This window comes from Xenopus laevis, chromosome 1L (assembly GCF_017654675.1).
Source record: "Xenopus laevis strain J_2021 chromosome 1L, Xenopus_laevis_v10.1, whole genome shotgun sequence".
NCBI classification, from domain to species: Eukaryota; Metazoa; Chordata; class Amphibia; order Anura; family Pipidae; genus Xenopus; species Xenopus laevis.
In genome coordinates, this window is record NC_054371.1 from 44,864,248 (window position 1) to 44,936,336 (window position 72,089).

Sequence of the window (72,089 nt, forward strand, 5' to 3'; positions counted from 1 at the left end):
TTATTTTATTCTTTTCATCTCTATTTCTAGGAAAAGTGAGTGAAACAATCATTTTAAACTATTTTGGTTCCATCTATGCATGTTTGTAGACTGCTTAAAAACACAGAAAAAAAATATGTGGAAGTTGATGCACAGGAGGCCACAAGACCATCTATGGTGACTGGAGGTTCCACTGAGGGTAAAAGAAAATTGCAGGCAGGCAAAACACGACATCTGTATTAAGAAAGATTGGAGTAGGTCAGTGCTGGATATTTGTTTTTAGGGAGTTATGTACAAATCAGCACTACAAGAGTTTAAACACTGGTATGCATCAATTTTTAAAGGGCACTTTTCCCAGTAAAGGTCCTCAAAGATGGCAGCTTTGAGACAACTGCAGTAAAGAACTTTGAGTTTATACATGAGTATAAGAGGACATTAAGGCTTACGAAATGTTGAATAAACGTCTGATTAAAATTGCTGATATGCACACCTCATCTGGCTATTTGTGTTGATCACCAGGGAACCAGGTCTGTGTCTTGGCCACGAAAACGTACAATAAATCCAGATAATATTCGTACCATGGTGACTGGTTGTTTAGGCGATTGGACAAGTTATAACATTTCGGTTGGTTAATTATAATATCTTTGTACTGTATGTACTGCCTCTAGGACGATATCCACGGGTGACCGACACTACTATTTCTGGGACATAACTTTCAAACAATTGCTGTTTGTCAATTCGTGGCCAGAACAACCTACTTAGTCTTACAATTTAAATCTGAATGGTTAGTTTTGGATTGTTGCATTGACATAAATTAATGTTCGTCATACTAAGAATAAAATCTGACTGTTTATTGCCAGCTTAATGGCTTAAGTTCAGATCACATGGTGCTCAAAACAGGTAAGTTTCTATGATGACTGGCTGTTAATTGCTCTTTTATCAATAGGCTCTTGATTAGGTAATGTTGGCATTACTTGGTGCTATTGTTGGTTTTTACTGCTGAAAAAAGAACAACTGGTCAAATTACAAAATATTGTCCTGGGCCATAACCCATGACAACCGATTAAAGGTGTGGTTTAATTTTCTACCTGCAGCTGACTGGAAAAAAGCTAATCACTGATTGGTTGCAATGAGGATAATGCCCAGGTACAAATTTGCCCATTATTGACAAGTAATCTGTGCATAACTTCAGATTTCAGCGAGGGCAACTGAGTATTGTTTTCATTTCCTTCTTTTGCAACGTTACATTTCAGCAGGGTAATTAAATACTATCCCTCATTTTAATGCTCAACTTTCAGCTGTGGCAAATAAGTATATAAAATCCCTCTTTTTCTTACACATGGTACAGTAAAATAATTTCTTTTAACACTCTCCCAAATGGATAGCAGACATCTAAGCCAGCACATCTTTTTGTCACTGGAAGGACCAGCAGAGAGCAGTAAGAGCCTTTCCTAGATTCATTGCAGTCTAATGTGATGTAGCTTCATTTTTAAAACAGACTGCTTTAGTAGACGGGGCATATTTTAAAATATTCCTGCACTAGCATTATATAATGTATATTGTCAGGTCAATGAAACTCGTCTGAAATCTCTCTAGCTCCTTTGGATGACAGTGCAAAACTCAAAAAACGCATCTATTACTCATTTTTACAAAAATAAAGAACCTTGGAGGTGATATATTCTACAGCTTGAGTGGTTAACTTGATTTAGCTGATTTGGACTGAGGCTGCAGTACAACGAGATTCAAAGTCCAATTTCCTGCTCAAAATTATACTACGTAATTAAAAAGAAATGAGTCAGCTGCTCTAGCCGCATTCTAAATGCCTTCCGTGATGAAAAACTGACATTAAACATAATCAGGTAGATGGGATTTTTAAAAATGTCTTTTTATCCTGTCTCTTGTAATGGACGCTTGAACACATCTGAAGTAATCAATGCGATGCCCATACCTCTGGCAATACAATTTGCTAATAAAGAGAGGTCGACTTTAATTGCACATGAAAGACTGTGCTCGGCCGCAGTGTAGACTTAAGATATAAGAAAACGGAGCTCACACACAGTTAGGGATGGCAGTGATATTGTTCATTGTAGTTATGTTCATTATACATATGCTTTGAAGAATAATATTGACATCATTTTATTTTTGGGGACATAAACTTGTCATGTCTAGTTCAAATTCATGTCAACAAGTTTTACTTTTATAGAACGGATGTGGTTAATTACTGTAGTGTTGCAATGGGCGCAAGTGAAAAACATGGTTGTAACGTGCATCTTTATCATTTACATGTCACTAAGGCATAATCGGTTAATACAGGTATGTGATCAGTTACCCAGAAATCCATTATCCAGAAAGCTCAGAATTACGGAAAGGCCATCTCCCATAGACTCCATTTTATCGAAATAATCCAAATTTTTAAAAACGATTTCCTTTTTCTCTGTAATAATAAAACTGTACCTTGTACTTCATCCCAACTAAGATATAATTAATCCTTATTGAAAGCAAAACCAGCCTATTGGGTTTATATAATGTTTTAAAGATTTTTTAGTAGATGCAAATTACACAAAGATCTGTCATCCGGAAAAACCCAGGCCCCGAGCATTCTGGATAACAAGTCCCATACCTTTATAGTAAAAGATGGGGTTTGAACCTGGCCTTGATCTAGACATAGGCAAACATTGTGCTTTTTATTTATATTCCCTGAAATGAATATAATAAAACAGGAAAAACCTATTCAAGTCTAGTCCCCAGAGCTATCAGTCAGTATTTGGAATATATCAGTTTACCTTACTTTGAATGATGTCTGATTAGTTGCTCTGGGTTCCTAGATTTTCACCTCCTGTTCTTCCACTCCCTGTACATATTTACCAAACTGCGACTTTTATCTCTCAGGGCTCATTAATTAATATTTTTTATTATGTTTGGGCCAGAATACCTTTCTATGACATCACAATGTTCATAAAGAAAGACAGATATAGGATCTATTATCCAGAGTTTTCTGGATAAGGGATCTTTCCTTATTATGATCACCATACTTACCAGTCTGCTAAAAATCATTTAAATATTAAATAAACCCAATAGCACTGTTTTGCAACAAATATGGTTTCATGCAATTCAGTTGCCATCAATTACATGCTACTATTTTATTATTACAGTGAAAAAGGGAATACTTTTTCAAAATTAGAATTATTTTCTTAAAATGGACTTTATGGGAGATGGTCTTCCCATAATTTGGAGTTTTCTGGATAATAGATTTTCAGATAAAAGATCCCATGTCTGTGCTTTAATTTACTTCATTTGAATGAGATTAATATACTGGTTATAATGTTCACCCATATCTAGGGCATCTGCACATATTTATCTTTTTCATCTCTTTAATAGGCCATTTACTTTTTTTTCATGTAAAAATTAAACAATATATACTGAAAAAAAGCAGGAGAACTTGATAAACAAAACATATACATTACAAGGTTGATGCTTTTTGCATTATATTGTGTTTAAGCTAATTTAATTAATGGAAAATACTGTATACTCTGTATGCAGATTTGGCATAGGCTATTCTGTACAGTGAGCCTTATATATAGAGTTTTGTTTGATTGATATGAGTGCTGGCAAGTTTGCTCTATATAAACACTTTAAGAAACTTAAATAAAGGAATGACTGCTTTTGGCCATATTTCTATAGTAATGCTTGGTTTGCTTTACAAATGAATACATTTGAATGAAGGATCTCTCACACATTGGAGTTCCATTGTTTTAATCCGCACAAAATACCTAAAAAAAAAGCATTGGCTCTATGTTTTTGTAAGCACTTTTTTGTTTAAATTGCCAAGCTCGTCTATATAAAAATATTCTGAGCCCAAGCAGAATACCTACAGTGATTTTCATGCATTTTCTAAGCATAAAATCTGCTTAGAGTCAGGGAGAATTTCATGCCAACACCAAGCTGTATTTCACACTGGCTTTATGGATAAGCTTGCTTTGTGCTGAGTTCAATTATTCTGGCCAAAAAGTATATATTTAAAATACTCTGTAACATGGAAGCAGGTTTGACTCCAATGCTTTTGGGTTCACTTTTATGTAAATCAGTGTTTCTGAAATTCACAAAATTATGCAGAACAACTGTATTCAACTTGAGTGTTTGCAGGGGAATCTTGACAAACTGGGCAAACTGAACAGATGAGATTCAGGGTTTAATTTAACAATTCTCTGGTTGCAGGTGCTAAACTACGAAGGAGAAAGTGCAGTATTCATCCAGAAAGCTACAGTCCACAGGTTCAGACGGTGAAAAACATGGAGGTTTGTTCTCTTTGTATTTGCACTTTGTACCCTTCCCAGACAAAAGTAAAGTAATATACTTTGGTGTTCAAAATCTGCAGGGAAGTTATACCCTTTATGGGACTATTTTTCAACAGATGTTTTTATTTTAAATTTTGAAATCTGACATGGGACCAGACATGTTGTCAGTTTCCCAGGTGCCCTCAGTCATGTGACTTTAACATGAAAACAGCACTCTATAGTAAAAGCCAAGTTCGGATAACCCAAGTTAAAACTTCTCCAGTTACATTGAGTAGCAGAAACAATTGCTTATGTGACAGCAGTTCTATTGTGAGCAGGCACAATAACCTGAGATGGCTGCCTGCACACTAATAAAACAAGTAAATAAACTACACTTATTGATTTAAGTATAACATTTTGAATTACAAATTACATGCAATGTACAATGCAATTTAGTAATAAAGACTATACCATAAAAATTAAGACGGAATTCCTTTAAGGGAAATATGTTGACAACATGTACATTATTCAGCGGTAGATCCTTCTATAGGACATGGGATCATCTCTTGAGATTAACAGAGAGGTTCATCAAATTAAAGGAATTATTGCAAAAATAACTATTTAATATAAGCTTCAGCATACTGAAATAAGAAGTTAAATAAAATCAATAAAAAATGATTTACAATTTCTGAAATAATCTAGTTTATTTTTACTATCCACTCTCTTGGCATTGTGTCTCTTCATTCTGTTTTCATGCAGGATTTGGGTGTCAGATATTCATTAGATCCAATATATCGTATAGGGCATGGGTGGCCAAACTTTTTGCAACGGGGGCCAGATTTGTTATTGCTGCTATGGGATTCCTGATCGCACTGTGCTGGGGGGCCTCATTATTATTAATTTCATGATGGTGTAAATTTGAAAACGGGCCGCAATTGGACATGTCTGGTATAGGGGGACTTTTGCCTAGAAGAACTATTAAAATCACCAGACATCAAGTCTCTCTTCATGCAGAATTTGTGCAAAGGGCAGTTATTTTGTTAGATTTTGTCTTTACTGGAATCAGTTATTTGAGTGAGCTTTAATTCATCTGCTATGAAAGGAAGCCCCTCCCTATAAGATATTGGATCTACACCCAACTGCTGCATGAAGACAGAATGAAGAAAAACAGATGCTGAGAGAGGGATAGTGAAGAAAAACCTGATTATTTCAGAAATCATGCAGAATATTTAATTGATTGTATTTACACATTTACATGTATTTATTTCAGTATGATGAAGCTTATATTACATTTTCATTTTCACGATAGTTCCCCTTTAAGGTTGATTTAAAAGCACAGCACAGTGAGATCTGTGAATTCTTTTCTTGAATAGGATGCACTTGCAGATACATTAGATACATTCGTTTTGAGAAAGGGTTGGATGACTTTTATCAATTAAGCTTTGTAATTGTACTATATATATCAGCCCAGCTTGACTAGAGTCCATTCTGCCTTTTTAGGATTATAGTTTTGCTTTGGATTGTTTTGCATTCAGGGAATGACGCCCATAGACTTGTATGGCGTTGTGCATCAAAAAAAAGACACGTTTCAAAAACATTTCGCCACGCATCAAAAAATTCTTGACGCCCATAAACTTTAAAGGGCGTCGGCGACATTTGCCGGCGGTGAATTTTTGTCGAAACGAAACGGGTCAAATTCGCCCATCCCTAATCAACATCCTTTATAATCACAAGAACCGGGAAAGGTGTTTAAAATAAGTCCTATTCTCCCTAATATGCTCTGTTGCCATCCTAACCTTGGTTTTAAATTAACTTCATCTTGTTCTGGAGAAATTAAAACATCACACGTTACCTTTTCACTATGCTGCTTTCCTTTATTTGGAAACATTCAGCTATACAGAAGTTTGTAATGCTCTTGGCGCATTTAAAAGTGTTGCATCTGTTCCCATGTGGTGCCTGTCGCACAGACTTCCACTGTCAGAGTACAACACTTATAGACCCACGTCACAGACAGGTGATATGAAAATGTAGAAAAAATATGTGCTATTGAGGTGTGCGAAATAATATTATTAAGCATGTTAAAGTGTTGATAAAAACTACAAACTATAAAATCACTGAATCTTTACTGGGTCTAAAGATTTGGCACATTGCTTCTTTATTCTTTGTGCTGACTATGGTGTCTCTGCCCGCCATCCCTTATTAAATCCAAAGCCGACAAATGTACGCAGCTCTTTGTTCACTGGGGTAACACAAATCTCTCTGCTTCATTTTGGAGGGCAGAAACCAGCAACAATTATTTAAAGTACAGGGCAGGGAGAAAAGTGGTAAAACATGCTGGATTGCACCTGTTTAGTTTGTAGTTTGCACCCTGCCCAGTACTTGATAAATGACCACCATAGTATAAGGCTGTTTACTGAAGTATAAAGCACATGAAACCTATGCTAAACATTAATACATGAAAATAATAAAACAGAATAGCCCAATGATGCTTTACTGCCCTATGTGTTTCCCAGGACTAGAAACTCCTGCTTCTTCAGGTTTAAATAACATTGCATCTGATGTAACTAGTATACAACTAAATCCATATTCTCTACCTGTTTTCATGTACCTTCTTTTTTTCATTTTATATGTTTGACTGACTACCTCCCTCCGAACTTCTGTATTCAATGTGAAAGCCTTTGTGGATCCACACATTTTCAGGGTTGTTTTGCTCAAGGCAATAAAGCATTTTGTTGCCATTACTCATTCGGTCTGTCTTTATATTCTACTGAAACAACAATATCCCATTCACACAATAATCTTCTGTTTGTGTCACATGATATAATGATATCACTGAAAGCATAGCAAATCATACGAGGGTACCTCTTCAAACTGGATTAATTAAAACCAAATGTTTGTACCTTGAAACTATTTTTCTTTGAAATTGCTTCCCTTCACCTCCTATTCTAGTGTGAGGCTTTAATAAAAGACAGTTGGAAATATGAGTTAGTGGATAGCCTTTGCGCTGATGAGAAGAAGGGGTAGTTTGAGAAAGAATATTAAACATATAAATGGAAGCATTAACTCAACAGCTATAATGCATCAGATGATGTAGAAAATATAATATGCTAATCAGTTCTAGATACTAATGACATGTTTCCAGCTATGTGCTTATATTTAAATAGAAAAGGAGTCTGTGAGTCTCCGGTATAATGGAAGGTCCTGCAAATGTACTCATAATTGGAATATTTGGCACGACCAGTGTGTAGCATTCCAATGTAATTTTTCAGGAGCATGATCAAACTTTAGTCTATTTTAGTCACATTCACCGCTTGATACATTTGTCTGATTCTGTATCTCTACAGATTCAGTATTCATTCGGTTTGAGGTACAGTGGTTACTTCACATACCAAATGCTCATTTCACAAAAAGTCAGTCTTCACTCAGTCAGTATTTTTTCTTACAATATATCTTTATCCATTGTGGAAACAGAGTCAAAGCCTACTTAATATTTCCTCCAGAATTTTCCTTCCCATCACAAAATTGAACTTGAAACTTTCGGACATTGAAAAGAGCTACCAGCAGTAGCTACATAAAGTCTGTAGCAACATTGAACGTTCCTCTGGGAAAAACAAAGCACCTTATGTTCATATTTTGTGTCCAACACTTGGTGGGGATCTGATTGATACTTCGGTAATGTATTGAGTTGTAGCAAGTTATTTAAAAGATGTTCAGCAGTTTAAAAGTAGGTATTGAGCTTATTAAAATTACCTGAGTTCCTGTTGTAAAGAGAGATTCCAATGTACAATATCAACACTACAATTTGGAGGACCAATGTTCTGAGAAATGTGCTGAAGAGAGCTGGAGTTTTACAGCAAACAAAACTTGCAAGCCAACATGTATGCAAACACTCCACTCTCTCAGACACAATAAATATGTTTTTTTCATCTTTTTCCAAGGCATGGGCAGGAAAATCCATTCTAGCTTTAAAAACATAGGCATTCAGTGAGTATCTAAATACCTGACATTTGTCTCCATATCCATGATCTCTCTGAACTAGCCTTAGTCATCATCTAAAGGGTGCTGAAAAATGAATACACCACCATCAATAATGAGTGAATATGTCCGAAAATCAGCGAAACGCATTGAAGTCAATGGACATCAAATATTTTTTTACACGCAACAATCTGCTTTTTTACAATTTTTCGTGCTCAAGTCAATGGCCATTTTTGTGGGTGTCTTGTGCCATCTTTTTTTGTCTCGTTGAGTTTTTTGTCCTAATGCTTTAAATATCAATGGGCATTTTATTTATGGCGACTTTTTTGTCCAAATGGATTAAAGTCAATGAGCCTTTTTTCTTATGGAGACTTTTTTTGTCTCAGCAACATTTTTGTCTTGGAGTCTTTTTTGATGCAGCAAATATTTGCCGCAGTTTCTCAAAAATAATGCAGATAGCGAAATGCAAAATGTAAAATTCACTCATCGCTATCGTTCGTATGTTACACAGATCCAGATGTTAAAGAACCATGCATTTACATGGTTACAGACAGGCCTTTATCAGTAGCCTTTAAAGAAGGCAATTCTCAGGTCCTTTTTTAAAAAAGCCATCACTTCAGACTATATGTCAAACCACAAGGAAATTTCTAACCCTCCATTTCTTGGAAAAATCATTGAGAAAGCAGTCGCAAGCCAACTGGAACATTTGTCTACTGACATTAATGATTCCTTCCAGTCTTGCTTCATAAAAATGACATAGCACAGAAACAGCCTTCACCTGTGTGGTAAATGACATGCTCATGGCACAAGACAGATTGCACATTATAACTATTGCTGGACCTGTCAGCAGTTTTTAATGCATTATAAAATTTTAACACCTGTGGTGTGACTGTCAGTTGAATTCATTCCTTTCTCGTTGGCAGGAGACAAGAAGTGCCTCTGACATATTGGGTGCCATAGTGATTGCTATTGCCCCCTATGTTGCCCCTGGGTAACTTCATTAGAAAAACTTGGCCTTCATGTTCTCCACTCACTAAATGGGCTCATTACATATCTGTATGCCTCTATAGTCAAAATCATGTTTGGTCAAAAAGAAGACCTGTTCCTAATATCTGTCTTGACCAGGCAGTATGTGCAGGGCTTCCTTTGCATGATGAATCTATAGGCACACGATGTGCCAGCCAAATTGCATACAAGGTAAAAGCATGTACATCTCTACCCATATTATGCCCTTGTGTGGTCCCTTATGCACAATTTCAGAACATAGGGCTGATTTACAAATACAGGTGCTTAATTGCTGAAGTGCAGTTATTGTTACCAACCCATCAACATGTATCTTTGAATAATCTGCTGCTGTTCATTTTCATTCGAAAAGGTAACGTAAACATCTGGGTATCTGGATGTGGGTATCTCAACTGATACAAATTAACACCTGTCTTTGTGAGCAGAAGTCTAAATATTGAGGTGGCAGTGGATGTGATCTACTTAAAGTTTGCTAAAGCAAGCAAGTATTTTGCTAGCTCTGTATATGCACTCGTCATTTGGAGGGGTTGAACTTGATACACTTTTGTCTTTTTTCAACTTAAATTAACTATGTAACTATGTAAAGCAACCCCCATATGTCCCTAATGCAATTTTTTTTCTCCTTGGGTATTTTGATACATGTGTTGTGGACAGAAATACAGTTTTCTGTAATAGAATGTTACAATATAGGTAAAAACACATTAGACTTTTTTTTACACTTTGTTCATTATACTCCTATGGTTTTAAAAAGAGGATATAAAATAGAAAGCAATTAAAATAATTATTTGTGGAAGTACTGTAAGTTTATAGTAAGTATTTGTTGTAATACAGTTAGCGCAACACTTCTAATGACAGTGTTGATGTCTTTGTGTTAAGTCATTGTAAAATTCTGAGGTTCATCCAGACAGGGAGTGTAAATTTTGCAGTGCCTGTTCTTGTGCTCGGGGGTAACGTAATAAAATTAGTAATGTTTGAGTCAGATCTTGTAAACCATAGCAACCAATAAGCAGGTAGCTTTCCCCTTTTTATAAGCAAACATCTCATTGGCTTATAGAGGTTAACTAAACTAGGGCAAATATTGATTTCTATAAGATTCCAACATATATCTAGGAAAAGTGTCAGAACTCCTAGCCATAAGGAATGGCAAAGGCAAGAGTGATTTTTTTTATCTGGTCGGTGTAAAAAGAAGAGAAATGATGCAGCAATCTAGCCTTAGATAAAAAATATAATTATTAGTGACATAAGACATCTTTGACTCCTGTAAAGGGATGGGAGACATAGATTAATTATCTCTCTGATAAATAAATAAATGTAGTTTCCTAAGCAAAACATGTTCAAGGTGAAAGTCAAGTGCAGAGACTAGTCCCAACTATTATTCAGCAAGATTTTGTACATTGTATTGTATTTTGTGTGTTGTATTTTGTACATTACATGAACAGGTGACATACGTCTCAGCAAACATATTGGCTAAACTGGTAGGAAGAGAGTTGTGCCAAAAGATGGTCATGGTGTACTGTATATCTGTAAAATGACAAAACACCATTTTCCCCAAACTGTCTACAACATTTTCCAAAGCCCATTTTATTTGTAATCCTCAATGGACCTGTAGGGGAGCTTTGCAATCTGAGTCCCCCTGCTCTGTTTGTGAACCAAAGAACAAAACCAAACTTTAAATCAGAGACACAAAATTCAATGCAAAATCAAATTGTCAGACAACCTAAAGCTCTGTTGGACTTACTGTAGTTAACACAGATGACTAAGGTCCTAAAATCAGGAAAAAAAGGCAGGGGGCATATGAACATTGTGCTACTAGCTGTTGTAAATAAACCAACGTGTTAGTAGAGGATTGCTTTGTATTTAATTAAATGTGTAATTTTTATGGCCTTAATTAGAGAAAACCAAATTTTATTTGGCAAACAAAATCACAAGCGTTTCTCCTTGGATAGCTGAAGTCACACTGTAACTTGTAGAAATAGTATTAGACCTTATAAATTCACTGCTGTCATGGAAATTATTTACTGAAGTTTTCCTAATAAAAGTATTAGCATTTTATGGCTTGCGGCTGGCTAAAGATATATGAAAGATTCGACACATTAAATCAGGATGCTGACTTCACACCAATGTTATTTACTACCTTCTTTTTTCAGTTTGGCTCCTCCATTTTTACAGTCTTGTTCTAAGTGAGGTGAGATTTATTAAGCTGCAAATTTAAAATGTGCATTACAAAAAGTGTGAACAATTACAGTGTATATTTCCCAGGTAGCACACAGCATTAAAGGGCATGTCGGTATTTTTAGTGTTTAAAACTTGTGGGATATAATGGAAATTAAACCGAGATCTGACTCTCGCACACACATATTTGGACTATAGTGGCAGGACAAAAACTTCCCTAAATATAGCACTGTGTGATTGTGGCATTAAATAGAAATGACACAGGTTTTTCTAGAAGTTTTTTACTGATACTGAAGGAAGGTTGGGAATTAAAAGTAGACAGTGAAAAAAAGTAATTATTTTCCACAATGGTATACAATTCCAACTGATAAATGGAAGCACAGTGGGGAAAAAATTGCACTTTCTTTAGAAAAAGAATCAATGCGTCGATTTATCATTATAAGGAAAATGTGTAGTCACATACTGGTGGAAAGTTTTAGTAATGAATTTAGTAATTTTAGAGGGTGTTTCCATGCAACTAACTCCATAACCTAAAAACAAAAAGAATATTAATTCAAATTTCTCAAAATCGCTACCTTTCACAAGGGCTCTTATTTAATATTGCCCCCAACATGTACCCTTTAATGTACATGAATATACCACCAATGCTAAACTTACAGCAAGGGCACAGGCTGCTCTCTGCTCTTTAAAAAATTGTGGCTTATGGGGTAGACTTTGGTGCTATTGGGTGCATGGGTGCATGTGACCCCGACTCCAGAAACAAAAAAATCTGTTGAAAATACAGCTCTCTTTCAGAAAACAAACTGCTGTTCATTGAACATTCAGCCCTGGAAAAGGAACCGCTGCAATGTTTTTCAGTGCTTGTATCGGGGTTACTTTAACACTTGCCATAACAGGCAGAATGTTGAGGGCTCTCCTGTGCCTTGTCCCACATGTGCCTGTCTGAATACCACCCAAGCTAGTGTATGTTGCAAGGGATACACATGTGCCCCCACACACTTTATGACTGACATTTTTGTTTAGGAAAAGTGACAAGTTTTAATTTTGGTGTTGCTATGACCAGAGAAGGCAAGGGAAAGAGACCCCCAGCATCATGTTGATTCATCAGGGTTAATGACTATGCCCTCTGTATAGAGCCATCTGCATCTATATGCATGGCATACAATAGTATTAGGCAGTTTGCAGCCAGGTATACACTATAAGCACGGGACTGCATACATACCACTATTAAAATTGCACCAAATTCATCGGAATATATTGAAAAAAAAACTGAAATAATTTTCCCTTTCTTCATCCTGTGGACTATAAAGAATATATGAGTATATATAGTGAACAAAGTACCCCCTCTTGTAAAATATAAGGATATTATAAGTAACCGAGGAGTTTCATGACCATATAAAAACACGAGGCCGAAGGCCGAGTGTTTTTATACAGGTCATGGAACTCCGAGGTAACTTCTAATATCCTCATATTTTGCAACTGGGGGTACTTTATTTATTATAATACACAAATTTCAACGAGTCATGTGACTGAAATGACATCAGAACTCACCGTTTATAACTGATGACATCAGAACTCACTGTTTATAAGGATATAATTTACAGGATATTCATGGCTTTTGTGTATTATATATATATATATATATATATATATATATATATATATATATATATATATATATATAGTATAAGTTGCGAAAGAAGATGGAGTACAAGGCTTATAATTGATAGGACATTGATAAGTAACTTTGGAAATTACAACACATCATTTTGTGTACAGCAATACCAAAAACAATATTGCCTGTACAACCATAGTACTTGCATGTTAGTAATAGAGAAGGCATACAATGGTCCCAAACATTTGTATTAAGTCAATAAGAAGGAAACTCCTGAGCCAGGTAAAAGTCCTCAGGTTTGGATAACTTTTATTGAGGTAGTTTCATTTAGTTTGCTTTAAAGGAGAACGAAACCCCCCATTGTGATAAGTCTACATGGTGGAGGGCCGATAATGGAAGCCAGTGTTAGCCACTCCCTGTTTTTAGCCCACACCCACTTTAAACCACACCCATGTTACCGCAAGACCATGTCCACATTAATAGCACACCAAAAAAACAGATGGTTGGTGCTCACTGCAGGGATCAGGGGTAGGCAGAGTAGGCGGCTGTCTAGGACACCATCATTGAGGGGCGCACTTTTATGTATAGCTGTCTATATTTAGATGACATAGATCATAGGTGCAGAAGGGTATAGGAAGATAGAAACTAGTGTGGCATTAGTTGTGCTGTACTTTAGAATTTTGAGAAGCGTTTAATACAGTACTGCATAATTAATCAGACAATGAACTTAAGTGATCACATCCAAGTCGTCGCGGCGCACTCCAAAGTCAAAGGATCGCTCATAGGTTGTTGGTTAAAAATTCATCCTTTATTGGTTACATCAGTTTAAAAAAGAAATGCTAACACATGGTCTGACGCGTTTCGTAACTATGTACTTCATCAGAGACGCGTTTCGTAACTATGTACTTCATCAGGTCTCTGATGAAGTACATAGTTACGAAACGCGTCAGACCATGTGTTAGCATTTCTTTTTTAAACTGATGTAACCAATAAAGGATGAATTTTTAACCAACAACCTATGAGCGATCCTTTGACTTTGGAGTGCGCCGCGACGACTTGGATGTGAATAGTTGAAAACGTCTCCCTTAGCGACAGACTCGGGGCGGCAGCACCCGGGTCACCCCAAGGAGAGGGTAAGCTGATCCTTATACATTTTTATCTATGAATACAAACAACTGTTGGAAGGAACGTGGGATAGACTGTGTATTAAACGCAGGGCTCGGGGCAGGTGCACCCGGGCCAATTACTACCAACGGTGAGCGGATCTTAAACCGCTGAAATTTTTGATGATATAGGGGATCAAGCGGATAGAAATTATTTATACCAATTGTAATTTCAAAATTGGTGTTGGATATATATTTTGGACTGCTAAATGAACTTAAGTGAGCCTGAAAACGCTGCTTGTTCGGATATAGAAAATCAAACCACAGGGTTCTGTATCTGAGTCTCTTTAGAAAGTGACATTGATAGCAAGGCCTCTGAGCTTTCTGATGACATAAAGTGCTATAGAAAATACACAAGAAGTATCATCCTTGCTGATAAATTGTTAAGCAGTAGATGAGAGGTGAGATGAGAGATACATTGGTAAGAAACAGATAAGAGGTCATGTGGATAAGTTCAAGGTTATGTTATTGATGCTATTGTGGCTAAAATAGGATTAGGTAAAATCAATCTAGGCATACTTGTAGACACAAAATGAAACTGTAATAAGCAAGGTCAATGTGTAGCAACAAAGGCCAGAAAAAAAAACATATCCTTCCTCAAAACTGGTGTGGTGAAAGGTATTGTTCTCCCTCTACATAATATAATAGCAGCACTCCTCTTGTGAGTAAATTATCTACAAGTCTATTCACTATTAAATCTTGCCAGAGTTCATATATTTGAATGGCAACTTGTTTGAATATGTATTTTTATGCAATGTAAGGACAGAGCTAGCAATCCACAAACGTTTATAATTGAGCTTTTACTCCTTTTCAGGCAGCGAAGTCTCCCCATGTTTTAAACTGCCAGCCAGCCCCAGATCCAATTGGCAGTTGTTACCTGAAGAAGTGGCTGCACAGGTATATACTGGCACAATGTTCATGTCTGTCCAAGGCATAGTCTATGTGGGGATTCTCCTTACTGCATTCTTTATACATACAGTACAAGAAAACAATAAGTACAAATACATGTACCCAATCATATGGAGCATTTGGAAAATAGCCGTCCTATTTGCACATTGCAAAAACACAGTGTAAAAGAACATTCAATTACTGAAATAACTGGTGTGAACATGGCCAATTATTCCAGGATTGGAATGTTCTTTTAGATTGTGCTGTGCGTCATGCAATCTTAAGGAACAATCCTTTCCTGGAACCGAACCTTGCTGTAAACAACGAGGAAGAAAAGTCTCCTCTCACACAAAAACCCAATGTATTAAATAAAATCTACTCATGCTATAATTGTCTAAGAAGATATTTATATTGATATGGATTATGTTAAAATATATGCAGTGTGTTAATATATGAGTTTTGGCCTTAATCCTAATATTTGTACTTTGAAAAATGTCTGAAATCTAAAGTGTGATTGGACCAATGCTATTAATGGAGTACCTTTGGGGTCTGTCCTTTGCATTTTAACTTATTTACAACTGCCCAATACAACTCATTTAGACACACTCGTTGCAGTGTAAAATTGCATCCATCCAAATGCTATTCACAAAGGTACAGGTATAGGAACCATTATCTGGAAACTAATTTTCAAAAAAGATTTCCTTTTTGTTCGTAATAATAAAATAGTACATCATACTTAATTACGTTACTAGAGTCAAAACAAGCCTATTGGGTTTAATTAATTAATATTTTTTTGTGGTAGTAGTATGAGGATCCAAATTACAGAAATATCCCTTACTTGTGATGGGCGACTTTATTACTTTAATTCCCGTGATTCGCCGCCAGCAAATAAATTCACAAACCTGCTGCGAAAATTCACCAGCGTTTCGCCATTTCGCTGGAAATTTGCGAATTTTGCTGGAAATTCGCAAATTTTTTGGCGAACCAAAACACCCCAAATTCGCCCATTACTATCCCCATGTCTTGAGCATTCTGCATAACAGGTCCTATAACTATACTTGGCTTCTTTTATTTGTTGTGCCTCTACAGACAACTAACTTACATGCAATGAACTGCAACATTTAGGGGCAGATTTATCAAGGGTCGCATTTCGAAGTGAAAAAAACTTCGAAATTCGACCATCGAATAGGCTAGTTTCGACATTCGAAGTTGAAATCTAAGGATTTTTAAGATCGTACGGTTGTACTTGGATTGTACTTCGAATTGAACGATTTAATCTTACGATCGTACGGTTTTACAAAAAAATCCTTTGACTTCTCAAAACTTAGCCAAATACTGGCTATAATTTCTAGGAGGTTCCCATAGGCTAACATAGCAATTCGGCAGGTTTAAGGTGGTGAAGTGTCGAAGTCTAAGTTTTTCACTTCAAATCGAAGTTGAAGTCGAATTTGGTCTAGTCGAAGTACCCAAAAATTACTTCGAAATTCGAATTTTTTGAATTTAAAAATTCACTTCAAATTCACTTTGACCCTTAGTAAATGTGCCCCTTAAAGCATGGATATTGCTAATCTTGAAATTATAAAAAATGGTTGCCCCTATTGAAGCAAACAAAAGGCATTCACAATAGCAGGCATTCAAACAATTAGGCTGAGATTCTGGGAAATAATGCAGCATTTGAGGTTAAAATGTACTGAATTGAACTTATTTTTGAATTTTGCACATTCCCTTTGTGAATGTTTTTTTATGTAAAGGTTGAGGAGGCTGCAGTTTGCTTTACCTATTGATTTTGTGAGGCCACATACTCTTACTGCATTTAAAAGGAGCTTGGATTTCCTCTTTGAAGCCTGCAGTGGGAGTTCAAGGCCCGTGAAATACTTTTGGTACCAGAGGGTTCTGCCATAGATACGACTTGTCAGAGAGTCCACCTGAGTACTGAATGCTAAAACTGAGAATGGGTTTTCAGGAAGGGCTTTCAATAAACATAAAGAATATATCTGTATATTGTTGTAAAAACTGAGAACTGTGCATCTTTTTTCTTCAGGAATTAAAGACTGTGCTCAAATTTGATGTTTGATAACTATTAAAAAAAAGTTCTCTTAGTGGCGCCCTTAGTTATTTGCAGAACCTTTGGCATCCTGAATGGACATTTCCTTTATGTGCTTACAATGGCACCACCATTTTAGGAAATAGGGTTGACCCATCATCCGTGGAACTTGCTGGTACTAATGGCAGAGTAAGTGATATATGCGGTTGGGGGTGGGTATATAGTTATAATAATGTTATAAGGTAAAATCTCAGCAGTAGATTATGTTCTTAAAATGGTATGAGATGGAGTCTTTATGCATTGAAATCCAAACTAAGACTAAGGGGCCGTTTTACTAACATTCAAATTTCTATTTTTTCATGAATCATATTTTTTCTCTAAAAATGTGTGTTTTTTTATTTCTCTAAAACTGAAAAAATCTTGATTTATATAGTAGTATAAGTATAAAAAAAAACACAAAAAACTCATACACAACTTCGCCAAGTAAAAAAAGTCGAAGTCAAAATGTGAGCTGTGCTGATCCTATTGGACCTTTTTTTTTAACCATTCATACTTTTAAAGGTTTTCATTTTTTCCTGGTAGTTGTCTGAAAAACTCAAATTTTTAGATGTTTTCAGATATCTTAGCACATCGTTCAGTGTTTTTTTTTTTTCGTTCTAACTTTTTATATTCGGATCTTTTAATTAATAACATGCAATTCGTGGTTTTAGACATAATTCGTTTATTTGTGGTTTCTAAAACGAATTAAATAAAAATGTGGGTAAATGGGCATCCAACAGAGATGCTATAGGCCTCAAAGTATTTAGGAACAAACTGCTGGTAGGGGGATTTTAACTCTCAAGATGTTGAATAACAAGCTAGAAATAAGGCAGTGGTGATATGGCTTACAGCACATGTACTGATATAAAGCTTCACTTAAAGGGATTCATTTTATGATTTATTACACTGTTTACACTGCAAATAATTCACTCTACAATATGAAATTTAATTCCTGAACCAGCAAGTGTATTTTTTTCAAGTTGTAATATTAGTGTGTAGGTGCCATCTCTGGTCATTTTGCCTGGTCATGTGCTTTCAGAAAGGGCCAGCACTTTAGGATGGAACTACTTTCTGGCATTACTCAATGTAACTGAATGTGTCTCAGTGGGACCTGAATTTTACTATTGAGTGCTATTCTTAGATCTACCAGGCAGCTGTTATCTTGTATTAGGGAGCTGCTATATGGTTACCTTTTTACCTGTTTTTAAAGAAGGTGGAACCACAAAACACGTTAAGCGGGCAGCCAGGACCTGTATTATGCTGCTGTAATTGGAGTTTTTATGCTTACCAGATAAATTTCTACTTTTACTTTTCACACTGTCCTCCTTGGTGCTCCTCTATTTGTTTTTTATATCTGGTTACCTTCTCATTGTTCTGTTGTTAGGCTGCTGGGGGGGGGGGGAAGGGAGGGGGATGATATCACTCCAACTTGCAGTACAGCAGTAAAGAGTGACTAAAGTTTATCAGAGCACAAGTCACATGACTTGGGGCAGCTGGGAAACTGACAATATATCTAGCCCCATGTCTGATTTCAAAACTAAATATACAAAAATCTGTTTGCTCTATTAACTGATTTTTCCCTTGACAGTATCCCTTTAATGTGAGAGTAGGCACAAAAAACTAAAAAATACTGGAGGAACACAGCAGGTAATAGATTTCAGATACATTGTAGCTTAAGCTGCAGTGAAAATGTAAAAAACTGCCATTGTTGTGGTCCCGTGGAAAGGGTTCTCTGCCGTAAAAATGGTGCATTTTACATCTATAAACACATTATAAAACCACATTTGGCTGTTTGTGGATTTCAGCTTCATGTTTCATAGCGTAAACTTGTCAGTATATGTTACACAGTGTTTGAAGTCAAGATCACATGATGTGTGTTTTTATATATATATATATATATATATATATATATATATATATATATATATATATATATATATATATATATATACATTTTCGAATTGTTTGTTATGTAGGGCTGCTTTTGAGCATATTTAAAAAGACGGAGACATTTCAATGAAAGAATGATTGACCTGAGAGTGTAAAAGGAATAGGAAACATTATCTAGTGCATCTGCAAGGTTCCCTAGAAAACTGTCCAAAGCAGGAGAAACCTGTTGCTTTTTATCAGGTTCTCAAGGTTCCAATGGGAAATGCAATAAATGGTTTTCATTTGTCATAATCTTTTCACATAGAACCACACATGAGGTGACTTCACAGGTTAAGAGATACTGTAATTAAGGGAATTGGTTTCTGGGCAGAGGACAGAGAGCAACAGATTGATGTCAATGGAATGTATTCCAGCTGGCTGAAGGTTTAAAGAGAAGCACCCCAAGGCTCCGTGTTGGACCTAAATCTCTTTGATTTGTTTTTAATTTTGCAGATTATACTAAACTATGAAAGATAAATCAGAGCAGGACACCTGCTGTTTGCAAAGAAACTTGGACAAAGGTGAATGGACTAATACATGGTAGAGGAGAACCAGCAGGAATACGTGAAAAGTATTGCATCTGGGTAAGAGAAATAAAATATATTAAGTGAATAACATTTTGTTTGGTGGTTCATCAATGGAAAATGGGGGTACTTGGTTTTCAGTCTCTGTCTGAATTTTTACACATACGCATATAAAATAATGAAAACTATTACAGAATGTGGAAAAGTAGTTGATGTAACTCCGTTTTAGCATTAAGTATGAAACTAACTTCAACTTCTTATATGTATATATATCCTATGAGAGCAACTGAGATTTAAAGAAAGAAGGCAGTGGCCTAACTAGCGATTGGGGGGCCCCCTGCAGACAAACATGGGGGCCCCTCCCCCTTGGAGAATTAATGAAGCATGTGTATACCTTGCAACACTTACAAAAGAAATCCCAGACTCGCCAGTAAGACCCCTGCAAATATGTCTCAATGATCACACCATTAACTCCAGACTTGCCGGTAAAATGACTGCAGAAATTACCTCTGGGCACTGCATTGATAGATTGAAAGCATTAACTCACCAAGCTGAATACCACACTTTTTATTCTAACTGTGCTTGTCTCTCTCTTCCACCTCACTGAAACTTGAATGAAAAAAAATCAAAGATGGCCGTGCATTTCCACAGGTGGAACGCATGGCCATCTTTGATTTATTCCGATCAGACTGCGGTGCAGTCCTGAGGGGGCATTATTTACGCCAATGAAAGAAGGTTCCATTTTAACAGACAAAAGGACAATACAAGGGCATTGAAAATTCTGGTTTTGGCCAACATGTCCTTTGTATGGCATGTCTGCTTTGGATTTCAGTCATCCATTTTTAGTGAAACCTTATTTTGTGAGTTGAACCTGCAATAAATGCAAGCTACAGTATAAACGATTTAGATCATTTTTAATTCATGTATATATTATTACAGGACAAAGAAAGTTAAACATTCTGGGTCGCACCCACATGGCTTCTTTTAAAATTAACCAGACTATGGTACTTTCCAGGGGAACAAAGTAATTTTTCACTTGGGGATCCCTTATGGCAGCTTGGAGTGCACCCATACATGATACTTTGAAATGACAATATGATGCACATGCACTAAAGTCACTATAAGGGAGCACTTATAGTGCAAAGCACCCTGACCTGTTTAGATAAGGACCCAGATCCTGATCTTAGAAGATGAGTGAATTCAGCCCTTCACTTCAAAAGATATTGGTGAAAATTTGGTTTGACAAATGTATTCACCAGTGTTATGGCAATAATGCAAATGTATCTTACAGGAATGCACCAATTCCTTATTATTTAGTGTTTGGCCAAATGTTTTTGGGAGGATTTAGTATTTGGCTGAATCCAATAAATAAATGAATTCAATCACTGGAGACTATATACAACAGTTGGAATGTTTTCATACAGATCATAGAATTATGCACATGAAATGACACATAGGGGCAGATTTAGTTTTTAGAAGAGTCAAAGTGAAAATTCGAAGTAAAAAACGTCGAATTTCAAGCTATTTTTGTGTACTTTGACTATAGAATAGGTCAAAATTCAATTTGAATTAGAAAAAAATTAGACTATTTGAATATCAAAATTTATCATGAACTTTCTCTTTAAAACTTCGACCATGTTCCATCTAAAACCTGACGAATTGCTGTTTCAGCCTATGGGGGGACCTCCTAGAACCTATTTGGAGTCAATTGGTGGACTTTAAAAAGTTTTTTGGGGCAAATACTTTGTTTCGTATTCAATCAAATGTGCTAAAACTTCGATTCGAATGATTGGAATACAGCCTATTCAACCGAAGTTAAAAACTTCGATTTTCTAAATAAATTTCGATTGGTCTTTTTTTATTAGCATTTCGAAGTTATGGGAGTTAAAAGAAAACTCCTATTACTTTGAAATTCGAACCTCGATAAATCTGCCCATAATGAGCCTAAGTGACATTTCTAAAATTATATTTAAATATATATTTGAAACTCTTATATATTACAAAGGTCTATCAAACCTTTGCAAGAATAAGTCAAAGAAGTTCTGACATAGTAGAAAACACATGTTACAACATGCCAGGATATTTATTATAGGTGCACCAAGATTTTGGTTTCTTTACAGCTGTTTCACAATTAGACTTTTTTTTCTTTTTTGAAACTAGAACGCTGAGATCAACTTTAATAGTACACTTTCCACTCTTCTTTTTATATTAAAGATTAACATTATGAACTTTGTTTTAAAAATCTATTAATGTTATTATATTTATGGTGCCCTCCAGTCACACTACACTAAAAAAAAAACCTTTAGTCCTTTAGCTGCTCACAGTTTTATTACAGTACTTATATTCTACATTTTATGTTTAGAATAAGGTCAGTATATTACACCATATAAATTATTGTAAGTAATTGCTTGGTAATTTTATTGCTCGGTTGCATGATTTGGTAACATTATTAAATATAGATTTTTTTTTTAAGCTTAGACAGAGCAGTTGCTATAAATCAAGTGGCGGGTTCCATCTGAAAAGTGAGGTTTCAGTTTTATGTGTGTATGCGATAGAGATTTAATAAACAGTCTTGCCCAGACACTTGCTCTCTCTCAATTACCTTTCCACATGGGCATTCGTTCTCGCTGTTTATTAAAAAATCCTTCTCTACTTGTTTTAATAGAGTGTTTCAGATTAATGGCCCCCATGGAGTTTAACTGCATTTCACTTCATTAAAGTTTGACTGGACAAAAGGTTACTTCAATTAAATTCAAAACTTAACCTCAAATCCGTATAGATTTTTTTTTAGGAAAATGTGATAAAATTGCCAGCCGTTATCTTTACAAATCGATCGACAACATCCTTTATACTTACAACCATGCCAAATATGTGTCTGTTTGAAAGAAAACATTAATGCTGTCGTGATAAGTGCTTTATGGAAAGAAATTCAGCCACGTGCATTATATTTGTATTACAAGAAAGACCCCCATCGCTATGGGCGATGACCTTCACCATAACTATCATTAATCAAGTACAATTTTCATTGCCATTTGGTTGAGAGTGTTTGCACTGGAGAATCCTATTCCAAAAATGTATGGTTTCCTCAAACTTACATTCTTTAAATTACATTTAAACCTTGCTAGCATAGACCAGATGGAATTTACAAATTTACAATTTACAGGCATTGTAAAGAAGAATTCTTTGCCTAAGGTTTGAGGACTTGGTGACCATTTACAATAAAGTGTATACAGTATATATATATATATAACAAATTAGGCGGGGGTGCAATGAGGCTGTGACCACAAAATACATATAGACAAATACAAGAGTCCTCTGCACTCAACCCATTATCAATATATTTAAGACCGAGACATTTTGTGCATACTGCTACTAAAAAATGCCTTACCCTTTAAACAAAACAGGGATTGTTTGTCCATATATTGCAATATATTTAAGCTGGCCAACTACGTCAAAGTCATTCCATATCTGGCCAGTCCTATGCTTAATTTTATCTGATTCATTAAGAATTCAATTGCTTCATTATACATTTTACAAAGGGACTTGGTTTTACCTGCAACTTAACTTGCTGCTTTCAAAGTAAAACTCCCAAACTTGGCTGCCCTTTTATTAGACACCAGTGGGATCACCTGACTATAGCTGGGAAGGGTGGGAGCTACAACATGGAGCTGGTCACTGCTCCTGTATAACTATAACAAACAAGGGAAAGTTGCTTTTGTCTATATGTATTTTGTGGTCACAACCTCATTGCACCCCCACCTAATGGTTTTAAAAATTAGTGGTGAGCACAACTTTCCCTTGTTTGTTATAGTTATACAGGAGCAGTGAGCAACTCCATGTTGTAGCTCCCACCCTTCCCAGCTATAGTCAGGTGATCCCACTGGTGTCTAATAAAAGGGCAGCCAAGTTTGGGAGTTTTACTTTGAAAGCAGCTAGTAAGTTGCAGGTAAAACTTAGTAAGAAGAAAACTGGCGCTCAAAGCTCAATGCATGCGGGCAACGTTACGTTTCGGGGGCGTGCCCCTTCGTCACTTAGTCCCTTTATAAAAAGTATAATGAAGCAATAGAATTCTTAATAAATCAGATGAAAATTGAGTGTAGGACTGGCCATATATGGGATGACTTTGACGTAGTTGGCCAGCTTAAATATATTGCAATATATGGACAAACAATCCCTGTGTTGTTTAAAGGGTAAGGCATTTTTCAGTAGCAGTATGCACAAAATGTCTCTGTCTTAAATATATTGATAATGGGTTGAGTGCAGAGGACTCTTGTATTTGTCTTTATGTATTTTGTGGTCACAGTCTCATTGCACCCCCACCTAATGGTTTTAAAAATTAGTGGTGAGCATAACTGTTCCTTGTTTTAAATAAATAAATAAATAAATAAATATATATATATATATATATATATATTTATATTTATATATATATATATATATATATAGATATATATATATATATATATATATATATATATATTTATATATATATATATATATATTTCAGAGAGACAGCTTGAGGACACACTAATAAAAACATTCATAAACGTTGGCCTCTACCTTTACCTGGTTACCCTTTTGCTTGGTTTGCCCTGGCCAGGACTCAATCCTGTTTTTATTAAAGGACAACTAACCCCCTAAAAAATATATTGTTAAAAATGCCATATTTCATATACTTATTTGTACTTATACTTATACTGAACCAGCCTAAAGGTTCAGCATCTCTATAGAAGTAACGATCCGGACCTTCAAAGTTTTCACAGGAGTTTCCCATCTTGGACTTTGTTAGGAGTATAAGCCGCACGCACATTCTCAGTGGGCTCTGAGCAATTGTTGACAAGCTAAGCTTAGGGGTCATCACAAATCATCAAGCAGAAAATTAGATTTTCTTAAATTCTAATGCTAAAATTTATGTTATATGTATTCAGTATATTGTGTGCTGGTCCCTAAGCTCAGTTACTGGCAGCAGCATGCGCAGTGAATTAGCGAAAAAGAAAATGGGGGCTCAAGGAAAATCATTGGAGGCACAGATCTTTACTGCTAAAGGGTTGTGCTTTCCTTCAGCTGGTGTAGAATCCCAAAAGCTGTACAACATTTCTAGCCTATTACTTTAGTTAAGCTTTAGATCTCCTTTAATATAGAGCTATGTTCCAACCCTGCCATTTTGTACTCTCATCAAGTTCTCCTTCTGCTTCCATTCAGGCTGATGGGAACCCAAAATCTGAAATTCAAGACAACTCAGTTCTTGCAGATCTAGAGAAGAATGCAGCACTATGTTCACTGTAAAGGTTTAATATGTGAGAAATATCTGGGGTTAACATGAAACATGGGAATTCTCATTGCTTTATCAGGCAAAGGTGGGAAATGAAATTGTCTTACGTATGCTACTTCTAATAACCAATAGCAACCAATCGACAGGTAGCATTTACTGGGCAACTATTTGAAAATAAGCATCTTGGTTGCTAGGGTTTACTAGACCTGGGCAAACTTAAAACCTTCTATTACATTAGTTTCCTCCCAAGCTTGGGGGCCACAAGAGTTGTAGAGCAAATTAACCTCTACAACTGTGTCCTTGGAATTCCTTCTATCTTACACACACTATTTATTAAGAAATGCTACATAACAGTGTAATTGACATTCCATTGACAATTGAATTGTCCTTTACCATACACATTTTATTTTAGAGAGAGATATTCAGCTTTATAAATGGGGAACAAGAATGAAAGCTGAAAAAAGTGTATAGCATAATTAAAAGGATTCTTATGGTTTACTTTTTATTTCTAAATTACACTGTTCACACTGCAAATATTTCACTCTACCATTTAAAAATGTATTCTTGAACCAACAAATGTGTTTTTTAGCTGTAATATTGGTGAGGAGGCAGCCATCTGAGCTTTGAGAATGAGTGCAATGCAAACTAATCCTTCAGCAGAGGTGTCAGGTAGCTGCTATCTAGTTAGCTGCCCATTGTTCTGTTGGTAGGCTGCTGATAGGCTGCTGGGGGAAGATGGGGGTGATATCACTCTAAAAGCCCCCATTAACGGGCCGATAAAAGCTACCGACTGACCGAGTCAGCAGCTTATTGGCCCCTGCGTGGGGCCATCTGACAGGCATCCCCGATCGAAAATCTGGCAGGGTAAAAAAATACTGTTGGATCGCGGATGCATCTTTTCTTTGATGCAGTCCCGCGATCCGACCGCCTATATAATCTGCATTATGATCCAATCATTGGGATCACCTCAATGTGGGTATATCGGGGAGAGATCCGCTCGTTTGGCGACATCGCCAAACGAGCAGATCTCCCTGTGTATGGCCACCTTATCTTGCAGTAAAGAGTGACTGAAGTTTATCAGAGCACAAGTCACATGACTGGGGACACTTGGAAAATGGACATCATGTCTAGCCCCATGCCAAAGTTCAAAATTAAAAAAAAAAAATCTTTTTGCTCTTTTAAAAAATGAATTCAGTGCAGAATTCTGCTGGAGCAGCACTATTATGTGATGCATGTACTATCGCTTTAAGCAGTTACAGGTATAGAACCTGTTATCCAGAACGTCAGGAGTATTTCTGTCATTTGGATTGCCATACCTTAAGTTTGTAAAAAATATTCTAAACATTAAGGGGCAGATTTATCAAGGGTCGAAGTGAATTCGAGGGAATTTTGGAAGTAAAAAAATTTGAAATTCAAAGTAATTTTTTGGATACTTCGACCATCGAATAGGATACTACGACTTCGACTTCTAATTCGATTCGAAGTAAAATCGTGTGAATATTCGACCATTGTATAATCGAAGTACTGTCTCTTTAAAAAAAACTTCGATTTCAATACTTCACCAAATTAAACCTGCCAAAGTGCTATGTTAGCCTATGGGGACCTTCTAGAGCATTTTTCGAAGTTTTTGGAAGTCGAAGTAAAATCATTCAATTGATAGCTGAAATCCCTCGAATCGTTTGATTCGAAGGATTTAATCGTTTGATTGAATGATTTTACTTCGACCGCAGGATACCCAAATTCGCTGAAAAAAACTTCGACTTCAATATTCAAAGTCAAAGTATTTCAATTCGATGGTCGAATTTCGAAGTATTTTTAACTTCGAAATTTGACCCTTGATAAATCTGCCCCTAAATAAACCCAATAAATTTATTTTGCCTCTAACAGGGATTAATTATATCTTAATTGGGATCAAGTTCAAGGTGTACTGTTTTATTATTACAGAGAAAAAGGAAATCATTTTTTTAATTTGAATTATTTGATCAAAATGGAGTCTATAGGAGATGGCCTTTCTGAATAACGGGTTTCTGGATAAATGATCCTATCCCTGTATTGGGCATCTTGAATTCCCAATTTTTTGCATTATCTGATTATACCGAGTAATGTGACTCCTGTTATATCATATTTCATAGTGAATGCACCTATGGATCCAAAATGATTAACCCTTAAGTATTAAGCATTAATCTCTTAGGACACCATTGTCAGATGTACGCTATCTAATCTATATACACAGCACAGATAATGCTTTGCAGAATTCTAATCATTACTCTACCTTAAAAATCAAATGTATTTAGGGAGGGCAGACTGTTTTCTTCTTTAATTAACATCACAAACCTTAACCCGCATCCGTATTCAACTGTTTTCAGCTGTGTTCTTGGAAAATAACTTTGAACTTCGCTACATTAATACCTTATGGCTATTGATCTGTTTTATACAAATGGTTACTTAATGTGAAAATGCACTTCTACCTTTTCCTACAAGTATTTGGCAACTGACATGCCCTTCAGAAACATTATATATGGATGCCAAAATCACAAATTTGATTTTACAGAAAATTACATCAAGGGCAATTTATGCCCCCCTCTCTGTAAAAGAGCAATTTTTTTGTACACTTAGGGGCACATTTACCTAGGGTCGAAAATTGAGGGTTAATTAACCCTCGATATTCGACCGTCAAAGTAAAATCATTCGACTTCGAATATCGAAGTCGAAGGATTTACCGATATTCCTTCGATCAGAAAGTTGTTAGGAAGCCTATGGGGGTTTTAGGTGGCGAACTAGGGGGTCGAAGAATTTTTTAAAGAGACAGTACTTCGACTATCGAATGGTCGAATAGTCAAACGATTTTTAGTTCGAATCGTTCGATTCGAAGTCGGAGGTCGTAGTCGAAGATCGAAGTAGCCCATTCGATGGTCGAAGTAGCCAAAAAAACCATTCGAAATTCTTTTTCCTCTATTCCTTCACTCGAGCTAAGTAAATGGCCCCATGATGCTGTTTTTTTCACATAGTGCCAGCATAATTGTGACTGAACAAGAACTGTACCCACTGCTATTATGGCCAATGTTTTTATTCTCTTATCCTCTCCTTCACCCCCCCCAAAAAAAACAAAAAAACATGACTACATGGTGGTTTGCAGTGAGCCATACTTATTGCCACCCCAGTGTTTTATCTTTTATTCTCTGTTAAATCAGCTATAACCAGCTGTACAATACTTTATATAACACATGAAATAAATACAACATAAACTAAAAACCAATTAGCTAAAGGGAATGTAAGTAATTCCATACATTTATAATCTAGTTTTCAATTTTATTCTCTATATAAAATGTCTGGTTATCATTTAGGTGCACATTTACTAAGCTTGAGTGAAGGATTAGAATAAAAAATACTTTGAATTTCGAAGTAATTTTTTGGCTACTTCGACCATTGAATTGGCTACTTCAACCTTCGACTTTGACTATTCGACCATTCGATAGTCGAAGTACTGTCTCTTTTAAAAAAATTTCGACCACCTACTTCGCCACCTAAAACCTACCGAGCATCAATGTTAGCCTATGGGGATGTTCCCTATAAGCTTTCCTAGCAATTTCTGATTGAAGAAAAATCGCTCGATCGATGGATTAAAATCCTTCGATTCAATTTTTCCTTCGATCGTTCGATCGAACGAATTTCGGTAAATCCTTCGACTTTGATATTCAAAGTCAAAGGATTTAACTTCGATGGTCGAATATCGAGGGTTAATTGACCTTCGATATTTGACCCATAGTAAATGTGCCCCTTACTATCCCCCTGGGCAGAGCACTTTTGAGCCCCTGCCTTAGTTGGCATAGAACTGTGGAGTAGACACTCATGGAATCCCTCGTAAACAAGAGTTGTAAAAGCAAGCATCGTTTTTTCACTTAGAAAGTAAGGTACACCCTGCCTTATGCCTTATGCATTTTGTGATTTTAATTATAGTCAATGGTTACATTCACTAAAGCATGACACCTTACTGCTCACTGCTTATTGTACTATCTACCAGTGTTACCCACCGTATGAACTTACTCCTGACAACTTTCATTCATTTTAAATGTATTTTATCCTGGCAACTTACATTAATTTTAAATCATTTTATTTTACGAGCTTGCTGTGTTACGCAGAAGTAGAAACTAATTAAAAATATTTTTTGTTATACCTATAAAAAGATCTCACCGAAACACATATAAATGCCCTGTCTTAAAAAAAAATTTGCAAAAGCAAATATATACTCTAGCTTGGTGATTAAACTGAAATGATTATACAGTAGTACAATAAATCTGTGTCTCTCTCTCCCTCTGCTTTGTTATTATAATCTAAATCTCTCTGATTTGCATAGCACTACCAAGGCTGAATTTCACTGCTTCAGCATCCGCCTAGTTGCTGCTGGATTGCTTGTGTCTATTCTAAGTTATCGTCTATTGTATGGTAAATATTCTCCAAAGCATCAAGTCGGTTGGAAAAGATTTGCTTGTGTGTCACATGGCTTAAGGAATGCATTTTTCTTCTTCAGCGCTGAACTGCAAGCAAGCAACAACATTCAGCCCTATATTTGGGTCTGGATGAATTCCAATTAAATGTGGAAGTGAATATTTATGTATATTTTTTTAGTTGTAATATTGGCGTGAAGGCAGCCATCTCAGGTCATTTTGTCTGGTCATGTGCTTTCAGAAAGAGCCAGCACTTCACATTGGAACAGCTTTCAAATAAGCTACTGTTTCATTCTCCTTCTCAATGTAACTTTGCAACTTGGGTTAGCTGGACTTGGATATTTACTATTAAGTCCTGTTCTTATATCTACCACTAGGTGGGGCATGGGAGCATTTTTAGCTATGCAGGTGTCAGGGAGCTGTTATCTGGTTACCGTCCCATTGTTCTATTGATGGACTGAAGTTTATCACATGTCACATGATTGGGGCACCTGGGCAACTGACAACATGTCTAGCCTCATGTCAGATTTCAGAATGAAATAAAACAAAATCTGTTAGAGGAGCACTATTAACTGGTGCATTTTGTAAAAAATATGTTTTTCCATGACAAATTTCCTTTAAGAATGCTAATTCTCTCTCTCTCTCTCTCTCTCTCTGACTCTCTGTCTCTCTGAGTCTCTGTGTCTCTGTGTCTCTCTCGTCTGTTTTCTTGGAACTATGAGCCGTGTTGGATTGTGGGTGACCTTGAATGTCAGGAAGGCTGCAGACTAGTGATGGGCGAATTTATTCGCCAGGCGCGAATTCGTGGCGAATTTGCGCGATTCGCCGCCGGCGAATAAATTCGCGAAACGCCCGCGAAAATTCGCGGAAAAAATTCGCCGGCGTCAAAATTTTTTTTCCGAAAAAACGGACGCCGGCGTCAAAAACGGGCGCCGGCGCAAAAAACGGGCGCCGGCGTCGAAAAAACGGGCGCCGACGTCAAAAACGGGCGCCTGCGTCAAAAACGAGACGCCGGCGCCGTTTCGCGAATTTTTCGCGCAAATTCGCCCATCACTACTGCAGACAACTCAAAATTGATCCCTAGACCTCTCCCATTGACTTAAACAGCAGTTTGGCAGATTTTAGGTGGCGAATAGTCAAATTCGAGTTCTTAAAGGGTCAGAGTATCATAAATCTCAACAATCAAATTTGAATATAGAGTATTAAAAAAAACTTGAATAGAATTTGAATAACTCCCTAGTCGAATTTGACAGTTTTGACCATAAAAAAAATCGAAAGTTCAAATTTTGAATTTAAGTTTTCAATTCAACCCTTGATAAATCTACCCTTCAGAGTTAGTGGCACTGCACATGCTCAATGCACCTCTGGACTGCTGCTGAGTTTAAGGCTCATGAGAAATGATCAAAACATTATCAGAAAGTGAAGTAAAATCAATGTTGCATAAGGCTGATAATTCTAATGCAGAATTCAGTGGCTTATACTGTATGCTGCCATGTTTAACGTAAATCTGAATTCATTTAAACAAGCCTATAAGAAGATGGGGGACTACTCAGTGGCACATATAGTCAATGCTAAAAGGCTGTAGAAGCTTTGGGCTATTATAGAAGGCCAAACCATAACAACGTGCATTGCTAGTTTAATTCTTTGTTTAGTTCTCCATTAATCATTAGATTGCAGCTGCATCTGGTTGGTGTTTCTGGCAATCATAGTTCAGATCTTGTAGCTAGCAAATCACCGATAAAAAATGCCGGCTGCAGAATTTATTTCACATTTAAGAATCTCTGTCTAGCGTCATCTGACAGCATCAAGCATCCCATTTCCAATTGTGTCTAAAATTAACATCACCTGCTGTTTAAAGCGTTATTTTTAGCTTCACCATTTCGGCAAACGACGGCTGTAATGATGGCTATCACTCAGGTATGCATCGTCTTCATCAAAGTTATGTCGCCGGGTGTTGACTCGCTCTGATTTTTAATATTGCGAGACGTTTCAAAGGAATAATTTAGCCATAATGAAGTTGCTCAGAAACAATAAAAATCAGAACGATTTCCCTTTTTTTATCACCTATGCTTCCACTAAATCTTTTCTGACTTTTATCATACCCTTAAAACAAGTTCTTCACGAGGAGGAAATGTGTGTTCAGGTTTCAGTCGTGTCCTTGAAGTATTTTTTTTTCCCCTCCGTTTCATTTTTTAATGTGACCTCTTCTTTATTATAGATTAGGTGTTGTTCCTTATACAGTACATGCAATACTGATATTCTGTCAGAACCAGTCAGCCCTGGTTTGTTGTAGAAATAATGCCTGTTATGGTGGTGAGATTAATACTATGGCAATCTATTTTCCAAGGTCATTTGAATTATTTTATCTGGAGTAGTAAGCCCGGCTAGATCTATTTAGAAGTCCTTAAGGACCAATTTTTTTCTTGTCTTTTTTTCAAAGTGTTCTCAGAATCGATAAATATATTTCCTTTAACATTATAGTGACTTTGATCCATTTATACTCACATGGCTGACTACATTGGTTATACAGTAGATGCCTGTTTTTCTTGAGTCATTTTTCCTTTACATTTAAGCAAGATATATTTTTACATCAGTGATTATGAGCCTTAATGTTATCAATGTCTCATTACTAATGTATCCAATATCCTGTAGCAGTTGTTTATGTATAATTCCTTATCCACGGTATAATGTTACAAGATATGAATGCAATGTATCATGACACGTCTTCCAGTATTTGGCATATTTCCAACCTCTTAGCAAAGGTAATCAAGATCAGATTCCCTGAGACTATACTAAATTCATCTAGCTAAAATGAATACATATGATTAAACACACTGAACTGAGTAAATTATACCCTTGCAATAATATACATCCCATGTAACGGATTGTAAATGTGATGATTTTTGACAACGCCTAATATATCGCTAGGAAATGTGATTCAGTGTCCTGCACAGACTCATTAAAGGTACATTAGAATGACCAATGACTTATATTGAACAAATGTTTTATATGAGGTTTCTTCCCAGGCAAAACAAGGGTACACTTATGGCTGAGTGATGATTTGTTGAAATGTTCATGTTTGTTGTAGTCAAGAAAAAGACTCTGTTTTTGGCCCTATAATTTGGACATGGGGGCACTATCCCAGTAAAATACAGCAGAACATTGTTTTTATGGACCAGTCAGTGTTGTAAGTTGTGGCCAAGTATAAATTTAAGTGAAAGCAAAAATAATTGTTTTAAATGTAGCCAAGCTATAAAATCTGTGAATATCTGTTTTACATTTTATTTATTGCTACTTAGCAGAGCATGCAATGTGGCCACTACCAATAATGTAAGGGGCAGATTCACTAAAGGGTCGAAGTGCCAATTTGCTAGCGAATGGGACTATCGCTAGTATTCATTTGCACTCTATCGCCAGGCGAATTTTCGCTCTGCAAAGTGTGGATTTTACTGAACGTTTCCTCTTTCGCCAGAGCTGATTTCACCAGCTCAGACCAGGCTACATGCTAAAATGAAACTAGATCTTGCTCAATCTTCTGTCACTTACATCATATCCTGTGAGCTGAAAAGGCATCAAAATTCAAAAAACGCTGGCGATTTTTCCTTTTTTGAAGTGGGATTGCCTGCAAAAGTCCTAACAGACTTTTTTTTGGGTAACCAATTTTCTCCAGACATTTTATAACATATGGAACATTAATTTTACAGTGGGCTCATGTGTAGGGCAATATATCAACTCTCTTGTCTTTATTAAGGTTCCCTGGACATTTGTGATAAAAAGTAACTTCAAGCATTTGCACCAACATTTATAATAAAGACGTCCATACAACCTTAAATTACCCGCCGTATGCAAATTGACCTAAGCACAAGATCACTGACGCATTTTTGCTAGGCACAAATGAACGCTAGCGCATCTTCACTATGAAATGCTCGCACTGCAGAAGTAACGCTAGCGAAAAGTCACCAGTGTTCAGCGCCCAAGGCGCAACTTCACATATTAGTGAATTAGCATAGTGGTAGCGAATTTGCGCCTGTCGAAGTCGGTCGCTGGAGACAATTTGCACTTTAGTGAATCTGCCCCTTTTTTTTACTGAACCTTTATAGAAAACCAGTTAAAAGTATTGCTTAAAAATAATACACAAGAAACAATAAGCTTGTGTTATTTCCTATGTTTTCTATGGTACGGGCACTTCAGCCTCGATTACAGACAATTTTCCTTATGGTAGCATATTTTCCCTTTAAAACATTATACTGCAGTTTGTTAAGTTGTATATTCTTGTGGAATGTTTCCTATATTTTGTATTTAGCTACCAGAAAACCATTGATAACAATCACATTACCTTTCGGTTGTAGTTGGGGAATGATGTATTATTCTGTCTTTTGTATACTTAACATGAGCGCCAGTGGAACTGACCTGAGTGCCATGTGCCGTATAGTCTACATTTTCAAATTCTATTGTTGGCTATGGGGAAAATGTTGTGCATCAATGTATGGTTCAAGCAACGACTTGGGTCATGTATGTCTATGTTACATAGAGCTACACTATGTAGAGCTATTTACTATGCTGTGTAAAAGTAGCGGGATAATACACCACATCGTCAGGCTTCGCCATGTAAAAATTTGTGAAATTTCAACACAATTTTTCTTAGAGTGACTTCCGCCGGAAGCAATGCAAAATAATGACGGCAAATCTGACATTTGCATGGCTTAAAATTACACAGATCTTGATAAATTCACTATTTATTTTACACAGCTTTTATTGCTAAATGTTGTTTTACATAGAATAATAAATATGCCCCTAAAGGCTGTGTGCCACAAGAAAGAGCCCTTATTATAAAAATCCCATTTTCAGAGCAGAAGTTGCATTATTGATGGTAAATGCTCTGCAAAAGAAGGAGAGCTCATGCTGAGGCAAAGAATGGCTTTCAAAATATGAAAACCTTATGAAACCCTTTCACACATGATACATTTACAGCAGCTAAAAGCACATAACCATGAGGACTTTGAAAAATGGAGCATACCTGAAGTGTCCTTCAGAATGCTAGTTGAGGCGATGACCCCTCTAATCCAAAGGCAAGACACGGAAATACAAAAATCTTTCTGCCCTGAGCAAAGATTAATGGCAACTTTTACATTTAGGGCTACAGAACGTTCCTTTGAGGATCTTAAATTCTCTACAGGGATATCAGCACATGCACTTGGGCAAATAATCCAAGAACAATGTAGTGTCACAGTGGAAGCTCTGAAAGAAGATGGTCCTATTTTAGTATTTTCATTCTATTTTTTAGAATATTGTTAAATATTGAGTATTGGAAAAATTGTTGTATTCCAGTATTGATTAAGTTTGAATATGTTTCATTTGTGCACTCATTCACACATCCTTCACACATCGTTTCCCATACTCCATTTGTTCCTTAAATCTGGAATGGGATTAGGTTACAGGAAACATATGGAATGTCTTATGGGTAGGCTGGGGGAGGTGTATCTCTCAGGTTTTGAATATATCCCTGGACAAAGAGAAGTTTGCTCTCTCACACACTGGACACACACACACACACTGACTCTCACACAATATAGACATACACAACATTTAGACAACATATTGATACATACATACATCTTTGTATTATTTTGGTAGGCTGTCAATAGAGCATTTAACTGGCTAAATATCTGATAATTTGTATGTATCTTCTGTAACACATTAAATATATACTTAAATATCACCTTGATGAGAGGTGTTTGTTGACCATAGAACTTATACAAAGTATATAAAAAGACTGAATTTTCTATATATTTTACTAAATACTAAAAACATTCGTTGACAAACCAAAGAATAGTGCAATACAAATCACCAGTGCAATACTTTAAATGGGTTTAGCTCTAATTGAAAGTGGATTCAGATGTAATAATAAAGTATTATGAAGCATAACAAGAACTAATTAGTATAGATGTTATGGTTTGTGACGAGCATTCATTTATCAATACATTTTCCCAAAAATTTTCTATGCGGGAAAAAATCGTGATAAAAACGAATCATTCAATTTTTTCAGATTTTCCACCCGAAAACTCAGATTTTTTTCTGATTTCTTCCCGAAAACCACAATCATCGGATTATTGTACGAAACCTAGTTCAGATCAAGATATTATTGGGACTTCTCCCATTGCAACCTCTGCAGTTCTGAGATGCTGGATTTTCGGATTTGGTCTTTTTACATCCTCGGGGTATAATAAATCCTGAAAAAAAAAATCCCACTAAAAATTCGGATTTTATAGTAAAAAACACGAGTTTTTTAGGTTTTTGGTATTTAGAGTTTAATAAATAACCCCCTATGTCTTCAGATTCTGCATGTTTGGCAGAAGGTTAGCCCTATAAAATATTTTATTAAATGTATTCATATTATATCATGAAGGGAACTGTTCTAGGTTTTCATCAACTCTTTGGCCTGATCTGTTGTACAGGTATGGGATCAGTTTTCCGGAAACCTGTAATCAAGAAAGGTCCGAATTACTGAATGGCATCTCTCATAGACTCCATTTTACCCAAATAATTTTAATTTTTAAAAATGATTTCCTTTTTCTATGTCCAGTGACCAATTTGGATATGTTTGTAGCCTTCATGACATTCAAGTTTTTTCAGAGAAAAAGCTTGAATTGAGTTTGGTCGAATTCGAATCGTATTTGATTAGAGTTTTCGAGTCTGTAAAATTTGTCTGAGTTTGACATATTCGAATTTCTAAATAAATTACCCCAATCGAAGTCATGTGAGTTGAAAAAAACCCATACATGTATTTGAAATTCGAATCTTGGGATCAAGTACAAGCTACTGTTTTATTATTACAGAGAAAAAGGAAATCATTTCATCATTGACATATTCGATTCTTTAAATAAATTAACCCCAATCGATTTTCGTGTAAAATCGAATTCATGTGAGTTAAAAAAAAACACACGTATTTGAAATTCTAATTTTGATGAATATGCCTCTAAATAAACCCAATAGGCTGGTTTTGCTTCCAATAAGGATTAATTATATCTTAGTTGGGATCAAGTACAAGCTACTGTTTTATTATTACAGAGAAAAAGGAAATCATTTTTAAAAATTTGGATTATTTGGATAAAATGGAGTCTATGGAAGACGGCCTTTTTGTTTAAAGGGTTTCTGGATAACGGATCCCATACCTGTACCTTAATTCAGTGGGGGGACAAGTGATTGTGGTTGCAAATGACCTCATTGTGTCTTACTCCCCTTTCTTCCCTAACTTCTACATCAGTTGGTATTTGTATGGCACTTACTGTACAGTATTAATCACCAAAGAAAAACAGTAAAAATGAGCTTTTGTGTCTCCGCCAAGCTTTCTATATTATCAAGTAATGCTGTTCACCTCAGCAATGGGTTATATAATGATGTCAAATGTGCTCATAATGGCAGTAACTTCCTGATGCGCAGAAAGAATAAACCATGTCCCATACAAAAGCCAGAATGAATCATATTCAGTAGGTAACCTTTTAGATTATTATAATTTAACTGGAAATTACAATTTAATGGATGCTTTGATTTATTTATATCATGTTCCAAATGTTACCATTGCCAGCTTAAGCAAGGTGAAGAAATAGATCGCCCCATATAACCTTTTTATAACCCTTTTTCATAACATTAAAGTTTACTGTTAAGCACATAAAGCAACTAAAATATAGCCCAAAGGTTATTATTTTTCACCACATATTAGAAAAAATGAACAACTGTTTACTATTATACTTTCGTTTGAAATGACCACGGGACATAATTATTAAATAAGGCTTATATTTTAAAATGCAATGCGTAGCTTGATTTTAAGCAGCTCAAACTAAGAAATTCTGCCTAAATGAATTCTTGAAAATTCTGTATTCCCTTTTATCCCTTAAGAGGGAATAATATATTTTCTACGCTGTTAAAAAATGTATCAGCCTAAGCTATCCCTTCTTAATATCCATTAGGAACAATCAATATGTGTAAAAAAACACAACCCTCACTTTCCTATCCATTAACAGCCGAAGCTGTATAAATGGCAGAAATTGTCTCTTACCTCAAAATATTTTTATTTTATATGGTTCATTTGACAGTGTCATGGACTTGTTTGCTATTCCGAGAATATACTGAAGGGGCGAATTTGTCCCGTTTTGCCCAAAAATTTGCGAAACTCTAATTTTGACGCCAACAATTTTGACACCCGAGTCAATTCTGCCGCTCGTGTTAAATTTGACGCTGGCATTAAAGTCAATGGGCGTCCGAATAATGGTGACTTTTCCGAGGAGCGTCCAAAATTTTTTGTCGCTGATGACTTTTCGCTGGTGAATTTTCGCGCCAGTTTTGCGAATTTATTTGCCAGCCGAGAACAGAGGAAATTCGCCACAAATTTGTGCCTGGCGAATTTATTCGCCCATCACTACTAGAATATTGTATTCTCAGTATAACTTTATTTCATGTAGGTGATTCAGTGCTATGTGTTACAGGATATAAAGGGTTAAATTATACTGTGATTTGGGTAGTAATCTTGTTATAGGCCTTACAGGCTCTGGTGCCATTTTGTCTGCTGAATTTACCATCTTTCAATATGGGAACCTTATCCCCTACTGTGAATTAACTGTCAAACCCTGTCTGTTTGTTGCTTCTCCCCATAGAGCCCAGAATGGGAATTAGAATAAAGAGATGAAATAACACCCTCTGAGGGGAGGGGTGACAGAAGTCAACAGATAAGGTAGTATATTCCAAGGGAGTTGTGAGGGTCTGGGTAGTTTTTTTGGGAGTCAGTAGATGAAGAAACTGAAAATCACTATTCACTAAAATTAAGTGTACTAGTTACCAAAATATGGATACACTTCACCTATGAGCACTTTAGTCCAGTACACTGACAGTGGTGGTTTATCTTAAAGTTAACTTTTAGAATGTTAATGGATGGCTAATTCTAAGCAACTTTTCCATTGCTCTTCATTTTTTTCTTTTTTACAGTTATTTTTAATTATTTTCCTTCTTTTTCCAACTTTCAAATAGGGGTCAGTGACCCCATATAAAAAAATAAATGCTCTGTGAGGCTACAAATGTATTGCTATTGTTTTGTTTAATTACCCATCTTTCTATTCAGCCAGGCCTCTCCTCAAATCATTTAAATCAATGCATGGTTGCTAGGGTAATTTGTACCTTAGCATCCAGACTGCTGAACTAGCAAAACATATTAAATAACTCAAAAACCACTTATAATAAAGAATGAAAACCAGTTGTCATTTGTCCCAGAATATCACACTCTATACCATACTAAAAGTTAATTTAAATGTGAATAACCTAATGTGGTGTTCTTAAATAACAAATCAAATAAGCCTATGTCAGAGATATGAAGTAGTAATATATATACAGTATCTATATATATAGAAAGGCATAAGGAGCGCACAACCACGTGTCCATGTTTGCCCTGGGTGCCAGTCAAAAGTATATATAGTAAAAATGCAGCAAGCGACAGCACTCCTAGGAATTTCAACAAAACAACAGTGATATGAAGCAAGAGTGGAGGTTTAATAAATCCTACGTTTCGGTTCCTAACCGGAACCTTCGTCAGGGAAACAAAAAATATATATATAATATAACAAACAAGGGAAAGTTGTATTTGTCTGTGTGTGTGTATGTATATATATATATATATATATATATATATATATATATATATATATATATATTTATATATATAGACAAATACAAGAGGTCCTCTGCACTCAACCCATTATCAATATATTTAAGACAGAGACATTTTGTGCATACTGCTACTGAAAAATGCCTTACCCTTTAAACAAAACAGGGATTGTTTGTCCATATATTGCAATATATTTAAGCTGGACAACTACGTCAAAGTCATCCCATATCTGGCCAGTCCTACGCTTAATATTCATCTGATTCATTAAGAATTCTCAAAAGGTGCCGCACTCAACACGAATACTTGTGAAAAAAATCAGACGAAAGCTTGGGACCTGGGTTTTTACCGGATAACGTGTCTTTCCGTAACTTCATACCTTAACACTACTACTGTGGTATCTATCTTTATGGTGAGATTGATGCTGTGCCTGCTGTTCACATATGGCCGCCTACTCCATCTATTATAGTATTGCTTCCAGGACAGTACCAATTAACTGAAATTTTTTTTAATATTTGTTCTATGTGCTAAATGTCACCAGGATCTTCAAACTTACTGCTGAGTGTTAATTAGTTTCAGTGATTAGGGGAATGCCCCCATATGCCTATGTCCCAGTTGCAAGCAGGTCCCCAGTGACTGATAACCTGCTTCCTTAAATAGGTTTGCATTGACAATTGATGCTAGAACATTAACTTTTATATCATTACCACTTTCTCATGGTTAATGCAGCCAATTCCCCATTGCCCCCATGGAGATATTTTGAAACAATGTCTTTTTCATCAAGCAGTCTAGTCCTATTGATGTCAAGGATGTCTATATACTCACAGTTGTCTATATACTCACAGTTGTCTATATACTCACAGTAGTCTATATACTCACAGTTGTCTATATACTCACAGTTGTCTATATACTCACAGTTGTCTATATACTCACAGTTGTCTATATACTCACAGTTGTCTATATACTCACAGTAGTCTATATACTCACAGTTGTCTATATACTCACAGTAGTCTATATACTCACAGTAGTCTATATACTCACAGTTGTCTATATACTCACAGTTGTTTATATACTCACAGTAGTCTATATACTCACAGTAGTCTATATACTCACAGTAGTCTATATACTCACAGTTGTCTATATACTCACAGTTGTTTATATACTCACAGTAGTCTATATACTCACAGTTGTCTATATACTCACAGTTGGTTGGGATGCATTCAGAGGTGCAGGACATTTCTATACAGTCCACAGGAGAACACTGAATATAAAAGTAGGGCCACTATGGCAGGTACAAATACAAACTACCGAAGTGTATTGTTTTATGGCATTCCCTTTGGGTACAAGTCAAGTCAAGCAGTTGCTTATTGCCATTTGTACTAAAAATACAGGAATTTCTTACAGCCCAATAAATCAAGAGGGCACTGCATATAGGTATGTTGTGCCCTCTTGTATACTGCATTGTCATGCTCCACAGAGCACCTTATGTTATATGAATTTAAAACTTCCTAAACTCTGACATTAGTTGGCTAAAGTTCTTACTGTGGACCCCAAATTCCATTAAATTTACTCTCTATCTTCATATATAATTATTGCAAAGATAAACACAGTAAAGAGGGTGCATGCAAGCGATCCAGAGACTTGGAGCACATCATTTTAAATTTGTACCACATCCAATTGCAGTGGCAGAACAATCACTTTGGGTTTATTTAATGTTTAAATGCTTTTTAGTAGACTAAAAAACTGAATCCAAAAAACTCCTAGAGGGTTATTTATCAAGGTCCAAATTTTAGAAAATTTGAGCAATTCTTAGTTTTTTTTTCCCTCCAAAAACCACAGATTATTTGAGGTTCAGATGTTCGGACCTTGATAAATAACCCCCATGGTGTTTAAATTTAAATATATATATTTAATTTCGCTATAATTAAGGGAAACGTGTTCGGCTATAGCTATAACTTGAGTCCCGGTGGCATCAAGGATAAATAAGACAAGGGGTATTAAACAGAATGCCAGTCCTGTATTCATTGGGTTCCCGTGAGCTTAGCTAGTTGCTTGTGACAATGTTCATGAGAAAACAATTTTAGAGTTTATTTAGCTTCTGTACCTCCAATAAACCGGAATATATTTGTTGGGTGCTAATCTAAGACAGCTTTCTGATTATAATAAGTTCTTCAAGGCTCTTTTTTGAGCTGACAAATCCTAATTAACACCCTGGCTTCCTTTAAATTTAAGTCATTCATAAATCAGTAAAATGTGTTCCTCTCCTCCAGGCAGACATGGCAAAGGCAGCACTTCTGAGGCTCACCGTCTAGGTGTAACTGGAAATTTTAAGTATGTTAATTGGTATGAGAAAGAAAGTCAGTTGGGGCAATATGCTAATACCTTTTAGCGATATTTACAATTAAAAATGAGATTTTATTGCTGTGTTTGTTAGCTACATTTTTGAAAAAAGTAAATTCTGCTTATCCCTGTATTTATTCTGTTGCAGTAGGATGCTAGGCAAAGACTTTATACTTAGCATTTCAATCCTTTATATAAAATAAACCTATTGTGAATTATTCTTATTGTTCACATTGGTCTCTGTCCCATTAAAGCTTAAAAGCTAATTTCAATTCCACAGGCAGACTAATACATTCTAGAGTTCGTTTGGCTCCCTTAATGGTAATATGGACTGTGAAGCAATAAATTACTTTGGTATCAGCTGCTTTGATTTACAAAAACATATGGGCATCTTAATAGGAATGCTTTCAGCTTGGACTTGAAATAGTCACAAATATAACCATGGGTGCATGAGGCTTGAATGCCAGTTCTAAAGACTAATCAGAAAATTCTTAGCTGTGAGAATCAATTTAGGAGTGGTAGGGGGTTATTTACTAAACTCCAATGCCAAAAACCCAAAAAACTTGTGTTTTTTTAGTATAAAATCCTAATTTTTAGGGATTTATTATACCCAGAGGATGGAAAAAGTAAGAATCTGAATATCCGGCATCTCAGACCTGTCGAGGTTGCGTATAAGTCAATGGTAGAGGTCCCAAAGATATTTTGATCTGCGCCAGATTTCGTCCAAATATCCGAGACGGGTGGAAATTCCGAGAAATTTGCACGATTAGTATTTTTTGCGATTTTTCGGGTTTTTTCTCACAAACAAAATTTACAGAAAAGTGTATTAATAAATAAGGAGGAAAAACAACCTGTGCGGATTTGGTTGGAGTTATTTTCAGAAAATATTGAGATAAATTCGGACTTTAATAAATAACCCCCGTAGTGTTATAAGGAAAGGGGGAGAACAAGAACATAGGAAGAGGTTAAGTACAGCTTTGTAAGTGAGAAGAATCACTTAAAGGAGAACAAAGAAGTAGGTCAGAAATGTTGTAAATTATTTTTTGGACTTGCCCAAGGCAACCACAGCACTTTAACAGATCTGTGCCTCTAAAGATGCCCCAGTAGCTCCCCATCTTGTTTTCTTGTGATTTACTGAACATGCTCTGTGCTACGGTCACTTAATGAGCTTAGGGACTGACGAACAAGATACTGAATATATATCACAGTCACAATATAAGGCTGATTAGTTAATAATTCAGATTATTGGTACGGCACGGCAGTTTAGAAATCAGTTCAATTAGCATCACAATTTAATAATCAGCCTATATACCTCAGTGAGGCAACTTCGGGCGACTATAGAAAATGCATCGCCGCATCTGGAAACCCATTATTCAGAGAGCTCTGAATTATTGGAGGTCCATCTCCAATAGATTCCATTTTAAGCATCCAATTCCATAGTCTCTGTAATAATAAAACAGTAGCTTGTATTAGATGGCAACCAAGCTGTACAAATCCATATTGATGGCAAAACAATCTTATGGGGTTTGTTTAATGCTTAATTGTTTTTTAAGGTATAAAGATCCAAATTACAGAGAGATCTCTTATCCGGTAAAGCCCAGATCCCAAGCATTCCAGATAATTGATCCTATACCTGTACAAAATATTTCGGTCTTAGAGGATAATTTATGAACTGAGACGCAGTGTCCATATTTGTGGCAGTCGTAATTGAGCAGTATAATTTAATATTGATACTCACAAACATAAATAGCTGTTCTGATAATTGGATAAATGGTTCGTTTTTATATCAAGACACAACTTATTGGATTAATATTTAACTTTGAGAATGCATGTGTTTGGAAGACACACTGAAAGCCTAATGAGTGTAATTTCAACATAATGAAAATGTGATTAACAACTTGTGCCAATTGGCAACTTATTTCCAGATAATGAAATATGACAGAAATCATAACAGGACTGGATCACTGCTCTGTGCATATTAAAATCAACTAATCATAACTGTTCAGCCTGTGTACAATAAAAAGTGACTGGAAATGCACATTTGCACTGCCGATACTTGCACCTCACTTGTGACCTGGTTCAGAAGATGCACATTCACAGAAACTGTCCTTGTTGCAGATTTTTTCAAACAGTGCGGATAAGTATAATGTCAAGGAGGGTGCACATATAAAGATAATAGCTGCCAGGAGTTTTAAAACAGAAACAATAGAGCGGTTTTATTGCAGATGACATGGTAGAATCTGTCAATCCATTCTCAGGAATTTGACAGTACGGTGGAAATGTAAGTAATTTATGGAGCTGTTGGCACATCAGCTGGGACCTTTACAAGGATTGGTTATTTTCTCAACCTTAACCATTTGCAGGAGGTATATAATCAGTCTTAGAAATTGCTGTCAGTGCTACAGCTCCCTGTTTTAGTTTGCTAGATACAGCTCAGTGTTGTTCACACACATGAAAATAATTGATGCTTGTGGGAATAACCAGTCAGAATAGCAAAAAGTCATCGAACTGGCTGTGATTTGTCAGGAATATACTCCAACCGGAGCATGCAAGCTTTTTGCACCAATGAAAATAAGTCAGAATGTAAAAAAAAACGACTTTGCATAAACATGTATTAAAAACTACGTGAATCTCTTTAAAACAACCTGAGCTAAAGGGTTTTACTTCAAATAGTGAGTCAGATACATCCGAAGAAGCAACAGACATCTAGCAAGGACTTTATTCTAATCAAATAACTTTAAATTTTAAAAATGATTTCATTTTTCTTTGTCATAATAAAACATTATATTGTATTTGATTGCAGCAAAGATATAATTAATCCTTTTCAGAGGCAAAAACATTCAATTGCATTGCAGCTATGTGTCCAAACTGAGAGATGTATTCTCTCTGACTCACATGTTCCATTGGTCCATTTTTTTTGCCAGTAATTCGGTAATTCAGTAATACACAGACCCACCTTTAGGGCAGAGACGAACGGAAAGATTATGTGAGATTTAGTTGCCTGGTGACAAATCGCCTCTTCTTCGGGCGACTAATCTCCCCAAACTACCTTCACGCCAGCTAGAATCTAAATCACCAGCGGTATGGCACTCAGAGCACTTCATTTTCCAAAGTCACATCACGAGGAAACTTTGGTCGACTTCGGAAAACGAAGCCCTTCGAGTGCCATCCCGCTGACAATTTGTCGCCGGACGACTAAATCCCCCCGAATCTTCAGGTGTGTCTCTGCCCTTAACCACAAAATAAACCTGCTGATTGTGCACTCTGATGTATTTTGTGCAAAATCCCTTTCTGCGCAGGACCTGCTATCAAGAATACTCAGGACCTGGGGTTTTCCCAAATAAGGGGTCTTGTAATAATTTGGATCTCAATACCTTAAGTCGGCTAAACTTAAACATTAATTAAACCCAACAGTATTGCTTTGCCTCCAATAAGTATGACTTATATCTTTGTTGGGATCAAGTAAAACCTGCTGTTTTATTATTACAGAGAAAAAGGAAAAGATTTTTAAAATTTTGAATTATTTGATTAAAATGGAATCTATGAGAAATGTAAATAATTTTATTTTTACCTTCCCGTAATAAAGCGTTTTCTTTAAGGTTTCCAGATCATACCTGCATCAAAAAGTTGTTCCTTTTAGTCTTACAGTCCTGATATGCTGTTTGGAATTGTGCTTATTAATCCTCTGTACATACAGATCGCATTCTCACGAGCTCTCGTATTTCCGCTGTATAAATATTGAAGTAAAGGCATTAAAGAGAAAGTGAACATGTTTTTCAATACAGCGTAAAAATGTATTATTGCTTATTATAGCCCATTAAATACCTAAGTAAATTGAGTATTTTATGTACTAGGCTCTGTCAACAGTTAATCAACTTGAGAGACATTTTTATGCAGAATATTTCAGCGCTGCTGAGAGAATATGAAGGCACTTGATACAGCTGTTGCACCTGTTGTCTAGGAATCAATGCAAAGTCAGATATGTTAGTATAATCTCAGACATGTACAAGAGCTTTTGACACAGGCTCAACAAACAGCAAACACAAACATCGCCAATGCTGTTTGCATGAAAATTATGTACAATCCTGTGGAACATTTCCGAACACTTTCTTCTTCTCCAGTGTTTTCTTGGCATGAAAGGAGCGGCAACCTAAAATTTTCCCTACTTGTGATTGGGGCACTAGGGGGCATCTTTTATTAAAAAAAACCGTGAAAACCACGTTTCACAATTTCACAAAGAAACTCTCGGATAATGATGCACCTAGGTTGCTTTGCAGAGCCAGAGGCATACTGGGAGGCATTCATAGAAAATAATGTCAGTGGTTGCTAAGGAACTAGTAGGTGTCTGACCAAGACCATAGTGAAATATGGACATTTTTCATTGTTTTTTGGGATCTCTCAAAAATAGAATGAAACAAAATAATAAAACAAATCATACCTGATGGGCTAGTAATGAGTATAGACCAATGATCTCAAGGGAGTAGAAAAAAGGGCAATACTGGCAACAAAAAAAAACCATACCCCATGTAATGTACTCCTGTCCATTAGATAAAATGAGACTTAGACAGCAGAGGACCCCCTACAGTTCGCATACCGTCAAAATCGCTCAACAGACGATGCAATAGCCACCACCCTCCATCTGGCCCTCTCTCATCTGGACAAAAAAGACACCTACGTTCGAATGCTGTTCATAGACTTCAGTTCAGCATTCAACACTATCACTCCTCAGCATCTGATAGAAAAGCTGAACCTGCTTGGACTGAACACCTCCCTCTGCAGTTGGGTTCTGGACTTCCTAACCAACAGACCTCAGTCAGTCAGGATTGGAAACATCATCTCCAGAACCACCACACTGAGCACCGGAGCCCCTCAAGGCTGTGACGCATGACTGTGCAGCCACGCACTGCACAAATAACATCATAAAATTTGCTGATGACACGACCGTGGTGGGTCTCATCAGCAATAATGACAAGCCAACATACAGAGAGGAGGTACAGCGGTTAACAGACTGTTGTAGAGCAAACAACCTGTCTCTCAGTGTAGACAAAACAAAGGAAATGGTTGTTGACTTTAGGAAGACCAGGAGTGACCACCTGCCACTGTACATCGACGGCTCTAATGTGGAGATCGTCAAAAGCACCAAATTCCTTGGTGTCCACCTGGCGGAGAACCTCACCTGGTCCCACAACACCAGCTACTTAGCCAAGAAAGCCCAACAGCGCCGCTACTTCCTGCACAGGCTGAGGAAATCCCATCTCCCACAACCCATACTCAAAACCTTCTACAGAGGGACTATCGAGAGCATCCTGAGCAGCTGTATCACTGTCTGGGCTGGGAACTGCACCATCATGGAGCGCAAGACCCTACAGAGGACAGTGAAGACAGCAGAGAAGGTCATAGGTGTCTTTCTTCCTTCCATCACGGACATTTACACCACGCTGCATCCGTAAAGCCACCAGCATTGTGGCTGATCCAACACACCCCTCGCACTGACTGTTCACACTCCTGCCATCTGGAAAAAGGTACCGAAGCATTAGGGGCCTCCCTACCAGACTGTGTAACAATTTCTTCCCCCAAGCCATAAGGCTCCTGAATACTCAGGGACCAGACAGATCTCTCTCACACACACACTCCATCTGAACTTATATACCACAACATTACACAGCCACTGTACGCCATTGTATGGATGAATAGCCATTGGATACAGTTGTTCCCCATGAGCACATCTGCACTTTGTCATGTTCTTGCTACTATCATGTCACAATGATACACCCTATTGCAAAACTGTGCATGCCGTCACCCTCTCTGCATGAAATCAAGCTTAAAAATAATCATTGAAGTGGCTATGCTAGGTAATAAAGTGATTCCTGTTTGATTTTACATCAGAGTTTTTATGCTCTGTTTCTGTATATTGATCAAACTGGCATATTTACTGCAATAGCTGCACACTAATCTGCTTTCTGTCACTGCAATATAACAATTTAATAATAAAATCCTTTTGCTTTAGTGGCTTTATGTCTTCAAGACTTGTCACACACAAAGGAAAACAGGGTTACTGACAAATAAAATTAGTCACCAAAGCATATGTACACATTTTGTAAGTAAACATTTCTAAGTAATTGCCTGGAGCTGAACAGAGCGTTGAAAAGTGGAGAAATATAACAGGCAACTCGGCGAGTACATGTATTTCGATGGTGTCATTAGACGTGAAACATATTCCAGGCTGCCAATGCATCTACATGAGTGAATAACTAGATGTGGGAAATAATCAGTGTACTTGTTGTTTACCTGGATTACTCTCTGTGATGAGGTAAACGCTGGGTAATGAGAAATTGTAGTATTTAAAGTTTCAAAATCTCCCCCCAACAGCAAAAGGCCAGACGTTTTATATCCCTGTAAAAAAAAGCAATGTACAAAGGTTCTGTATCTATGATGAAGTACAAATGGGAAATGCAGATTTGGGGAGATTAAACTGCTATTTTACTTTTTAGTCTTAAAAAAATGGCTACAATGAACTGCTCACTATAACCTACTGGGAATTCAACATAACCAGACAGAATGAAAACAGATAGTCTTGAAAATATATTTGCCATATCCTTTTACCTTGTTCTTTTCATTATGAAGTGGGCATTAGTGATAAGCGAAAAGGCCCCCCAAAAAAAATCACAAAATAGGGACATTTTGACAAAATTTCTCTGAATGAGATGGAGTGAATGGGCTTTTTTTTAAGTACAGATGTGGGATCTGTTATCTGGAAACCCATTATCCAGAAAGCTCCAAATTAGAGGAAGGCTGTCTCCCAGAGGGGCAAATTCACTAAGCCACGAAGCGCCGAACGCTAGCGTTAATTCGCTAGCGTTTGGCATTTTCGCTACTGCGCAAATTCACTAACGAACGCTGGCGTAGTTTCGCTAGAGTTACTTCGCAACCTTACGCCAGGCGAATCTTCACTAGCGACGAAACTACGCAAATTCATAAATAAGCATCAATAAGTACATTTTTATTCACTCTAAAGGGGTTATCTATCAGTCCGATTTTTTTATCTCAACATTTTCTGCTGCAAATTCCAATCAAATCCGCTCAGATTTTTTATGCTTATTTATTATTCCATTTTCCTAAAATGCGGGAAAAAATGCAAATTTTCACGATTTGTTTTTGGATTTTTCATCCCAAAACTCTGAAAAACTCCCAAAACTTCGGGGTATTGCACGAAACCCAGCGCAGATCAAAAAATCATTGGGACTTCTCCCAGTGACTTATATGCAACCTGAGATGCCGGAATTTCTGATTCTGACTTTTCCATCCTCTGGGTTTTTTAAAAGTCTGATTTTATAAAAAAAAAAAAATCACACATTTTTTGTGATTTTTCACCTGAAAACTCTGATTTCTTATGTTTTTTTGCCGGAAAACTCCAAAAACTTCGGGGTATTGCACGAAACCCAGCACACATAAAAAAATCATTTGGACTTCTCCCAGTGACTTATATGCAACCTGAGATGCCGGATTTTGTGATTCTGACTTTTCCATCCTCTGGGTTTTTTAAAAGTCCGATTTTATAAAAAAAAAATGATTTTTGCATTCGGAGTTTAGTAAATAACCCCCTTAGTAAGAACAGGACATACATTGTATAGTCTGCGGTGATTATTCCTCAACAGAAGTTTTCAGTTTTGTTATGTGATCTGAAAGTTAACAAACGTATGACTGCTCTCAAATGTACAATTGACAACAATATACACCATTTCTGGTTCAGGCATGAGATATTTAATGTTCATGTTCATTAATAATGATAAGTGCATCCAGGTGATTTCTGTTTGGTATCAAAACAGCTGAATACAGTGGCAAATGCAGATTGAAAATGTTTCTTTTAACTTACTGATTTTCAGTACAGATATTAACACAGTATAGGAATGCCTGTGCCTGCCTTTAGTTATAAGGATAATTGCATTATAGGTTAAATCTCTTTGATATTGGAACCAGCTCGTGTATATTTTGTCTTGTAACTATTATTTTTCTATTACTCATATTTTTCGTTTAGAAAGAAGTGCATTTTATTGTAACTTGATTCTGAGCAAACTTACCTTTTATCGCCATCTGTTGCTCAATCCAAAATGACACAAATTGCTGGAGACCTTTCTCTGTTTTGTTGGAGTAATATGGCAGCGATCAGACACTATTATGTTTCAATGCACTTAACACCAGGCTCATCTATGGTTACATCACTGATAATTATGGATATTGTGTGGGCTTTTGGTAAAATTGCAGTGTCTCTGTATAAAAGCTATATCAAATGGCCATTTAGCTGAAACATGTTCATTTCATTGAATTTGTTCCTAGAAAAAAAAGTTACTGTGCCAAAGGGTAACGAGTTTAGATAAAAAAGTAATTTCCAACTAATCAGCTTTGGACTTTATAGGTACTGAGTTGTTCTACAAAAGAAAATCGGTGCTTAGTACTCAAGGATTAGAATAAAAAAAAAAACAAGTAATGAAAACCTAATCAGCCTTATCATCAGGCGCCATATAAAAAGTCCAACGAGAGTGTCTCTCCTTGCTGGATACCCATAAAAGAGATTTTATTATTTTGCTCGGGGAAAGAGGTCATTTGGCAAACTTTGCACTTGGAGTGTCTCTGCTTAGTTTTTAGAATGAGAAAAAAGTTAGATGTTAGGAATCTGTAATTAAATCAAAGCAAACGATCACCAGCACTACCTTATCAAAATGGAAACAATTCCAAAAGTACTACTATTGAGTATTCTTTTTTTTTTTTTGGAAGCTCCAGTCTGTTCTACTAATCACACAGCTTTTCTCCTTATCCTTCTTTGTGTTAATTCTTATTTGCTGTAATTCTTTTCTGAGTTTTTACAAATACATGAATTTCCTCTCTAATCCCCAAAGTGCCTCTAAGATTCTGTTTCCTGATCTGTTTGCTCTGCAATGAAGGAAAATAATGCTTTTATTTTTTACATTGAAATTGTGCCTGTAATACATCCTTATTACATCATTTTAATGACACTTTTGTTTCAAACAAAAGGTTTCCCCATCGGTATAAACAGAAAAACATCTTGATGTTATTAGAGTTGCAATTCTAAATAGTGTTAATGCTTTATTCTTCAGTTGGCTGTAAAACACAACATGTTGCACCTATTACAATTGCTACCCAAAAAACTGTCTCCATTGTTATATACTGTAAATATAGTGGGATAAATTCGATTGATGAACATGTCCCAGATCAACTCTCTATCATTCTTTATCAATACATTTCTATAGATTAGCTGGTGAAATTTTACTATATATTCACACAATACTAAAACACTAGCTATCCTAAAACACTAGCTGAAAAAATTTAGCTGCCACATTTTTCAACCTCTAGTAAGTCTAACCCATATTAGATTTGAGATTTATTGATCACCACCAATAATCCAAACAGCACACCACAAATTACCAAAATGCTACACATGTAATCAGCCAAAACTGTTCTCAATTACACTGCCAAGGAATCACTTTTATACCAAAATATCAATTTTCTTATATTTTATTTGTAAATACTCGTAATAGCCTTTGGTATCAGCTTCTGTTCTGCATTCTTCCAGCCTTTGAGGCACATTTTCCTTGTGTAAATGCAATATTTTTAGTTCATTATTTTATTATATGTTTTTCCTATGACTACCTCCTCTGTTTTGGTCCCTGGCATCTTGTCCTATACAACATTGCAAAGAAATCTCTCTCTCTCTCGCTCTCTATATTTTTCCATACTGTGGGGCTTCCAACCCTAAAGTCAGCCCGGAGTAGTGGCTTGAAAAGCCCAACCAATAAGAGTGAGACTTGGGAAGAATACCTATTTTGGTCATACAGAAATTCCTGTAAGCCCAAGGTAAAGGTTAAATAGGTTGAGACTTGGGTTAAACCAATACTTTCTATACCATATATTCTATATTTATCTAAAAGAATCTATTAACCTAAATACTGTACCAAGGTTTGTCACTATAACCTGTGAGGATTTCTATACATCCTTAAAGGGATACTGTCATGGGATTTTTTTTTCCCCAAAATGAATCAGTTAATAGTGCTGCTCCAGCAGAATTCTGCACTGAAATCCATTTCTCAAAAGAGCAAACAGATTTTGTTATATTCAATTTTGAAATCTGACATGGGGCTAGACATATTGTCAATTTCCCAGCTGCCCCAAGTCATGTGACTTGTGCTCTGATAAACTTCAATCACTCTTTACTGTTGTACTGCAAGTTAGAGTGATATCACCCCCTCCCTTTCCCCCCCCAGCAGCCAAACAAAAGAACAATGGGAAGGTAAACAGATAGCAGCTCCCTAACACAAGATAACAGCTGCCTGGTAGATCTAAGAACAACACTCAATAGTAAAAACCCATGTCTCACTGAGACACATTCAGTTACATTGAGAAGGAAAAACAGCAGCCTGCCAGAAAGCATTTCTCTCCTAAAGTGAAACTGGAAATGTTTTCTTTGCAATATCATGGTTTCCGGTAAAGCATCTCCACTTTCCATTCAACAACACATGTTCTCTGCCTGGTACCTGTGTCTCCTGATTCAATTCTCTCATTAACACCTTTTTAAATCCTTTTCATGTTTTGGGGGGGGGGGGGGGTGGACGAACCCTTTGACAGAGTCTATTTTATATATTTTTCTAAGGTATGTATCTGAAAGAACCTGAATATTTTGAATTTACAAAACCATTTGGTCCAGACTGGATATCACATGGTGCAAACAGTTTCCTTGTTATGTTTTCATAGTCGAGAACTTCTTTAAAGGTTTTGGATCAATGAAAATACAAGGTGTTTGCACTTATATTTTTCACTACCCATACAATGATGGGTCCATCATAGGGTTTAATATTTTGCAACAATCATTGTGGGAGTGAAGGCATCTTTTGGCTTTATTAAAATGAAAATGAATGAAAAAACAGGGCAGACAATTTATCAGATCATATCATATCTGCTTCAACGGAATTCTTACTTTAAATTACCTTGTACACCCCTATATAATTGAAATGCTTCTACATAAAGTCACTTTAATTAACTGTGAATACTTGCATACATGCAGTGTGTTTTATTGTTACCTTATTATAGGTCGAGACTCAAACTCTCATGAGAAAATATCAATATACACTGCAGCTGGTATTTGTGAAATAATTGACTGCTTCTTTTGTAGAGAAGAAAAAGTAAAACAATATGTGGCCTTCCTGAGTCTGTACAAGTATTTTTGTAGAGAACACAACTGAAAGCAAGCAGTATGACAAAAGCTAAAAGGTTTTTTTTGTTTTAGGTTGGTAGATGCTTTTAATTTTAATATTTTATTTTTTTCTAGGTTAAGCCTTTTAGGAGCATTCGGGAACAGGAAGTATGAGCTAGAAGATAAAATACATCAGTATATCTACTAGTTTCAGGGTTGTAAGAAATGTCCATTATTTTACACAGTGACATCATCAGAGATTTTGAGATCAATAGACAGTAATTAAAAAGAATCATTCATCTAGCGCAAGGATTCAGTGGATAGCAATCATTGGAAATACAAATAAGATGCAATGGGAATGTACCAATCTTTATCCAAAACCCTCCATCATCATATAAAATTGTAAAAATTCACGCTGCACATTATGCCAAAGATGTATAAAGCCCAGGCTACTATGACTGGTGCAATTTTTTCCTTTGGGCAATGCTTAGGATGGAGATCAGAAAGCCCCATTTTGCAGTGGGACTATTGTTTGTCTTCCTTTTTATCTTAGTAAGTCATTTCCATTGGCCAGAGAGAGAGAGAGAGAGAGAGAGAAAACTATTTCATGTTGTTACTGCTATCCTTACTTGAAAAGTTGGCATAAGGTATACATATAATGATCAATGAAAGAATTCAGCATTTTCATGGCTCTGAAAATATGCTCTACCAATGCCTTAGGTCTCTAGGTTCAAGAACCTAATAATAATATGGTAGAATGTGGTTTAATATTTGCTCAAGGAATGTTAGAAGAGTTTCCAGTAATTCTCAATACATGCAACAGCACAGTTAATTTGAAACAGAAATAATTTTGTTAGCACACTTGTAAAATATTCTTTTAAATTATTTATTATTCAGAAACTCTGTACCATATACTTAATCCAATGCTCTACTCAAATATATTTAAAAAAAAGAAACTGAAGTTAACAGAAACCTGATACCTTACTTGTTATTACTTTAAGTAACTATTGAGCAAAGCTCAAAATTATATTTGCTATATCATATATATTAGACGCTGGCACATTGTGACACTGTTTCCTAGCGATGAGCAGAAATGAGACTGACTTCATTTTGGCCCAGCATTGTATGCATTGTGCACAGAGAGAGAAAAGCAGAGAACTGAAGACCTGGCTCAAAGTTGTGCACTTAATTTGAGATATAATGGATACAAAGATTTCCCCAGTCACTGCAATATAAAAGTAGTTATGTGGCTGTGCAGAGAGCAGATAAAGAATGGTATTGAAGTTCAACTTAAATTAAATTTTTTAAATTTTTTAAATTTTTAAATTTTTAGATGTGATTTCATCTATTATTTTAGCTATTATGGAGGGAGACTGGGGAGTTGGACAAAAAGTTTTGCCATGCATAACGTGCGACATTTTTGACCACATCCATTTTTGTGGCCACATTCCTAATTACCATGTTCATTTTACAAAATTTGGCAGGTTATGAAAGTTTGAACACATTTCTGTGGGTTTTACACATTTCTATGGTGTTATTACAGTTTTGCTGATGAAGGTGAACTGCCCTTTAATCTGCAAATCACAATTTCCACAAGAGACCTGCTTATCTTAAATTGTTACAATTGCTTCTTCGCTTATCTAAAATTGTTACAAAAGTATCGAAGTGCACCTGGGGAGTGTTCTGGGCTCTCTGCCAAAAGCCAGCTAAGTTAGAAATATATCTTTTTCTGGATGTTCAGTGCAGGAGATCAAAGAGAAAGTCAGGACCTTTTAGTAACAATACGGGACTGTGGGCTGAGCAGTCAAAATCAGGGCTGTCCCGCAAAAAATGGGACAGTTGGGAGGTATGCAATAAGATTACTGAAAAATGACCAATGAGCACTCCTTTAAAGGGGTTGTTCACCTTTAAATCAACTTTTAGTATGATATAGAGAGGGATATTTTGAGACAATTTGCATATGGTTTTAATTTTTTTTTTTTTAGAAAGATGAGCAATAAAAAAAATAGCAATAATAATATATTTCTATTCTTATAGAGCATGTGTTTTTAGATGGGTCAGTGACCATCATCAAAGTCGTGGCATAACTCAAACACAAAAATATTTAAATAGCTCTTATGGACATTCACAGAGCGAATAAATATTCACAATTCTATTTGCACATTAAATACATCACTCTTATCCATTCTTATAAATGTAACTATGTGCAGGGCAAATGTGCTCACTGTGCAAACCATTCTGCGCTGTGCACATTTTATAAATAAGCCCCACTGACTTTGAAGCTGAGTTCACGCACACAAAGAGTTTAAATGCTGTTCTGATTATAAGCAACTTTGCATTTCAGTAGTTATTTTTCTTTTTTCTATACAGAAAGTCAGCACAAGGGTTTTGAAGTGTCACAATAAACAAATGGCAAATGAGGACAAACCGTCACTATAAATAGGATAAATTTCACTCTACACCTTGTGAAGAAACTGACATGAAATTATATATTTTTTGCAACTCAGAAAAACATGATAAAATCCATATTTATAACCTTCACACTGAACCTCAAATCTTTTTCCATGTGGAACCATGTGTTCTCTTCAACAGGGTTTTTCAAAACATAACTTAATGAAAAGGATTTGTAGGCACATCGCTGACATGAGCATTGATGGCTTTCACATCTAAGTGAATGCATTACTGTCGCTTCTTTTATGTTCTACTTGATTTTTAAAAATGCCATCAGTTTCAGTTTCCATTTAACAACACGTAACATTTATATTCAATTTGTTTCTGTGTTGTAAAATTATATGATAGCGTTTTATACTCTATTTTTGGTCTTTTTCAGGTAATGAGCAAGATTTGCAGCATTTTAATTTGTTGTTGAAAAAATAGCAGAACAACAAAGATTTGTGGTGTTCTTATACAAAGCTCTGGCAACTGTGACCTGAGCATTGATGAGATGATTCCAGAGCCCTGGTTTTTTTGGCATTTATGTAATTTACAGTATATTAAGGGATAGTGGTTAACCTTTTCCAGCCTGTGATCTTCAAGACTGACAGATACAATGGAGGGTTATTTCATTTTCATGGTTTTAATGTGTACTCATGTTTTAATGCTTTTACTGATCTTTCACCAGCAGGCATCTACGCCTTACATAGTTCCAAGACCAAAGAAAAGCACGAGGTTGAAGGCCAACATCACTAAGCACCATTTATAATTATGTATTATTACTACAGGTACCTGGGGTATTTCGGATAATGGATTTTTCCGTAATTTGGATCTTCATACCTTAAGTCTACTAGAAAATCATGTAAACATTAAATAAACCCAATAGGCTGGTTTTGCTTTCAATAAGGATTCATTATATCTTATTGAGATCAAGTAAAAGGTACGGTTTTATTATTACAGAGAAAAAGGAAATCATTTTTTAAAAATTTGAATAATTTGGAACAAGTGCATAAAAAAAAAAAGGTGCAATGCGCCATGTGTTTTGCAGTTGGCACCCTGGCCTTCATGTAGAGCAATGGCTCCATGTTTCTGTAATTCAAAATGGAGATCAGAGACCTATGTTCACCCAATTAATACAGTGTTTCCTACAATTGTCAGCACTGTATTTATGAGAGATGGGCAGGGGGAGGCACTTAGGCATCCTCTCTCACATCACTTACCCGTCCTCTAATCTTGTATTTACAATATAACTATTTTTGGTAAATTCAGTATATTGTGTTATGAAATATAAGGGGTTAAATTAGTCAGTCCTTAGATGCACGGGTGCCATTCTGCTAAATCTTAGAGGCACTGGCACCATTCTGTTAATATCTGTCAATATGGGAGCTCTATCTGCTGTTGTGTTTTCTGGCTATACCTTTTCTTTTGTTTTGCTGATCGAGTTCAGAAACAGAATTAAAAATTAGGGATTAAATATGATCCTATTTCTGAGGGGAGCAGTGTAGAAAGACAATGGATAAGTTAGGGAGTATATTTGAAGTGATGTGTGGGTAGTTTTGGGAGACTTACTGTAGGATGAGTAAGCACAATGGGTTTACATTGTTACTGGGACTTTAAACCATCCTAAGAAAAAGGAAATATATCTCACTACTAAAGGAAGACCAGAGACAGACAGTTCTCCTTTTCATGCCCTTTGGATTCTTGTGGAACCATCAGTCCCGTTGGATTTGTGTAACCTGGAGGAACAATAACATCAAGGAGTGCAGTATACCAGTGGCTTGGCTACAAAAGGCGGAACATTTACTAAATGGTGAATTTTTGATTCAGGAAACTTCACCATACTTCACACAGATTCGTCAGACGTTATTTTGCAGTGAATATGTGTATTTATCCAAATGTGAAGTTTCATCTCGGCAGATGAACATTGGAGAAGTTTCAATGGCAAAACTGATCATTTGCCTGGGTGAAAATTCGCCTGGCGAAATGGTGTAAAACTTCTCTAGCTCTGAGCTTTTTCGCTAGTGAATTGTCTGCTTTGCCTTTTAGTAAATTGGCGATGTGCCTGAGAATTGTCATTTTGGCGAATTTTCTCTAAAAAAGACCACATTGCCCTTTAGTAAATCTAAGTTAGGAAGAACCTACAGGCACAGGTCACAACAGGTCTCTGTGCATACCAATCAAGCCCTATGGCAGGCAGTAAGAACAGTGATACCCGAACAGGGAATTTTTTTATAGCATAAGTTGCAGAGTGCACGTCCCTTTTAAATGAGCACTAAGGGGCAAATTTACTAAAGGGCTAAGTGACTAACACGGGCGCTGGCGTAACTTCGCTAGCAAAGGAGATAGACCCTGGCGGTACTTCGCTCCCTAACACCTGGCGAATTTGCGCTCTGGCGAATGGACGTAACTATGCAAATTCACTAAGATGCAGATTTTACTGAACGTTACCTCTTTATTTATCTTCATCAATGCTTAGACCTTGAGTATAATAAGCATGGAATATGTAATCAGAAGTCTAGATTGTTTGTATACAGTATATTGAAATCATTTCTGCACTGTGCTGTTGGGAATACTTTGTGGGTCTTTGGATTTTGTACTAGTGCATAAAAATGTCAGCTAGGTGTGAAGGGAAGCCAAATTATTATCTTTTCATGGTTTGGCGGCAAAACAATCAGCATGCAGCCTTAAAACCTAAGTTAGGTTATTTATGCATTGTGTTTAACTTCATGCATTAGCAGATTGTGTAAGTGTTAATTAAAATGACAAATCCATTACAATGTACCTTGTTTCAATCAGTTAAACTTATGACATACTAAAGAGCGACTATTGCACATATACTCATTACATCTTAATTGTATGTCCTAATTACTGTGGCTCAGTTCATGTTGTTAATATTTAATGGATCATTAAAATCTAACAATACACCGTTTGCAATATTTCCGAACCCACATTTAGAGTCATTTCATAATTGCTATTTATTTGTTGATTCATATGTTTGAAAAACAGGTGACATCACCAAATGTAGTTATTGCAGAACGACCCTAGACGACATCATGAGTAGAGGATTTTTTTTTAAAGGACAAATTATTCATAAAACATTTTGGTACTTTTACAAAGTAACACCTAATAAATGACATGAATATGGGTGACTTAAATGTATCCATAAAGTCAGGTTTTAAAGGAGAAACAAACTCTTCATATTAAAATCCCCTACCCCCCTACCCTACACAGACCCTCTCCCTGCTCCCCCCCAGCCTAGGTGTGACCCTCAGTAAATGGTGTTGTGCTACTCTCTTCCATTCTGCTGATATTCCTCGGTAAATGCCCCATAATCTTTACTTTCCCCTCGTTGCAGAATCAGCTCTTCAGAGTTCACGCCGCCATCTTCTTTTCTTCAGTGATCTTTGTGAAGTAAGCGCCATATCGGTGCATGCACAGTTGGAACAGCCTGCCATCTTTTAACAACTGAGAATGCGCTGAAAATCACGGACATTGCCTCAGCACCGGAAGAAGACCCGAAGTTACCGAAGAGAAGAAGATGGCGTCCGTGAACTCCGATGCGCTGAATCTGAAACAAGGGGTAAGTATAGTGTTAGGGGCATTTACAGAGGATAACACCTAGGCTGAGGGGGGAGCAGGGAGGGGGGTCTATGTAGGGTAAGGGATTTTAATATAAAGGGTTTAGTTAACCTTTAATTTAATTAATCATTTTTCACAACCTAAAAAGAATCCATAAATCATTGTTGCAAATTTGATGATATACAGGTTTTGCTTGACTAGATGTGCTAGCAGATATACAGTGGTAGGTAGATATATATATAAAATGTTTATTAATGATAACAATAATAATAATGTCTCATTTAAAAGGAAGGGTGGGAAGGTGAAAAGTGCAAAAACTAGGGATGCACAGATTCGGCCAAATCACAAATTTTTCATGAAAGATTGGGCTGAATACAGAACCAAATCCGAACCCTGATAAGCATATGAAAATTAGGGCAAGGAAGGGCCAAAACAACACATGGTTAAAAGTTGTTTTACTTCCTTGTTTGTTTGACAAGAAGTCACATGGTTTAAAGGCTTTGGTTTCTGCCAGGCACTTGGATTCGGCTGAATCCTGGCCAAAACCTGAACCAAATCCTGGATTTGTCACATCCCTAGCAAAAACAGTTGCAAAACAACTTTGGGGTCATTAATCAACACTGGACACATTTGCCTATGGACAGTAACCCATGGCAACCAATCAAATTGCTGCATTTATTGTTCTACTTGCATCTGACTTGCAGCTATTCACTGATTGGTTGCTATGGATAAATGCCCATGGGCAGTGTTTGCCTGTCATGCACCTTGGCAGCCATTGCACTGGCTCGATGGAGCTTAGGATTCCAGCAGTGCATATTAAAAGTCTTATACATGGTAAGAATGCTAGCATCCCATGGCACACGTCTTGCTTCATTATGACAGGAGTTCATAACCATACAATGTTGTGCCTATTGACTTGGCATGGTACTTATGTTGGTTGTTAGTTAACAAGTCCGGCTATTTGAAAGGAACATATTACGTTAGAACGTAAGCACAATTTATTTTGATTTTGTCACTCAGCTACAGATAAACATGAAGCCTTTGCTGGTCATAGAAGGCAAATATCTGACAGTTGATATGGGTTATTGATCTAGGGAAAACTTTAATCAACCTATTGAATAAACGTGAATGCCTACTGAATAGTGATGGGCGAATTTGTCCTGGTTCACCACGAATTTTGCAAATTTCCCGTGAAATTCATGAAACGGGAGAAAAATTTGCGAAGCTGCAATCTTGACGCCAGCGACAATTCACCGGAGTCAAAATGGGGTGGCGCCAGTGTCAAAGTTGGCGCTGTCGATCATTAAAGTCAATGGGCGTCCGTTAATCATTGGAAGCAAAGTCACTGTGAATTTGCGCCTGCCGAATAAATTCGCCCATCACTACTACGGAAAAATGACCACCATATCCATCTCAGTGAAAATGCCAACAGGCTCTCCGTCATTACAGAAAACATGTATTTTATTTCTAGGGATTCAGAGCTGCTTGTGTGTTCTGCCTTGCCTCTTCAACTGAAATATGGGTGTCATGGTACATGATACATCATTCCTTAGATAAAGGATATTGTCACATAGCTGTCAATTTCATTTTTTAACAGATAATAGGTTTGGTAGATTCTTACTTAACATAGGAACTATATTTTTTCTTTTTTCTCTCTTTCTGTCTTAACTCATTGTGGCACCCAATTCTCCACTTATTACTACAGATTGGATAACAGATGTCTTTTTCCCTCCGTGCTGCTGGTTTCTTCAGCATAATTCACTATCCCAGGCAACTTAGCTTATCACTACATCTGCAAAGATGTTCCGATTCCGAAGATCCCTGAAACTTTCTTAATTGAAGGAGAATTGACAGTGGCTTTACTGTCTCCATATGTCATCATCATCATCATTATCATCATTATCTTCATCCTAAAAAAGAGAGAATCATAAAGCAAAGTTATAATTTAATAGATTTTCAAAAAATTAGTTTTATTCCACTAAATATTGGGGTTAAACCAACTCCTGTTAATTTGAGTTTGTGAAAATTTAGGTTGTTGACTTGGAATATAAATCGTAAAGCTCCGTAAAGAAAATACTAATTGCAATCAGGGTTCGAAAATCACAAGCCGTGTAAAGGTTGATGTAATAGACTTCAGAGTCTGAGCAGTTTTAGAAATCACACTGAAGAAACAGGTTTGATTTTGATGAGGAGCAAAAGCTATTTCCAAAGGGACGTGAAATATTTGACTCTCATTAATTATGCATTCTTTTATATCTTTCTGAAAAGGCAAGCATTGACATGCTAACATTTTGATTAGAACATTACACTTTACTTTTAAATGACTAAAACCTTTGCTGATATGATCCATTATGCTCAGCCGGTTTTTCCATAGTTCGTCAATCTTGCATTCACACCGGCAGACTTTGAAATATGCCATAAATGTTATTTTAATTAAGGAGGGCATATATTATTGTTTTGTTTGAATAAGAATCCAACACATCAAAAAATAACATAGCTTAGAAGTTAAATATTTACATCTCTGTGTGTTTTTAATTACAATTCTAATTGCAATTTAAAATATCAAAACGGAATTTGCAGTAAACGCTTTTCTGCCATCTTGAAACATGAGCAGAAACAAATGCAAAGGGAAAATACAGGTCCGGAACTAGTAGTAGGCAGAAGGGGCATGTGCATAGGATGCAGCAATGGGGGGGGGCACAATCATGTTTCTTTTGTCTGCCTCCTTCTTGCCCCCCCTGTACTTTACTTAACCTTTTGCCGCGCTGCTGCATCACCATGTGTGGCTGGGTTGTCTAAGGCGTTCAGCCAGCTTGGTCTGCTACTGGGCAAATATTTCCTTAAAGGAGAAGGAAAGGCTTGGGGCACTTGGGGTACCAAAGGTTAGGCACCCCCAAGTGATTGTAGTTACTTACCTGAAACTCTGGGCTGGTGTTCCTATCAGCAGAAAAATGGTGGCAGCGAATGAGTTTTGTGGGTGCTGGTTGGTGTTTGGGGTGCTTTTGTGTTAGTCTAACCTGTGTGCAAGGTGGGTGAGAGACTGAGAGTGACCCCTGATAGCCACACCTAAAGTCACGTGCGGTTGGAAGTACCGTGTCCGTGACAAAGCCTTTCCAGCAAATTGGATGCAAATGCAAGAAGGGAAACCCGGACGATAGTTGGTGGGAGAACTGGGATCAAGGGAAGGTTTTTTGGAAAGGAGTGATTAGTGCTTGTTTGTATAAAAATGCAAAAGTACCAGTAGAAAGGGAAATGTTAAATATGTGGGTAAGTGCAGGAGACATTGTGTAAAGGAGGTGCAAGGGTTTTGGGTTTAAGGGAGCAGGTTGTATGGTGTGAGCAGGGTAGTGTTGGGGGGGGGTGAAGAAGTGCTAAAGGGTGTGAGTAGACTGCAAGAAAATGAACAAGGTCTTGGGCAGTTACATTAATGGGTAGAGGGTGCGGAGGGTGCATAGTAGTGAGTTAAATGTGGCAAACAGCCATTGTGATTTAGAGAATAGAGAGAAGATAAAAGAAGAGAAGTACAGTTGTTTGACTATTGATAGAGTTCAATTGTGGCAGGAGAGCATGAACTTGAAGTGGATGAAGTCAGGATCAGTTTGTGACTTTCTCCACTGTTGTTCAGCTGATCTACATCTTCTATCATAATGTATAGTACAAATATATTGATACATATATTAGATAGATATATTGATTGCTTCTGCTGAGCCATGCAGTTACATTTTTCTCTATAATCTTCTGTTAAGACATTGGCGCAAGCAATATGACCGAATCCAATTATGTAAATGTATAAATGTTAAGAGAACTTCATGGAACATACATTTAGAAAATGTTTGATATAGATAGATTGATCAATAGATAGATAAAAATGTTTGCATTGTTTTTTTAAAAGCCTTAAGAGTGTAGTACCTTTTTTTTTCTATATGCAAATATTTTACCACTAGCCAGGCGACTGTTCTTTTGAGAGTGCGCAATTTCACTTTCATATCATATGTCATATTTCATATTTCTTAATAATAAATATAATAATCATCATCATCATAATCATCATCATGTAATTCTATTCTTACTTTTCAGTCTCAAACCTCTACAAATACTGTAAATGTAATTTTAAGGAATACACCGGGTACAATACATTGCCAGAAGTATCTGAACACAAAATCTTAGTATAAAACCAAGGGTATTAGAATGAAGTTGGTCCTCATTTAGCTGCTTCAACAACATCCACTCTTCTGGGATGGCTTTTCACTAGATGTTGGAACAATGTTGGATGGAAATTTATTCCACAAGACCATTTGTGAGATTGAGCCGTGATCTTGAGTGATCATGCTTGGCTCCAGTGGGGAAACTACCATACAGCCCCTGGGACAGAGGGGCCCAGACCACTGAGTCTAGCGCTCATAATTAATGTATATGAGCAATGGGACTACATTTAGTACTTTTAATCAATTATTCTAAAAGAGCCACAAAAATGCAGCACTGTTTCTCTGTCTGAGCTACTAAACACATCTAAAATATGTTTCTCATTGTTTAAAAAGCACATAAAGTACAAAGAATGTGATGTACCTAAAATATTAAACTCATCGGTATTCAGTTGTGTTGCCATCATAGTAATAGTTCTACCTGCTTTATGACCGACGCAATAAATCATCTTTTCAGCCTTCTATAATTTGCGCAAATTGATTGTAATCGGAAAAGAGAAAATTTATGACTTTTCTTCCTTTCTTTTAGATGAAACTGCAATTTATCTAAAAGTATGAATTCCTGCTTTAGTCTGAAAACTATAGTGCATAATGTGTTAGCCATCAATTGTGTACCTGACAGTATGTTCCGTGCAGGTGAAGGCCACAGATTGTTGCAAAAGACTTTAAAGTGCTGATAATAAAAGATATCCCTGAGATGAAGATTTAGATAAAGAAAAAGCAACAAGGAACCAATTATTTCATTGTAGTCTCTTGTCACATTTTTTTTCTATATTGCTAAACTACATATAATCTTTTATATCTGTTACAAAGAATTTTGTATTTCTTTTTTTTTTTTTGTGGAAAATAATAGGATTCTTTTATTAAAGACCAATTACTGTGTATTGCTCCAAAGTTGGTAAAATGGGACTAATGTAAGAAGTAGTAAAGGGAACTATGGGACTGTATTTGGTAAGTAAAACTTAACTATGTACATCACGGGATAGTCAATTTTAATGGTTAGAAAGTGCTCATTGATCATTAAGCAGCAAGCTTGTAGCAGAGATAAAAAATAGAAGCCAGACTTTTCACACTTTATAGAGTAGTTGGGTACCTGAGGTTAAAACAAAGTTTTTAAATCAACAAATCATCAATAGTTACTATATACAACAACACCAGCCATTTTGCAGTGTGATGTTTACCCTGATCTTATGGGTCACATAACACAGAACCGTGAATGAATCTAATAGATATTTTAAGAATACACACATTTCACACACATGGAATATAAACTGCTTTATTCCATGTTCTTATTTGACAGCATTTCTCCTCTTAGATTTTGACATTGTACAATGTTGTTGATAGGAACATAAAATACGTATTATGTTGTGCATGTGTAATTTTTGTACATTTCTCATTTTCAAGTTTTTACTGAAGTTTTTAAGATCAAGAGGTTAATACAGTATATCATGTATAGACAAAGATCCTAAGCATGAACCTGAGCACCAACCTTGAGAGACATCCATATCTCAACTTATTTTCCTCTACCAGGATACGCATGAGACCTACCAATCTACTTATTTATTTTACCCAAAGCTGAAGCATGTCTTTGCCATATTTTAATGCCAGTTGAACCAAACTTTATGGATAGTGTTTTACTGTTTTCAGATATTCCGTATATCTAGTCAATCTAATATGCTCCAGGATCTCTGATGGTAGTAAGGCTTTTTTTCAGTTCATGAGTAGATTTAAGAACTTCTGATGGACACATGTATTCACCAGGCATGGATTTGCGGCAAAAAATTTGCGTGTCAAAATTATTCAGACACCCATTGACTTTAATGCATTTGGACAAAATAGTCTTGCGTCTAAAAATTGTCGCTTGTGTAAAAAGTGTCGCGTGTCAAAATATTTTTAACGCCCATTTACTTTATTATTTTACTGTTTATGCAAAATTTTTTGCTGTCTCGCGAATCGCGAAGATTCGCCCATCACTAATAACAACACTTGATAAAAGGTGCTGTGCTGGGTTTTATATTTTAGACAGACTTTTTCCTTATAGATTATGAAGTTTAAGGGCATCTCAATATTCAAAATTCTTTTGAACCTACACCGGGTCTAGAAGTAGGTTGGTGTATTCTTAAATTGTTTTCCCAACTTTATAGGTATACTGCAAGATCTTTAATTTCCTTATTAAGGTATTTCCACACCAATAAAATGATAAAATAGACAAATCCGTATCATAAATTATAACATGGACTGTCATGTTTATATTATGATCATGATCATATCAATATCTCTAATTTCCTTAGTCAGGAGATTTCCACACCAATAAAACCATAAAACAATGAGACAAAACTATATTTTCAGAAACGGAACTAGAGGGGGACGGGCCCTGGCGCAGGACGCCAGGGGGCCCTGAGGGGGTGTGGGCCCTGGTCCGCTCGCACCCCCTGCTCCCCCCGTAGTTCCGCCCCTGCATATTTTAATTATAATACAGTGTGTCATGTTTATATCATGCTCTGTTGTCTGGTTTAATGCTGGTAAGGCAAGTGTGCTGGAAAGTGATGAGCGCATCTATCCTAAAAAATTCACGAAACTGCAGAAAAATTTGCGAAAAGGTAAAAACTCACAAAACACACTGAAATCAATAGTCAACCATATATTTTGACATGTCACAATGTTTTTACAAGCTCAACCTATTTTTCTTAATTCTAATGCATTAAAATCAAAAAGCGTTGTTCTTGCGGTGACTTTTTTGTCTTGGGGACTTTTTGGCCAAATGCATTAAAGTCAATGGGGTTTTCTCACTCAAAATGGGTTAAAGTCAATGGATGTTTTCTCTTGTGGAGATATTTTTGATCAGTGCAAATTTTTGCAAAACAATTTGCAGATGGCGAAATGCAGAGTTTCACCGTGAATCCATGCCTGTCGAAAAAATCTGCTCATCACTAGTGCTGGAGAATGATTAAATGTACCTGGCAGAAACTGGGAAAGGATGAAGGTAGTTGAGTTGCAGTTACCAGTCAGGCCAGACATCCAATATAAATTAATAACGGTCTACTGATCCTGTTTGTGTGACAACCTGGGCAATCTCAGGCTGATCTGATCATTTGCAATTCTTTTAACCTGTTTCTTCCAGATTTCACAGTGTGTCCCTGTCCTCTAGTCTTAGCTCCCTTTAGCCACCTTCACACATACTGCAAGTTCAAGATTTCCCTATATCCATTTTAATAAAAGGACATTGTAATGTGTAAGTAAAGACTTTTATTTTACAATTCATTAGACCCCAAATGTTATTCTCCTAATCCGAATAGTACAACATGATGTATTACTTCATCATAAAAAGACAAACCTCACATTGAACTTCTAGACGGAACGTCTTCCTATCTACCGATATCTCCTTGCATAATTTCTAAAAATTACTTTCTCATTTTCTTATTTCCTTTTAATAAAGACTAATATTTATCCAATATTTTCTTGATTGGTTATCATTTGATCTGCCTTACTGGGGTCTCTTTCTCTGTCTTAAGTTCAAACAATATAGACAAGAGGGTGCTGTAGCGTACTGAATGTCAAGAGTAAAATCTATTGTACACTCACCAAATCAGAAAAACAATAGAAAAATATAGACAATTTATGGACAATGGCATTGTAACAAAAATGGTATATATACAATGGAATCATACACGTGTTTACTTTTAACAGAAAAAAAACATTTTGATGCATACTGTTGGGCCATTAGAACACCAACAACCCAACTGATGCTTTGCATCTGTATTTAGTACTTCTCGCCACCATGGGGCAGATTTATCAAGGGTCGAAGTGAATTCGAGGGAATTTTCGTAGTAAAAAAATTTGAAGTAATTTTTTGGATACTTCGACCATAGAATAGGATACTACGACTTTGAATTTACTTTGACTTCGATTCGAAGTAAAAATCATTCGAATATTCGACCATTCGATAATCAAAGTACTGTCTCTTAAACTTTGACTTCAATAATTCGCCAAATTAAACCTGCCGAAGTGCTATGTTATCCTATGGAGACCTTCTACAAAGTATTTAGAAATATAATAATATATAAAATATAATAATAAAAATAAAATCGATTTAATTGTTCGATTAAATGATTTTTATTCAACCACAGGATTGCCAAATTTTTCAAATGCTTTAACAGATTGTCTTTCAGTTTAGGGACACTCCCTGTTGAGGTTATAATAGAAAAGAAAGATTTGTATTCCCGAGAGAAGCTCTCCACTGTTAAAAGTTCTAACGTTGCTGTTTAAAAACTCTGTGTGGTTTTCGTTAAAAATTTATAGCTTCTCTATGTGAGCGCTACAAGCTGAAGATTTATACATTCTCTGTCAGAAGTACAAGTTGAAGGTTTATAGTCTATGTAACTAAAACCTGGGCATTACAATGCCATATTTCTGTACCAGAAACCTGATCCAACATGGTCTTCCCTGCTGTAGAGAATATAGAGTTTGATGAAATTAATAACTACTGACACCCAACATGTTTTCTATCATCTTATGCAAGTGGCCATCCTGAGTGAGAAAGTGGAAATGTAGTTAATTTTGCTGCCTGGAACATGAAAACTAAAATACACGCAAGAAAGGAAAAAGATTTTACTGTATATATTACAGAGAGAGAGAGAGAGAGAGAGAGAGAGAGTTTCTTAGCTCCTAGAATATTTAAAGTGCCATACTCTATGCTCATATTCTTTGCCTCAGCCCTCTGAGATCTCCCAAACTTTAAATGACTATAGTGTCATGGTATAGACATGTTAAAGATCCAAAGTTAATATATTATTTTAAAAATTCCTGCATTATAATTTTGCAGAAGCCTGGGATTCTTGCCAAGTGCTAACATTCTGTAGAAGTCTGATCAGGGCCTGTCCTCACTTGAGGCAAAGTAAGAACTGATGTAGGTTCTTGTGATCTTACTTTCAATTAAAATCGACATTTAGGGGCAGATTAATCAAGGTTTCAAAGTGAAAATTCGAAGTATAGAAATTCGAGTTTTGAGCTATTTTTGTGTACCTCGACTAGGGAATAGTCCAAATTCGATTCTAAATTTATCATGTACTGTCTCTTTAAAATTTCGACTTCGGCCATTCGCCATCTAAAACCTGCCGAATTGCTAAAAAAGGGATGGTTCACCTTTAAATTAACTTTTAGTAGGTTTTAGATACTGATACACTGAGACAACTTGCAACTGATCTTTATTTTTTATTTTCTGTGCTTTTTCTGTTAATCGCTTTTTTGTTCAGCAGCTTCCTGGTTTCTAGAGTCCTATTTACCCAAACAACCAGGCAGTGGTTTGAATGAGAGCCAATAATGACAAGGATTTCTATCCTCAAAAAAGAATCCGTATTGTGGCGTGTGCTGACTAGATTAGGAAAATGAAATTTACAGTGTGCTGAGATAATTTTTTTCTTTTAAATGAAACAGCTAATAAGAGTGAGTAATACCATTTGTTACATATTAAATAACTTTTTGATGGCACCTGCTGCATATGTACAAGTTTATCTTAACTCAAATTCATTTGGGGGAACTAAATAGTAGCATATTGAGTAAATGTGGTTTATTTATTTCCCTTAGTCCGGGGAAGTCAGTTTATTTCTCAACTAATTAAATATAGTTTCTGCTGCTGGTTAATGGCCAAATGTAGTATATTTGGCACATCAGTAATGTAGAGGAGAAGCATTTAAATACTGCTGTTTTGTGATAATTAGCTATTTTATGCCACATTGACCCACTGCATAATGAACTGATGTGGGACCAATTAATAGGAAAAATCTAAAAGCCAACGTATTTATAAACAGCTCCTTATATGGGTTAGCTTAAATCTGAATGTGTTTATTGCTAGACTCCATCCCAGTACATACTTGTTGTTTTGAATTTCATAGAATTGGGTCATTGTGGTTGAGGCTCATTTGAATAACTATTTTGTTCCGAGCAGAAGGGAACTATTTATCATAGTGTGTAAAAGAATCCAAATCACCACCTGATCGCCAGCTATTGACATGTAAGAAATGGCGTAATGATGAAGCTGTGTATTCATTTTTGGCATAACAAATTTTAGTGTAACATTCGAACATTAGAAGCATCGACATTTTGAAATGCTGTGTCAAATACAGGTATCCGGAAATACCTTATCCAGAAAGCTCCTAATTACGCCAAGGTCTTTTCCCATAGACTCCATTTTATCCATATAATCCAAATTTTTAAAAACTATTTCCTTTTTCTTTGTAATAATAAAACAGTACCGTGTACTTGATCCCAACTAAGATTTAATTAATCCTTATTGAAAGCAAAACCTACCTATTGGGTTTATTTAGGGGCATATTTACTAAAATCCAAATTTATCGGATTTTCTTATTAAACAAAGCTCTCATCCACGAGTTTACCTTATTTATCATTGAAATAACTAGAATAAATCCGATTGGGGAAAAACTCGATAAAATCATGCAAAAACCTGAATCGTACCTTTTTTTAGGAGTTTTCTTATGAATCGCTGGATTTTTTCAGGTTATTGCCCAAAAACTCAGAATTTTTCAGATTATCAGGCTAAACCCTGCACAAACCGCAATATATTCAAATTGAGATAGAGACATCTGCCATTGACTTCTACATGACCTTGACAGGATGGCTGATTTTCAGATTTGGCCTTTTTGCTGGTATAATAAACCTCAAAACATTTTAGGTTTTTTTCCCACAAAAATTTTTAAATTGTGTCCCAAAAAGCCAGACCAGAAGAAATCAAGTTTTAGTAAATAACTCCCTTAATGTTTAAATGATTTTCTAATAGAGTTTAGGTATGAAGATCCAAATGACGGAAAGATGCATTATTTGGAAAATCCCAAGTATTCTGGATAACAGGTTGCATACCTGTATAGAAATCATCAACCGCTGCTTTCTTTATACCTTTTTTAATGCCAGAATTTACTTGCCTGAATTTTTCCCATTGACTTGGTAATACTATAAAAACCAATGCATAAAATAACCACATTAAACTTGTAAATCAGTTGATGTAGAAGAAATTACACACCTTTATACACAGCCATTTATTTTACACCGTTTGTCTGGTGTCAATAATTTTACACAAAATGCTCCCATTTGTGTTTCCACCAAATTTAATGTTTCACTTTATTAAATGATATTAATAATAGAAAATAAAACAGGTAAGGTCAGGCGTTATAACTATAACCTTTATTTTATTAATATAGGAGGTCACCATTTCATATGTGTGTTGTGTAATGTTTATGCATACAAACCCCTCCCCCTTATCTTTGGAGAATTGTTTTGACTTGTGTGACTAAGAGAACAACTAACCTGGGAAATGTTCTCTCAATTCAACTGATGTGTGACTATTGAATTCATTTTCTCAAGCTCAAAGTCGTCCAAGGAAAATCTGAGTGACATTCCCATAGGCTACTTCTGAATGGATCTACTGACCATGGTTGAGGATTTTGCAGTATGTGCGCTGATAAAGGAAATACTGGTGTTCTCCATTGAATAGAATTGATCTTGGCTCCCCAGTTGTTTGGCTCGAAAACGAGGGACAAATGCTTTTATTACATGAAGTTTCTTCTAAAGATCTCATCAGTTGCCAAATCACTCCTTAAGTTAACAAGCATGACCCTACTAAATGCAACATACTAGCTGCAAATGCAGTGATACGGACCGTGTTTACTTGTAAGCATGGGATCCATTATCCAGAAACCCATTATCAAGAAAGCTCCAAATTACTGAAAGGCCATCTCCCATATTTAAACATTTCTCTTAATCAAGTAATTAAACATTTTTTAAAATTACTTTCTTTTTCTCTATAATAACAAAACAGTACCTTGTACTTGACTACATTTTTTCGGAAAAAAAACTAAAATTTTTTCGTGATTTATTATACCACAATGCTGCAAAAAGCATGAATCCGAAAATCCGCCATCTCAAACCTGTCGTGGTATGTCAATGGAAGTCAATGGGAGATGTCCCTGTCCCAATTTGACAATATCTTGGTTTGCGCTGGGTTTAGCCTGATAATCTGAAAAATTAGACGTTTTCAGGCAATAACCTGAAAAAAATCAAGTGATTCAGGAGAAAAGTCTGAACAAATCGTGCAATTGATTTTTATCCAGATTTCTTTGAGTTATTTTTATGATAAATAAAAAACAGGGAGTTTGGCCGAGGTTTGTTTAATAAAAAAATTAGATACATTTGGATTTTATTAAATAACTCCCTTAAAGTGGTGGTGCAAATTAAACAAACACTTGTCTGGAAGACCCCAGGTCCCAAGCATTCTGGATAACAGGTCCCATACCTATACCAGTTTGGGAATTCATTGAGGTCACCACTGATGTACCTGGCAGTCTTACAGTGACTACTGCTCTCATTGCCCATTTTGCTCAGTTATTTGAAGAATTAACAACAGCCAACAATTTACATGGCATAGCTTGCCATTTTCAAAGCATTAGAATTACTGTTTTCGCACCCTTTAAAGCATTGTAACCAGAGTTGTGTTAGAGTGCTCAAATGTACAGTGCGTTGCATAGAATGTCTCTTAATAATACAGATGAAAATGTAGGTATGGAAGAAGGATATTTTGCCTTCTGGGTTTATGTGATGATTACCATGTATTCAGTTTTGGAATTCCACTGTGTCATCAACTGTCAAGAATAAAACGCAGAGGTAAAATGCAGAGGCTGACAGAGTATATTTTGAACATGGTGTTAATGAGAGCTTTCCAAAAGGAACAGCAATATTATTGCCCCCTGACTGTTTGTTTTATAATGGCTTGCTCTGGGAAGGCGGACTCCCTACTGATGAAACAATAGTGGCGCTTTGAGGAATCCAGACAATGAAGCATGTTAAAAGCTAAATTGTTCTGCGCTCTCCTAAAACTATACATATTTTTTGGATATTTTTGAAAGAACAAAGCAAAAGTTCTATAAACACTAAAATCTCACAGCTCTCTGTAGGTCACATCAGAAAGTCTTGCCATAAAATATACCTTCTGATGTGATCATAGCTCAGCAGCGCATGCAGCGCAAGCAAGACAGAAGTAATGCAGACAACACCACAAATCAAGGTGGCAGATTTCCTTCTCTGGTTTTTAAGGGAAGGAAAACACAGACAAATCTTTTTTGTTGGGCTTTGTATAGAAATGAAATATGCATTTAATTCCCATTTTTGGTGAAATCCAAAGAATAATGTCATATAGTATATTATTATTTTTATCCTTTCTATAGTGCTGACAAATTTACACAGCGCTGTACATCATTCACATTAGTTGTTGATCCAGTGGAGCTTACAGTCTATGTGCCAGTCACATTCATACATGCATAATGCTCAATTTCATC

At 36.2% G+C, this 72,089-nt stretch overlaps 1 long non-coding RNA gene across 1 annotated transcript; it reads left to right on the plus strand.

The window, feature by feature from the left end:
* The first annotated feature begins 15,013 nt into the window (after positions 1–15,013).
* Positions 15,014–25,850, plus strand: LOC121401108. The gene is made up of 3 exons (XR_005966140.1): positions 15,014–15,098; positions 19,555–19,685; positions 24,828–25,850. It is a non-coding gene; the product is annotated as an uncharacterized LOC121401108 (long non-coding RNA).
* Positions 25,851–72,089: the final 46,239 nt, after the last annotated feature.